The sequence below is a fragment of the Lepidochelys olivacea genome (genome assembly GCF_965140295.1).
Source record: "Lepidochelys olivacea isolate rLepOli2 genome assembly, chromosome: 7".
Taxonomy (NCBI): domain Eukaryota; kingdom Metazoa; phylum Chordata; order Testudines; family Cheloniidae; genus Lepidochelys; species Lepidochelys olivacea.
In genome coordinates, this window is record NC_140417.1 from 55,018,529 (window position 1) to 55,089,104 (window position 70,576).

The 70,576-nt window shown below is 48.3% G+C and overlaps 3 protein-coding genes across 3 annotated transcripts; 1 reads left to right on the forward strand and 2 right to left on the reverse strand.

Annotated features, from left to right (window-relative positions):
• Positions 1–2,178: 2,178 nt before the first annotated feature.
• LOC311523355 (zona pellucida sperm-binding protein 4-like) lies at positions 2,179–10,403 on the forward strand (the record flags this gene model as incomplete). Its single annotated transcript, XM_084633235.1, has 12 exons — positions 2,179–2,380; positions 2,703–2,824; positions 2,906–3,008; positions 3,608–3,763; positions 4,222–4,409; positions 4,896–4,993; positions 6,064–6,194; positions 6,605–6,794; positions 6,896–7,043; positions 8,478–8,556; positions 9,160–9,276; positions 10,309–10,403. The coding sequence occupies 12 exons, from the start codon at positions 2,179–2,181 to the stop codon at positions 10,401–10,403; spliced, it is 1,629 nt and encodes a 542-aa protein (XP_084489361.1).
• Positions 10,404–16,189: 5,786 nt separating this feature from the next.
• Positions 16,190–26,899, reverse strand: BLOC1S2 (biogenesis of lysosomal organelles complex 1 subunit 2). The gene is made up of 5 exons (XM_084635577.1): positions 26,758–26,899; positions 24,841–24,957; positions 21,834–21,953; positions 18,401–18,505; positions 16,190–17,826 (listed from the first exon to the last, which is right to left on the reverse strand). Exons 1-5 carry the CDS (start codon positions 26,813–26,815, stop codon positions 17,795–17,797), a joined length of 432 nt encoding a protein of 143 aa, XP_084491703.1. The 5' UTR covers positions 26,816–26,899; the 3' UTR covers positions 16,190–17,794.
• A 942-nt stretch (positions 26,900–27,841) lies between these two features.
• On the reverse strand, positions 27,842–54,334 carry LOC311523354 (broad substrate specificity ATP-binding cassette transporter ABCG2-like). Its single transcript, XM_084633234.1, has 17 exons — positions 54,230–54,334; positions 52,452–52,526; positions 51,194–51,478; positions 50,831–50,890; positions 45,990–46,104; positions 44,179–44,331; positions 42,617–42,774; positions 41,052–41,203; positions 39,376–39,501; positions 38,015–38,271; positions 36,841–36,923; positions 36,282–36,371; positions 34,024–34,148; positions 33,364–33,518; positions 31,901–31,990; positions 30,371–30,489; positions 27,842–29,484 (listed from the first exon to the last, which is right to left on the reverse strand). The coding sequence occupies exons 3-17, from the start codon at positions 51,463–51,465 to the stop codon at positions 29,337–29,339; spliced, it is 2,103 nt and encodes a 700-aa protein (XP_084489360.1). The 5' UTR covers positions 51,466–51,478; positions 52,452–52,526; positions 54,230–54,334; the 3' UTR covers positions 27,842–29,336.
• Between the last annotated feature and the right edge of the window lie 16,242 nt (positions 54,335–70,576).

The window sequence follows — 70,576 nt, forward strand, 5'->3', positions numbered from 1 at the left end:
ATCCTGGAAGAGAACCCAGGAGTCCTGCGCCACACCAGTCCTTGGCTGTCAGCAAATAGCTCTGAAACCTGCTGGCAAAGCATGCATCTCTCCTCCGTTTCAGCCATGTAGAGTACATCCATGCAGACAGCGGCAACCCATGGCACTGAGTCTCCAAGCCCAGGCTGAAAGATTTGGGCTCATGCTACCACAGCAAAAACAGTTGTGTCAAGAGCACTTTTAAGTGGGGGCTTGGCTGGAGCTCATGCCCTGAAACATACCCCACTCCCTAGGCTTCAGAGCTCGAGCCACAATGTCTACCCAGCTATGTTTAGTGCAGTAGCCCAAGTCTGTTGATATGGGCTCACAGGCTTGCTGCTGCGGGCTGTGCAGACATACCCATAGAGCAGAGGTGGGCAAACTACGGCCCACCAGCCAATTTAATCTGGCCCTTGAGCTCCCACTGGGGAGCGGGGTCTGGGGCTTGCCCCACTCCTGAGCGCCATCTGGGGATCGGGGTTGGGGGGAGGCCACTCCATGAGCACTAGCTGCAGCTCCGCGCAGCTCCTGGAAGCAGCAGCATGTCACCCTTCTGGCTTCTACGTGTAGGGGCAGCCAGGGGACTCTGCACACTGCCCCTGCCCCAAGCACTGCCCCCGCAGCTTCCTTTGGCTGGGAACTGCGGCCAATGGGAGCTGCAGGGGCGGCGCCTGTGGATGGGGCAGTGCCTGGCTGCGGCTCCGCATAGGAGCTGGAGGGGAGACATGCCACCTGGAGCCTGCACCCTGAGTCTCTCCCACGCCCCAACCCCCTGCCCCAGCCCTGATTCCCCTCCCGCAATCCAAACCCCTCATCCCCAGCCCCACCCCAGAGCCTGCACCCCCAGCCGGAGCCCTCACCCCCCTGTGCTCCAATCCCCTGCCCAAGCCCAGAGCCCCCTCCCACACTCTGAACCCTTTGGTCCCAGCCTGGAGCACCCTCCTGTACCCCAAACCCTTCATCCTCAGCCCCACCCCAGAGCCTGCACCCCCAGCCGGAGCCTTCACCCTCTCCTGTACCCCAACCCCAATTTCGTGAGCATTCATGGCCTGCCATACAATTTCCATACCCAGATGTGGCTCTCGGGCCAAAAAGTTTGCCCGCCCCTGCCATAGAGGCTAACAGCCTAGTACTCCTACCAGTTATTCCTCTAGTTCAATGGTAGAGGGCTGTGCTGTAACTCTAAAGGTCCCCCGCTCCTGATGAATGAAGTTGGGATCCATACAGCTCCATGGGATGAAAATTGTTTTCCATTTGTATTTTGAAACTGTCAGGAAAGCACAAGCTTTAGGCACATCCCATGCACCCATCCCTCGACCCAAGCTGCTATGGCAGGTCCAGTTCCTGCATTTGTTCAAAGGAAACAGAGATAAGTTTGGGGTCCCCAAGACTCAATAGACTTGGATAGCCCTGGGTCCCTGCTGGGCTGGGAAGCAACGGTGCAAAGAGAAACCAAACCTAGCTTCCCACAAGAACTGGATTCTCTGGGCCTGACTCTCCACTGGCCTGTGCCTCATTAACAGCAGAGGGGGTAAAACACTTCCCTTCTCCTTTGGTAACTATGGCAATGGAGATTCAGGCCCTCCCCCTCTCACCGGTCCCTCTGCAAGGGCCTGATGCAGGGAACCTGGCCGTCCTCCAGGCAAAGCCAGCCCAGTGTGTGAACTGAGCGAGGGCTGGCTGGGGCTGTCCCCGAGGAGCCTTCCTGCTCCAGGGGGAGTCTGGTGCCACACCAGCTCTAGAGAATGAGTCCAGAGCTGGCTTGGTGGCAGATGGCCTAGAAGCGGGGGATGCCCCCATCATGCAGCAGGGGGACCTTGGCAAGGGGCCAGGCTGATCCCTCAGCAGAGCGAGGCCCAGCACCAGCGTTTGGAGAGGAAGGAAGGTCTGAACCCTCCCAGGGTTCCAATGGGAAGGAATAAACTGACCTCCCCTCAGTAACATGCCATGAACACAGACCCATCTTCTGCTTCCTTCTGAGAAGGGCCAGGAAGCTCCATCCCACCCCCAAGGTTTCTCCTTCCAGGGGCAGGGTATGGCCAGACCTCAGGGGAGGGGCTGGGCTCTTCTCCCTTGGCCCTGCAGGAATGGCCACCTGGGCTCTGGCCAATCCCAGCTGCCTGCAGAGTACAAAGGAGGCAGACTGGGGGCAGATGCCTTATGGGTCACTGGCAGGAGAGCAGCATGGCTGGGGTGTGGTGTGGGCTCTATGGGGGAGTGGTGTGCTTCTGGTTGCTGTACTGCTCCTTTGCTCTGGGAGCCCTGGGGGATCCTAGGGAGCTGGTCTGTGGCCAGAGAAGCTTGCAGTTCATGCTGCATCCTGGCCAGGCTGGGGTGGACTCCCTGGCACTGACTGCTTGGGGTAAGTGAGGCTAGACCTGTGTGCCCCTCCCTGGGTGTCTGGAGGGAGCCCAGTGTGTGGTTTCAGGGAGAGGGGAAGGGACTGATTCTGTCCCAGGGATCCTTCTGCTTGTCCAAGCCCTGCCCAGCAGCTGGCTGAGTCCTAGGGAGCCTGAGCAATGGCTGAACTGAGCTGGGCAGGGCTTCTGGCCTGGCCTGGGCAGCCCTCCTGCCCCCCCACAGCCAGGAGCCTGTCCCCTCTGTGCAGGGGGGCAGTAGCTCCTTAGAATACTCTTGTGCCCTCTTCCCCTGCACTGGCTGCTGATCTCTTCGTTCCTCCCTAGATGTGGCTGGGAAGCTGCATGCTCTGCAGAATGACTCCAGCTGTGGGATCTGGGTCTCCCAGGCTGCAGATGGCTCCAGGACAGTTGGTGCCTCCTATGCCGGCTGTTATGTCTCTGAATGGGTGAGTGACCTTCTGGCACCTGCCTTGGGTTCTGTGCTTGCTGCTCTGCCAGCCCTGATGTCTGTGGGTCTCTCTCCCCAGGATGGCGGTTATCTGATGGTGGTTGGTGTTGACGGGATGGCTGCTGGTGGGTGCAGGGCCCTGCATGAGGAGAAGGTGCTCAGGTGCCCCAGGAGCCTGCCAGGTGAGGGCCTAGTGTCTTATGTTGAATGCCCCAGCCTGTGGCTGTGAACGATCTTGTGGAGATGGCTGCTCTCCTCCAGTTACACAAAGGGAGGCCTTGGTCTCCCTCTTCTCCTCCCTGGGGTCAGGTGGCGACTGTGGAGCCAGTGACAGCCCTTCTTTGCAGGCTGAGCAAAACAATGCCCTGGGCAGAGAGCACTGCCTGCTGCTTGGCTGCTCTTCTCACATAGGAGAGCCTGGTGTTCATGGTCTTTGTATTGCATTAGCCCCTAAGAGCTCCAGGCAGAGCCTGTGGATGGTGACAGGTGCTGGAGGCTTCCCTAGAGGCCATGTCTCCACTACCCCATTACCCAAACTGTTCCTGGATTAAATGGTGAGTCTCTGGGCTGAGAGTGCACAGACCAGGTACCCCCGGGATGGTTCAGATTGAAGCCCCATAGCAGAGTGAGCTGGAGGCAGGATGTCTGTCCTGCAGAATGCCTGGGGCCCTGAGGGAGCCTCAAAGCTCCTAGCCAGGCCAGGAGGGAGCATGCTCTGTAGCCAAGTCTCTTGCCCCACCTAGTCTCTGTTCCTTACTGCTTCCCACCTGTCTCACCCCAGCCCTGGATGCTCCAAGCCCCGATGTCTGTGCTGCCATCCAGAGCCAGGATAGGCTGCCCTGTGGCTCCTCACCCATCGACCGGGGAGTCTGTGAAGAACAAGGCTGTTGTTACAACCCCAGTGATAGGGTGAAGCCTTGTTACTATGGCAACACAGGTGAGTTTCTGTGCACATGAATTGTCCAGAGCTGACTGTAATGGTCCCACATGGGGGGGGGGGGGGCAGTGGCTGAGATACCTGGCATCAAAGCTGAGTGGGGTTTCCACGTACCCAGTCCTGGAGACAGCTGGGTGCTGGGCTAGTTAGTGTGATATCAAGGCCACGTGCAACGCTTTCCATCCAGCCTCAGGCTGAGTGCTTCAGCTGTGACCAATAACAGTCCCAGCCCCTTGCTCTGGAATCCACAGCACATGCCTCGTGGCCATTACAGCTCCACCATGAGCTATATGTGCCAGGGTCCCTTGCAGTGCCAGCCTGTGCCCTGGAGGGGAGCAGTAGAACATGGTGGGTTCTTATCCAGCTCCGGGACAAGCTGCTGGCTTCGGCTCTAGTGTCCTGAGACTGGCTAACCCAGGTAGGAAGGTGGCCCTGACTTGTCCCCGGCTCCCTTCCAGTGACAGCGCAGTGCACTCCAGATGGCCACTTCTTCCTCGTGGTCTCTCGGGCTGTGACTCTGCCCCCCCTGATCCTGGACTCGGTGCATCTGGCCAATGGGCACGGTGCTGGCTGTGTCCCTGTGGGGCAGAACAACGCCTTTGTCCTGTTCCGGTTCCCACTCTCCGCCTGTGGCACCACTTTCCAGGTAAGAGTTGAGCTGGGGGAGGCCAGGATGGGGTCACTCAGCAATAGAAGGGGGTTCACTTTTTACTTAACCCAGAATATGTGTTAATAGCAGCTGTGCATATTTTTTATTAGTGTTAGAGGGCAAACAATTTATAAGTACTCTGTATAAGCTTTATACAGGTAAAAAATGAATTTATTTGGGGTTTAAACCCCATTGAAAGCTGGGGATTTGAGTGTTAAAAACACTTTTAAGCTGCTTTGAGTTAAATTTATAACTCATTACATGGCATATGTAGCATAAAACATATTCCAGTTATATATATAGAAGCATATTTCTATAAAGCCTTTTGGGGGCACCATAACAGCTGCACGTTGTCGGTGAATGCCACCTGACTAGGTTCAGTGGTGGCCTAGAAGAACTGCATCATGCCACTGAAGATGCCAATTCTTGGCTAGATGACCATGCACATGCCAAATAAAATAAGTGATTGCTCTCTCCTTCCAGATGGTTGGAGACCAGGGTGTGTATGAGACTGAGCTGGTGGCAGACAGGGATGTGAACACCTGGACTCTGGGCTCCATCACCAGGGATAGCACCTTCAGGTAACTCCTGGGGCTGGTATCTCTACCTTGAATCTCTAGAGCTGCCTCTGTCATGTCAGGCAATAGCATGGGAGTGGTTCAGGGCCAGCTGTTCCTCCAGTCAGCTGTGCCATGGCAGGTGCCAGACACTGCAGTGACTCTCTTCCCCAGAACCCTGGGCTCTCTCAGCTCATTGGGAAGACTGGCCATGAGGAGTGAGGTGAATGGGGCTGAGCATGAAGCAAGTCAATAAAGGGGATATTGGTTTGTAACCCTTTCCTGGGCTGGAGTGTGGGGAGGAAATGAAGTGAACTCACCAGCCAGCATGTCCCTCTGCAGCCAGGCCTGGCACTATAGCAACTCCACATTCAGCCTCTGCTCAGGACTCCCGCCCTCTGGTCGGGTCCATCCTATTCACTCATTCTCGTGTAGGAATCCAATATGCTAAAGTATCTGACCCTGTGTTGGGTCACTTGCCCCAGCCTAGGTTCTGTAGTCACTGACTGCTCTCTGTGGGAGGTTTTCCTATTCCCCCTCCTGGGGATGGGAGGGGAACCAGGTCCACCCTCTGCTCTGGCTTCCAGCCAGGAACTCTGGGATCAAGCAGTTATCACTGTCTCTCCTTACAAGATCTTCCACTTCCTACCTCTGCCTGACCACAGGTGCCTTTCCCAGGACTTCATCGTCCACTCCTCTTTGGAAGTCTGATTCCTTGTGAGGCTTCCTGCTGGAAGCCTCCTTTTGGCAGTTTCTGGCCATCCCCCTGGCACCTGCCTGGAACCCTGGCTGCTCTGTCCCTTTGGGGCCAATCCTAAAGTAGAACTCCCTATGGCAGCTCTCCTCAGTCCTTCCCTATTGCCCTGCAGTCCCTCATCTATAGGAACCACCCACTGGGTTCTCCCTAGATGGGACTAATTCTTAATTGCCTCGCCTCCAGGTACCCCATATGGGGCAACTCAGCTCCCCTGAACGCTGTCCCTCCCACTGTGGGGGTTCATAACCACCCTCTAGTGCCCTTCCCCTCAATGCCGTCTCTGCAATGCATGCCTGGCCTTGATCATATCTCATCTTCTTGGCACTCTCACCACCAGGTTACACGTCCGCTGCAGCTACTCCATCAGTGGGAACTTCCTCCCCTTGAGTGTCCAGGTCTTCACCCTGCCCCCGCCCCCTGCTGTGTCCCAGCCTGGCCCCCTGATGCTGGAGCTGCGCATTGCCACAGGTAGGAGAGCTCCTTGGAGAGTGACGTGGTGGAGCAAGGGCTCATTCTTACCTCTTGGTGCAGGAATCTGGTCTCTGGCTTAGCTGCCCCTCCAGGCCAGATGAGGCCTTAAGACCCTGTGGAATGGATCTAGGGAGGATGGGGGAGATAAGGCTGTGACTTGACTGTCCTTTGCACTTTGATTTTAGGATTCAATTACAGCTCACTTCTGGCTGAGAGAGAGGTTCTGTCCTCAGTGTATAGAAAGGCAGCCCTGCTCCTGCATTGTGGGCTAGATCTAGCACAGTGGGAATGCTTACCCCAAGCTGGGAGTCCAGGCGCTGCCTGAACTGTGGGTGTTGACCCTGTATAATGCACTAAGATTCTCTACACGCATCTAATGCTGATCTGCAGTGACCTCTCTGTTCCAGAGCAGAATTACGGCTCCTACTACACAGACAGAGATTACCCTGTGGTGAAGGTTCTGCAGGACCCCATCTACGTGGAGGTCCGGATCCTGCAGAGAACTGACCCAGATCTGGTTCTGGTCCTGCACCACTGCTGGGCCACTCCCAGTGCCAACCCCCAGCAGCAACCACAGTGGCCGATCCTGGTGGATGGGTGAGTGACAGGGTCCAGGGTGAGGCGTCTCTATTTGGGCCTGGGGAGTGCAGGGCACCTTCTCACAGCTGCTTCTCCTCCCCCTCCCCCCTGATTCCCAGGTGCCCATATGCAGGAGACAACTACCGCACCCAGCTGGTGCCTGTGGGAGCCACCTCGGGGCTGCAGTTCCCATCTCACCACCAGCGCTTCATCGTCAGCACCTTCACGTTCGTGGAGTCTGCCTCCCAGCAGGCGCTCACAGGGCTGGTATGGCTTCTCTTTGATGCTCTTGTCAGCTGCTGTAGCTCCACTCCATTGGAACAGCAGCCTAGCCTCTCGTGAGCTGCTCAGAGTGGACATGAGACCTGGCCTACAGGGACCTCAAACAAGCAGAAGGGGCTTTGACTGTTTATGCTGAAGCAAACCAACACCTCAGCTGAATCATAACCAGCTAATGGCCAACTGTGGTTCTGTAGCTGGCAACTAGGGAGAAGTGATGTTGCAGCTAGCCTGGGACACTCTTCCTAGAGTCTGGGAAGAAGCAGCTCAAAAACAGAGCCTTGGCCACCCTTTGTAAATGGCAGGCCACGTGGAAAAGCCTTTAAAACTAACCTTTATCCCAGATTGGGTGTACAAATACATTTGCCCTATAGCCTTGTCTTGAGGCCAGCTGCCTAGTGAGATCACAGGACTTGGAGTTATGGGACTGGTCACATAGTTTCTAAACCCACTTTAAGTTCCTCACTGGGACCTGGGGCAGTCACTTATCCCCATGCTAAAGACTGACCTGCCTCTGGTCTCGAGGCATCACAAATGTGAAGTATTTACTGACTGAGGAAGAAAGCAGTGCTAGAGCAGGCTTCCCACAGTGAGTGGGGAAGCAATGTCAGATGCTGCTCATTCTAGAGCAGTGGCTTTCAACCTATTTACCACTGAGCTGCATCTGATACCTGTTTGGCCCTGCAGCTGTCACATGGGCCACAGCTCTGTGCTGACTGGGCCATGGGTCACAGGTTGAGAACCATCTTTCTAGAGCTTTAAACTAGTATATGGAGGGAAAATGTCACCAGCACTTGATATACTAGCAGATGCTTTATAGTAGCAGGAGTCTTGACCAAACTGCCTTGACTCTTCAGTATCAAATGGACTGAAGGAGCTTAAGGACTGACTTGTAAATTGGACTTGGGTGCTGTTGTCTCACTACTTGAAGTATGTGGTGCTGTCCCCCACCTCTTAGCTCCCACTGAGACCTCTGACTACTGCTTTGATCTGTAGATGTGACATGTCAGGGAGAAACTCTCCTGTAATCTCTCTAACCACCTGATCTGTCAATAGCTGCCTTTCAGGGAGCTCTTCCAAGTGCATTAGCTGCTCACATTCTCATTGGGATGTACACTATCTATATTTCTAAACCCTTGGTTCTTTTTCCTGTCCAGAGTGGGTGGCTGACCATCTAAACACAATCCAGGCTTGTCTGTGACTTGACACTGAATCTCCTTCCCTTAGTGTGGGATAGCAGGGGGCCACACTGCTGGGTTCCCTCTCAGGGGGTCCTCACCTACTGGCTGGGCTCCCAGAAGCCTTGGGAAGTAAAGTGCTGGGGTACAACAGCAGCCCCTAGTCTGTTTAGAGAATCCCCTGCAGCACTGCTCCTATAGCTAACTGCAAGAGCCTGATTCCTAACACCTGTTCTTCCTCTAGGTGTACCTGCACTGCAGTGCCTCCATGTGCTGGCCCTCCAGGCTGGAGTCCTGCACCATCTCCTGCCCTGCTGGAGCCAGTAAGTGCCCAAGTTCTGATCTCTAGGGGGTGGGGATAAGGGCCGCTGCCAGGACTCCTGTAATCAATGGTGGATCTGTAACAACCACTGGGGCCTGATGATGCCTAGCTGAAAAGCAAGGCTGCTCTTTCAGGAGGCAAGTGGCCGTTGGCCTGTACACAAGGCATTGCCACTAGGGAGGAGGAGTTGCACAGACCTGCCAAAACTATATTTTTAGATCAGTTGTGATTTGGGCCCAGCATGACTCTACGACTGTTAAGCTGAAGTGTCACCAAGCCTTTCAAATGGCAGTGATTGTGGCTAGTACCCTCTGAGGGTGCAGCAGATGAGACTTCCATGCAGTGCAAACGTGTCACTTCTCTTGCTAGGTGCTGCATTCTTAAGATCGGATCAATGCAGCTGCCTCTTCAACTTGTGTCCAAGCTTTGATCTTTATTGGAGAAAAATTGGGGATTAGGCTGTACATTGCAACCTTTGCTGCAGGGGATGCTAACTTACTCGTACTGTCTGGCAGTCTCCTCTGGGATGATGGGAACAGGCTACCAGGTCACTCTGGGGCAATGCTGCTTTGAATCTAAAACATGTTCCTCATGTGTCTCTCAGGGGGTAGAAGGAGCTCTGAGCATCACCCAGAGACTGGCCTTTCCTCCATCACCAGCAGGGGGCCTGTGTTTCTTCTCCAGGGTGGTTCAGAAAGAAATGATGCTGTGCAGAGCTTTCGTGAGTACCACTGACCTGACCACTCCTGGCACTTAGTATTCTCCCTACAAGGGAGCTTGGATGCAGCCATAAATGACACTGCCAGAGCTCCATCAGTTGTAGGGATGTGATGTCCCCTTGGGCTCAGATGAGCACAAAGATGCACTACTCCCTGCCTGGCACTGATGTCCTTGCACTGTCCAACCTGCCAGTTGTAAGCATCTGAGTCTAGAACCTCTATCCCTAGGTGTCTGGTGAACTTGGACCAATACCAAGGTGGGGGATTGATCTTACCCCATTCACCCCTTATACAGCTCACTTCTGTAGCTCACAAAAGCTTTTGTGCAAATTTGTTAGTCTCTAAGGTGCCACAAGTATTCCAGTTCTTATGGCAGTGAGAGGGGTTCCTACTAATCAAGTATCTAGCTCTCATGCTCCCTCTGTTTAGATGTAGGTTATTTAATTTTGTCTATGGTCTGTCTTTTTTTAAACTATAGTTCTAGTACCAAACCACTTTAAATAGCAACTTTTTGCCTATTACTTAGTTAGGAATAACACCAGCTCCAATCTCTAAACATTTCCTTTTTAATGCCAAACTAGTTTATCCCCTGTCCCTTCTTAAATTGGACACAAAGATCTGATCTAGTGTACTCTCCTGACTTAGTGGTTCTAAAGCAGAAGTCAACAGGCTTCCACATACTGATGTTTGCCTCAATACATTAGACTTGGGAAAATGAAAGACCCATCACCAGTGGGGAGGGAGGCCAAATTTTCCAGAGATGTTCCAGCTAACAAACCATTGGGGAGAACCCTTTCAGATGTAAGCACAGGCTGAAGGCTCTGGACTTCCAACCAAGGGAATCTGCAAGAGGGAGGTGTGAAATGACTTAATGTCCACTAGATTAATATTTTGGTGTGAAACTCTCCTACACCTAAAATCATGATCTATATAGAGCTCCTTACCTCAATATAGGTGGGGCCTAATTTGAAGCAACAAAGGGGCTCCCATGCCTCTGTTTGCCTGTGTAGTTATACTCTTCATCTCTCTAACAGGACTGCCCATGACTGCTGGAGCACCCAGGGTGCTAGCTGTTGCTGGTGTGGCACTTGTGGGAGCCCTGTTCATGATACTTGTCTCTGCAATGTAGTGAGTACAAAGCAATGCAGCCTGAAATTACATTGCAATAAACACTTCAGACTTATCTGCCATTTCTGGGTCTTTCTGATCAGTTGGGAGGCTACTGCTCCTGGGGTGGGACAGGCAAGGTTTAGTACTCAATTGAATTGAGATCCCAATGCATAGCCTTTGACTTGGTAAGTTTCTCTCCTCCCTGGTGCCTGGAAATTTCCCTCTCAATGCACATTAGAATGGTCTCCATTCAAGTGCATGACGAAGGCTACTAGTAGCATCCAACTACATAAAGTGGTGGAACACCTGCTGCCTTGACAAGGTGATCTGTTCAGAATGCTGACAAGATTCACCTGGCTGTAGCCTTCTGCCTCTGGAATAATGCCTGCCTTGATTGCTAATATACTTAGCATACACAAGGGGGTACAGATGCCCCTGCTTGTGTGGGCAAGGGCTCCATTTGCTTTGGGCTTTAAAAACAAAACTTTCTGCCCCAGAAACTCTTTAATTCACAGGATCCATCTCCACTAAAGAATGAAACCGCCAATTCTCCCCTCCTGCTACAAGGGACACTGCTTCAGTTATAGTGCCCTCAGGTTGCTATTGCACAGCTCCCTGAAGCAGAGCCTTTCAGGGCAGCCTGAAAGGCCATGTGGGAGCCCTGGGGAATTGTGAAGAGTCAGTCATTAAGTAGCAGTAACCTTTCCCAGTCCTTCTCTCAGCACAGAGATCAGTGTTAACTGTCAGCTTTCTCCTGGCAGGGTGAAAGGCAGGCAGTGGTGGTTGTACAATCACTACACATGAGCCTGAAGCTCAAGAGGTGGAGTGCTACACTCACATTTGAACTAACAGCATAGTGGGACTAAGGTCAACCTGTACCCTAGAATGAGCAACCATTGCTGCAGAATGAGGAATACTTCTCTGTGGAGACGGCCTGGGGCTGAAGGTCACAGCAAGCTATCAGCCAAATGAGTTCTCCTCCCTGCCTCAAAGGAGTGGCATACTACTTGCAAACACTTCCTGAGCAGTTAATGACCAGTTAGACTTTCAGCAAGAGTACTGGCTGTCTTAATGCTGCTGAGCTGTAAGAGCTCAGCTGCACCTAGGGCCAAAGGTGCCACCCTCTCTTTGTGGCTTGCTCTTAAGAACTGTAAAATAGCCCGATTATCTTCAGTGATCTTAGCTTAAAATTGGATTACTTAGGTTGCAGTTTCAGTAGTCCAGAATCTCAGTGGGTGTAAGCCACAAAGCTCCCCTGGAGTTGTAAGGACATCAGAGGAGTCTGGTGCTACCACTTCACAGGAGTTAGTAGGATATGAAAGATCTCAAAGCAGTGAGGGCAGAACAGGAATCTAGAGCAAGGGAAACTGAAGCTTCCTTTGATAGGAAAACTCTGCAGGAGTATTTAAAAAAGATCTCTTTAAAAAAGATCACCTACATCCTGCTATTGTAGAAATGCCAACATGCAGTTTGACAGTTGTTCTCTGGGCCTATGTGCTGACAGAAAGGGGATGAGAAAACACTCTTCCCTGCTAAACACAAGATGGCTCCCTTCTATATGGGGGGACAATACTATAATAATGACAATGTAAAATGTATGCAACTTAAAGGGGGAAAGACTCCACAGAACTGTCAAGCCATGGAGAATTGGCTAGATAGCTGACTTTGGACCAACTCATTCCTTTGAAAGACACTTACTCCTCAGCTCTACTTGTATTTTGCTGAGGGAGTAGCTCAGAATAAGGGGTGTTGCAGAAGCCATCCACTCACTTATCTCCAAGAAATGAACTTTTCCATGGAACAAGGACTGCTGAAAACCAGATGTGTACAAACAGCCATACTGGGTCAGACCAAAGGTCCATCTAGAGAAGTGCGAATGTCAGGTGCCCCAGAGGGAATGAACAGAACAGGTAATCAAGTGATCCATTCCCAACTTCTGGCAAACTGAGGCTAAGGCCACCATCCCTGCCCATCCTGGCTAATAGCCATTGATGGACCTATCCTCCATGAACTTATCTAGTTTGCTGGGTTTTTTAAGACCCTGTTAGTTTTGACCTTCCCAACAGCCTCTGGCAAGGAATTCTACAGGTTGACTCTGTATTTTGTGTGTGTGTGGGGGGGGAAATACTTCCTTTTGTGTGGGTTTTTAAACCTGCTGCCTATTGCATTTGGTGACCCCAGCTCATGTGTTATGAGAAGGCATAAACAGCACTTTCTCCACACCAATCATCATTTTTATAGACCTAGATCATATCCCCCCTTAGTCATCTCTTTTCCAAGCTGAAAAGCCCCAGTCTTATCCTTGCAACAAAGCCCGTTGCCAATTGTGCCCACTTATCTATTCAGGGGACACCATCACAGGGCCTAATAACATCAGCCACACTATCAGAGGCTCATATACCTGCACATCCACCAATGTGATATGTGCCAGCAATGCCCCTCTGCCATGTACATTGGTCAAACTGGACAGTCTCTACATAAAAGAATAAATGGACACAAATCAGATGTCAAGAATTATAACATTCATAAACCAGTCAGAGAACACTTCAATCTCTCTGGTCACGCAATCACAGACATGAAGGTTGCTATCTTAAAACAAAAAAACTTCAAATCCAGACTCCAGCGAGAAACTGCTGAATTGGAATTCATTTGCAAATTGGATACTATTAATTTAGGCTTAAATAGAGACTGGGAGTGGCTAAGTCATTATGCAAGGTAGCCTGTTTCCTCTTGTTTTTTCCTCCGCCGCCCCCCCCCCCCCGATGTTCTGGTTTAACTTGGATTTAAACTTGGAGAGTGGTCAGTTTGGATGAGCTATTACCAGCAGGAGAGTGAGTTTGTGTGTGTGGTTTTTGGGAGGGGGGTGAGAGAACCTGGATTTGTGCAGGAAATGGCCCAACTTTATTATCATGCACATTGTGTAAAGAGTTGTCACTTTGGATGGGCTATCACCAGCAGGAGAGTGAATTGGGGTGGAGGGTGAGAAAACCTGGATTTGTGCTGGAAATGGCCCACCTGATGATCACTTTAGATAAGCTATTACCAGCAGGACAGTGGGGTGGGAGGAGGTATTTTTTCATGGTCTCTGTGTATAAATAAAGTCTGCTGCAGTTTCCACGGCATGCATCCGATGAAGTGAGCTGTAGCTCATGAAAGCTCATGCTCAAATAAATTGGTTAGTCTCTAAGGTGCCACAAGTACTCCTTTTCTTTTTGCAAATACAGACTAACACGGCTGTTACTCTGAAACCAGTCTTATTAATCTCTCTCTCCTCACATGGCAGTCATTCCATATCCTTAATCATTTGTTGCCCTTTTCCTTACCTTTTTTCCAAATCTCTTTTTGAGATGGAGGCAACCATACTTGCACCCAGTATTCAAGATGTGGGTGTACCATGGATTTATGTAGCAGCAATAGTGTGGTGTTGAACTCCATATGTTTTATGGAAATATGACTGAGTGTAAATATAATGTAACTAGAATATGCTTTATGCAAGTCGTCTAAGGTATCATTACAAAGCTAATAATCTACAGAGTTCAGAGTAGCAGCTATGTTAGTCTGTATCCGCAAAAAGAAAAGAAGTACATGTGGCACCTTAGAGACTAATAAATTTATTTGAGCATAAGCTTTTGCGAGCTACAGCTCACTTCATCAGGTGCATTCAGTCCAAGAAGGCAATGGCATTTTGGGATGTATACATAGGGGCATTGCTAGCAGATTGAGGGACATGATCGTTCCCCTCTCTGTGAGGCCTCATCTGGAGTACTGTGTCCAGTTCTGGGCCCCACACTACAAGAAGGATGTGGAAAAATTGGAAAACATCCAGCAGAGGGCAACAAAAATGATTAGGGGACTGGAACACATGACTTATGAGGAGAGGCTGAGAGAACTGGGATTGTTCATTCTGCAGAAGAGAAGAATGAGGGAGGATTTGATAGCTGCTTTCAACTACCTGAAAGGGGGTTCCAAAGAGGATGGATCTAGACTGGTCTCAGTGGTAGCTGATGACACAACAAGGAGTAATGGTCTTAAGTTGCAGTGTAGGAGGCTTAGGTTGGATATTAGGAAACTTTTTCACTAGGAGGGTGGTGAAGGACTGGAATGCATTACACCTAGGGAGGTGGTAGAATCTCCTTCCTTAGATATTTTTAAGGCCCTGCTTTGAGCAGGGGGTTGGACTAGATGACCTCCTGAGGTCCCTTCCAACCCTGATAGTCTATGAACCAGGACAAGTGGTTGTAAATGGTGCTGTTTACCTGCAAACCTTCCTGGGTATGTGCAGGCCAACACTGAAAGAATGGAGAATGAGGTCTTATAGTGACATGTGATGTCACCTGGTTCTGGAATCCATCTTAAACCTGGCCCTTTACCATTTAGAAGGAAGGGTGGGAACCCAGAGAGGCACAGGATTCCCACATTGTGCCAAAGCTATAAAAAGGGGGTGGCTGCAGTCATGAGAAATCCCCTAGTTACCACCTGAGCTGGAACCAACAAGATGTAGACTAAGGCATCTAGTCTGTGAAAGAAGCTTAGTGGAACATTTCAGGGTGAGATTTAAACATTCAGTTGCCTAAATGTATTAGGCTTAGACTTGTGTATTTTATTTTGCTTGGTAACTTTGTTCTATTACTTTTTATACTTGTTTATTAATAAACCTAGAGTAAGTGAGTGCTCACCCAGATACTACTCAGCTGTGCATATGAGAGTTATAGAAGGCAGATAATTTGAGTCTACCTGGTATAAGCTTTATATAGAGTAAAATGGATTGACTGGCCGTTCAGATCCCAGTGGGAGATGGGTGTCTGGGTGCTAGAGACAAGAATAGCTGCTGTGTGGTTTTCAGTTAAAGCCTGCAGCTTTGGGGGCACAGACCAGATCTGGGTCTGTGTTGCAGCAAGCTGGCATGTGTAGCTCAAGAAGGCTTGAGACTCAGGAACCCTGCCATCAGGGAAAACAGGCTCAGAGGTAGTTCCAGTACATCAGGTGACAATCCCAAGGGGGTCTGTGACCAAACCTGTCACAAATATATATTTCTCTCCATTTCTTAATGATTCCTAACATTGGTCACTTTTTGACTGCCACTGCACCTTGAGTGGATGTTTTCAGAGAACTATCCACAATGACTCCAAGATCTCAGTGAGTGGCAACAGCTAATTTAGACCCCATTTTCTATGTATGGTTAGGATTGTTTCCCAATGTGCATTACTTTACATCTATTAACATTTCATCTACCATTTTGTTACCCAGTTTTGAGAGAGCCTCTTGTAGCTCTTTGCAGTCTGCCCAAGGCTAACTTTCTTGAGTAGTTTTGTATCCTCAGCAAATTCTGCCATCTAGTTACCCCTTTTTCCAGATACCTTATTAATAAGGACTGGTCCCAGTACAGACTACTGTAGGACACGACTATACTGCTCTTCATTCTGAAAACTCACCGTTTATTCCTATCTTTTAACCAGTTACCAATCCATGAGGACCTTCCCTCTTATACCATGCCAGCTTACTTTGCTTAAGAGGCTTTGGTGAGGGGCCTTGTAAAAAGCTTCCTGAAAATCTAAGCGTGCTATACCCACTGGATCCCCCTTGTCCATGTGCTTTGTAGGGTTGGTACACTTTCATTTATAGTGCTGCTATAAAGAATAATTTTTGCTCTGCAACATTAGAGAGCAAGCTTCCACTACTGCTACTCACTGTTCAGCCAGAAAGCAAACTTCTCCCTCAACCTGAAACCCCTTCAGGGCAAACTTTAGCATTCAGTTCCCAAGCTGAAAGCTTGTTTCTTCAAAAAAAAAATTACATGCTCATGACTCAGTGTCAGCCTTTTTATTAATCAGATATAAAGAAATCCATCTCTAATAACTACAGTAAAATGCCCACTTTCCCCATGGGAAATACCCAGCAAAGGTTGAGGAAATGCTCTTATAGTACAACAGGGCCTGAGACCTGATTGTGTTAAGTCTACAACCTGTTTGTTAGTTATAAACTGAATACAACTTAAGTCTCCTGAACAGGGCACACATAGAACACCAAGGATCAAATATTCTAAGGGCAGAAGTGCAACAAGAAATCGACTAAATGTAGTAGAAAGACAAGTTTGTTATAGTTAACCTCTCCTTTGATCGTCTTTGGAGGCACTCTTTTTGTCCTGAAGCTTAGTCTACCCTCCAATACCACCTCACTAAAACTCATGAATTGATAAATCTGGCTTTTATTTGTAATGTTCATATCCCATTGTTACAAAGGGAACAGCTTATTTTCAGCTGATAAGTCTTTGGTTCCTATCTCATACCTACACTACATAGCATTGACACCATAAATATTATTGGTGTCCCATCAAAAGTTTGCTTTTAGATAACTAAAAAGCAGATAAATAAGTAGTACCATAACTTGCAGGGAGGTCTATACAACTCACTTACACAAGATACAATCTCCTAGTACTGGGAAGTATCTCCATGAAACTGATTATGAATCATCACTTGTTTTCATAATGCAAGATCCTAGCTTTTCTAGCCTGTTACATATTTACTTAAGGCTTGTCAACACATGGAGTTATCCTGGGATATTCTGGAATAAGCTGTTGACAATTTAAGTACCTTTTTCCAAATGTATCTTTGCTTAATCCACTTCCACTTCAAAGTACAGAATTAGTCTTAAATATCTTCTCCTGTGATCTCTAAATACACTCAATGACAGTTAGATGCTTCTGTTCTCAGCTACATTAAAAGGATAAACCTGCATAAAGCATGAGAAACCAGTTCTCAGAAACAAAATCTGAGATAGTTTCAAGACTTTTGCAATGGAGAAAAATTTTATGGTAAAGCTATAACTATTATTCCGCTTTCCACAGAGTCTGGATACCAAGACAAATTTAAGAGGATCCAAAACCATGCTCGCACCTCTGAAAACAGATCTTTAGACAGTACAGATGGAAAGAATAATTATGCTAGACACGGGGCTCTAAGTGAGGAAAAGGAAGCAGTGGAACAAGGGGAATTTCCGGTCCTACAGTTGTAGAGGAGAATGTATTGGTAGGCTATGGAGGAAGTTTTCTACAAGGCCATATGGAACTCAGGAAGTATTACATTTGAACACTGTCTTATGGTAACTCATAAGAGCTCAGTGTAGCTTTCGGCTTTTGACTACAGCTCAATAATAGAGGCAGTAAAAGAACAGGCTTCTGAGAAAAGGGAAGGTTTTCTAGCCTCAGAAGGAATAGACACACAGCAACATTACTAGTCTGATGTCTGCTACAGTCAAGTCCTTAGCCAAGGCATCCATCCCGCTGGCTACACGGCTCTTCCAGAATAACAGCTTGTATGTTTGGTGCAGTTCAAACCTTAGGAATTTGACAAGTCAATCTGAGTCATGACCCAATTCTCGTATCTTAGGAAAGTGTCCTTTTGTTGTAGAATTTCATCGTTTCTCCAGTTTTTTGTACTTTGCTTCTGCAGAAGAAAAACAGAATGGTTGTTAGAACTGAGAGGAGGGCTAAAGGACCCAATCCTGTAAACTGCTGTGTATTCTAGATTACCCTTGACTTCAGAGTCACAAGAGGCACTTGGGACAGTTTTTCAAAGGTATTTAGGCACCTATATTTGCAAACAGGTGCTTTTAAAAATACCACTGGGTGCCTAGCTCCCATGGAAATCAATGGGATTTATGCACATAACCTCCTTAGGTGAAATTTTTAAGAGGACCTATCTGCATCTTTAGGCACCAGATATTGAGTGCCTTGCATAATCAGTTGGTGTTAATAATTACATTGCAACAATACCCACACTATAGTCAGCCTTCACATAAAGCCTGCTACTTCTAATATACCCATGTTATAATATGCTTCTTGCTATTCCAGAACATTTCTATTACTCACTTTCCTGAAAGGAGGAAAATCACATACTGCATTTTCAGAGTTCCAACACAGACTAGTTAAATCTTTACGAAAATTACTCCTGGCTTCTTCCACGTACATTGTACAATAGGCTATCCTGCTCAATAATAACAATACAGGAACATGGTTACCAAGTTTTTTCGAATAGGCATCCAGCTTGTAGGCTGCTTGTTCAAGAGCTGCCACCTGCTCTTCAATGAGGTTGATTTGTTCCAGATACGGCTGAAGACCAGCATCTTAAAAAAGGGGGGAAAACCAGACCAATCAATTCTTACTAATTCGCTGAGAGGGAACAGTTCAGACCTGAAACAAAGAGCTTCTCAGGACATTGTTTGGTCAATATATTTTACAGATGACAAAAAGAACAAGTGTCTAGAGATGGATTTTTAAGTATATTATAAAAATTAAACTATTCTCAAACTCATCACCAAAAAAAATATACAGTGAGAATTAAATCAATACAAGTATCTTTTTAAATTCTCAATCGGTTTCTAATCAGCTGAATGCAAATATACTGAGTATGTAGCCTAGTTATGAGAATGAAAGAAAAACCTATTTACTTCACTCACTGTACAGGCATTTTATTATCTATAGTATATAGCTTTATAAATGGTGTACAAGACAGATAGCTGCACAAGGGCTATCACCCATTTTGTACATATATCCTAGAAATCTCCAGCTTTCAGCAGTAATCAAGCAGGATTGATTCATTATCAGCATTGATGTTGAATTGCAAAGCTTTACGGTGTTTGGAAAACAAGATCATGTGTACATAACCCGTATCTGTGATGGAAGGTATATAACTGACATTTACACAAACCCAGATTCTGAAGATCCACTAACACTTCCTAGAAAGTCATCCCAATCTTAGAAAGAAACTTTCACTCTTTCAGAAACAGGTACTGAATAAAAAAAAATTATGAGGTCTTTCCAAAGGTAGGTAAGTACATATCCTGAGCTACGTTCCCTCGAAGCTACGCGGCTGCGCAGCTGCCTCTTAAGCCCTGTGCAGGGGCTCAGGGCTGCGGCAGGGAGAGGCACCTCAGCGCAGACCTGCTGGGGCAGGGAGAGGCACCCCTCCCCGCCAGCCCCAGCGCAGACCTGCCCTGGACTGGCTGTGGGAGAGGCACCTCTCCCCCAACACAGACCTGTCCCAGACTTGTCAGGGGAGAGGAGCCCCTACCTCGGCTTGGCCCCGCCCCGTCGGAGCTGCCACAGCCAGGGAGAGGTGCCTCTCCCTCGGCTCCGAGCTGCTGTGGTAAGAGAGGGCTGGGAGGAGTCCTCTCTCCCCACTGTAGCCCCTGGGCAACCTCCACCCCAAATCCCTCATCCCTGGCTCCTTCCCAGAGCCCCCCCACGCACTCCAACCCTCTGCCCCCTCCCGAACCCCTCATCCCCGGCCCCCCCCGCACACCAACCCTCTGCCCCAGCCCTGAGCCCCTCATCCCCAGCCCACCCCGGAGCCTTCAACTCCAGCCAAAACCCTCACCCACCCCGCACCCGAACCCTCTGCCCCAGCTCTGAGCCCCCTCCCACACGCCAAACTCCTTGGCCCCACCCCCATCACATGAATTTTGATATGTGCACCAATATGAAGGTGATGTGTCACACATCACCTCCATATTGGTGCACATAACAAAATGCATTCCGGACAAGGATGTAAAAAATTAGAGGGAACACCGATCCTGGGCCAGGACATTCACAATGATTAGGGCCCTACCAAATTCACGGCTACGGCCACGTAAAACGCATTACGGTCTGTGAAATCTGGTCTTTTGTGTACTTTTACCCTATACTACATACTGATTTAACGGAGGAGACCAGAGTTTTGCAAATTGGGGGTCCTGACCCAAAAGGGAGTTGCGGCGGGGGAAGGGGGGGGTGTCACAAGGTTATTTTAGGGGGAATTGTGGTATTACCACCCTTACTTCCGCACAACCTTCAGAGCTGGGCGGCCAGAGAGAGGCAGCTGTTGCCCTGGCGCTCAGCTCTGAAGACAGCGTCCCGCCAGCAGCAGGGCAGAAGTAAGGGTGGCAATGCCATACCATGTCACCCTTACTTCTGCGCTGCTGCCTTCAGAGCTGGGCGGCCAGAGAGTGGCAGCTGCTGACTGAGGGCCCAGCTCTGCAGGAAGCAGCACAGAAGTAAGGGTGGCAATACCATTGTCAAGGTTCCTTCCCCACTCTGAACTCTAGGGTACAGATGTGGGGACCCGCATGAAAGACCTGCTAAGATTATTTCTACCAGCCTAGGTTAAAACTTCCCCAAGGCACAAAGTCTTTGCCCTTGGATTAGATAAAATGTTGCCACCACCAAGTGTTTTAGACAAAGAACAGGGAAAGGACCACTTGGAGTCCTATTCCCCCAAAATATTCCCCCAAACCCCACACCCCCTTTCCTGGGGAAGGCTTGATAATAATATCCTCACCAATTGGTACAGGTGAACACAGACCCAAACCCTTGGATCTTAAGAACAATGAAAAATCCATCAGGTTCTTAAAAGAAGAATTTTATTTAAAGGAAAGGTAAAAGAATCACCTCTGTAAAATCAGGATGGTAAATACTTTACAGCGTAATCAGATTCAAAACATAGAGAATCCCTCTAGGCAAAACCTTAGGTTACAAAAAGACACAAAAACAGGAATACACATTCCCGCCAGAACAGTGAATTTACAAGCCAAAACAAAGAAAAACCTAACGCATGTTCTAGCTAGATTACTTACTAACTTTACAGGAGTTGGAGGGATTGCATCCTTGATCTGTTCCCGGCAAAGGTATCACACAGACAGACAAACCCTTTGTCCACCCCCCTCCAGATTTGAAAGTATCTTGTCCCCGCATTGGTCATTTTGGGTCAGGTGCCAGCGAGGTTACCTTAGCTTCTTAACCCTTTACAGGTGAAAGGGTTTTGCCTCTGGCCAGGAGGGATTTTATAGCACTGTATATTGAAAGGTGGTTACCCTTCCCTTTATATTTATGACAACCATACTATGCCATCCATACTTATGCGCTGCTGCTGGTGGCGACTCTGCCTTCCGAGCTGGGCTCCCAGCCAGCAGCTGACGCTCTCCAGCTGCCTATCTCTGAAGGCAGCACCACTGCCAGCAGCAGCACAGAAGTAAGGGTGGCAGTACCACAAGCCCTCCTACAGTAACCTTATGGACCTGAGCAAACTCTCCCTCAAAGTCAGTGGAGTCTTTCCATTGACTTTAAGTTGGATCAGACGCTAACTTGCCCAATGCCACAATGGGACTCTGACAGAGCTGGGAATACAATCCAGGGTTCCTGGCTTCACTTCTGCTAACTAATCACAAAGCCAACCTTCGTCTCCCGCACAAAAGCAAAGGGTGGAGGATGAGTACTATTCAGAGAGCTCCACTCATTTAACCATCAGCTTCAAACGAAAATTATTCTAGACTTATCACATATTCTAGGCACATACAACCTTTACAGACTTTTTTCTCCTTCAGAAATTAATAGGAGTTTGAACTATAGGCTCCTAGATGCTTCGTTTACAGTATAACATCCATTTACTATAGTCATTCCTGACTCGTTTTTACTTACATTTTTGATTTAGGTCCTTCAGGTTTCGACTAATGTTTACAGCAATATCTTTCATTTCCAGATATTTCAAGCTAGTCAGCTTGTTCATGTTTTCCAGGAGTTTGTAGTCTTCACTGGTGGCTTTCGAAAAAAGAGAAAATACTTACACCTTTATAAAAACAACTAGCACAGTTTGGAATCTAAGTGCTGTTCAGAGCTGAAGAGTTCAAGGTGACAGCTGAACACAGCTGAGAATATCTCATTCAATAATACGGCTCTTAGCAAGATGCTCCCTAAAAACGAGGGGATCAAATCTTGCGGACTGAAATATCAAATGGACTAAAGAATAAATGTGTAGCATATTCAGTAAAAAACAAGAACTTATTTTATACATTTCTACAGTACCTATCATTCTGGAAGGCAAAACCTTCTATTTACAAAGCTAAAGGCCTTGATCCTGAAAGCTGATCTGCATGCAGGAACCTTATGCCCACGTAGAGCCCCACATAAGTCAATGGGGCTTCATACAGGCATGGTGGTCTGCCTGAATGCAACAGCCTGCAGGATCAGAGCTTAAGACACTGTTTTTGGTTTTGCATTTTTGTAGGGAAAAATAATGAGAGAAACATTAAGCTGAAAAAGTTGGAAAATGTAAGAGGTAAGACTTCTGTGTTAACCTTCCCTCTGTCAGTCTGCATATAGTCTTTGATTCAAAAGAGCACCATTAGAAAGGAAGGATGGTCCAGTAGTTAGAGCATTAGCCTAGGAGTCGCGGGATTGGGGTCTCTGCTCTGCCATAAACTTCCTGTACGACATTAGGCAAGTCACTTAGTCTCGCTCTGTTTCAATTCCCTAGTTGCAAAATGGGGATAATAGCTACCCAACCTCACATGGGTCCTGGGAGGATAAATACAAAAAAATAGTGAGGTGCTCAGATACTTACAGGAATGGGGGCCAGATAAGTCCCTAAGATAGACAGAGGTGTTTAAATGCCTTACTGAGTCAGGGTCACAAGCAGTATGAAATGACAGAGATTCTTTCAAAGTCTGCTGATGTGATGTACTTTGGACAATATGGGTGGCTTGCCAATAACATGCCACCAGGCTATTTGTGGCTTAACAACTTTAGCACAAATGCAATTTACATAAAGTTGCCGCTGCTACAGAGCCAACACCCTGAACCAGCAATTTCTGTTCTCTCAACTGCAGCTAATGAGAACAGTAACCCATTTCAGCATGCTTCACGGGATGTTGGCTCTGCCGCGCACACACACAATACTTGTTCCATTCAATAACGTGGAGCAGCTGTAGAGTTCCCTATTACAGGGTGAGCTGCCAACCAAACACCCCCTGGTGGTCAAAGATCATTTAATGGCACCTGTCTCTGTCACTCCTGCTTCAGGGGCCTCTTAAATAAACTCCACAGCCCTAGTCCAAAGGTAGTGTAAGCGCTCCCCTTCTTGAGTCCAATTTATTCAGTCCCCTCGGTACACACTGGCACTCCAGGCCCCAACCCCAGTTCAGTGTCTCTCTTCCCCTCAGCTAGGGAATCCCCAGCCCTCTTTCCTGGAGCAGGGTCCCCATTCAATGACCACTCTCAGGCTTTATCTGTCTGGAGCTCAGCCTTCTAGCTTTGACTTCCAAACTCCCCTGGTCTCAGGGTCTTTCTCCTGCCTTAGCAGGCTACTCCTAGTTGGGGGTGACCTCCTTGACTTCAGTCTTTCCTGCAGGGGAGCCCTTCCCATGTAGTCTTTGCTGCAGCTTCCTGCTGTTCTTAAAGGGGACAGCTGTGGTTCCATTACATGGCCTTTACTTCCCCCACCTATGGAGGTGAGTTATACTTGTCACAGGAGAATGGCAGCCCAGCTCAGTTCCAAAGTCAGCTTTGGTCCAGTCATGAAGATGCAACATGTTTACAGGTCCCTCTTGCTCTACATCTGTTCCCTCCCCAATGGGGGCTTGTCTATGTGAACACTTAGGGCAAGTCTACATTACAATATTAAGTGGACCTAAGTTATGTCAACGTACAGCCACCACAGTAATTTGCATGTCCACACTACACACCTTGTGTTGGCAGTGTGCGTCCTCACCAGGAGCGCTTGTACCGATTTGACTGTCAGCATGAGGCATTGTGGGATGGCTTCTGAAAGGCAGCAACAGTCAATGTAAGCAATGCAGTGTCTACACTGACACTGCTTCGACCTAACTACATCGACCTAATCACTACGCCTCTCGCAGAGGTGGAGTTATTAAGTCGGTGAAGTGGGCGAGTTACATCAGTGGGAGCTACCTTTTAGTATAGACGCTTACAGAGTTAGGGAATAGATTAAAGCACACTAGGGAACTTTTAGCACGTGGTAGCAGTGTCCATGCAGGCACTTAGTGCATGGCAGGCTACAGCGAAATAGATTTCCACCTCACCTTGCCACAAATTAAGCGTTCGTATAGACAAGCTCTCAGAAGAAGAAATAGTTAACCTGATTCAGTACCACACTAAAAACTTTTTGAAAGATAAAACGTCACATCAATCTGGGGCCCTCTTTAGCTTTACATTCAGATGCTCTGATGTTCTATCTTAACATATGATCCAAGTGGCAGTCATCTAACTGCCCATGTGACCCCGCTGACATGTGTTAACAGTTCGTTAGAGCACTTTGATCTCATCCTCTTTGAAATGGGACTAGCTCAGAGCACATTAATGAACTATTAATGCACATCAGCAGGGTGCATTTGGACAGTTAGACTGGGGCAGGCTAGTGCAGGGTGGATTCACACCCCAGGTTGCCATAATCTAATGGCTTGTGTACATAAAACCCTTAAATTATATTAAAGCCACTTTAATTCTGCCCACGCAGGAGCTGAACGCAGTTTAACTAATCCATTTTTAATTCACACCTTTAATTAATTTGGATTACTTTTCCTGAGTATCCCTGTGTAGACAAGCCCTAAAATGCTAAGCAAAGTATTTCTTTTTTTAAACAGTTTATCTCTATGCTAGCCAGGTTTGTTAGTTTCACAGTTTGCCTTACCTGTCAGTTCACCTGTTAAGTAAGTGGCCATTTTGTTGAACATATCCTTACAAAGCTCATTGATATCTGCTTCTGCTGGTTCCTTAGCTTCCTCTGCTGTCTCCACAGCAGGATCCTCTAATCAGGTTATAAATGAACAGTACAGAGGTAAGGGAAAGTTAGTCAAATACTGAAATACACACAAGATAGTAAAAACAGCACACATCTTTTTGTTACATTTATTTTCAACATGGGGTGTACATTTTAGATTAATAAACAATTAACCCACAAAGTTATCTGTAAAATTGCATAAAGTTGATTTAACAGCTTGATTTTAAATCAATAAATATTTTATCTATTTCAGGGGTAGGCCTCTGTAAGTTTCCCTTATTATTACAAAGGCAAAAATTAAATGATGTGAAGACAATGATTTCAGGAAAGATCTTTGAGTCTGATCATTTCTATTGGCTGTGCCTACTGTCATTTTTTCCCATCTTTGATCACTGATTGAGAACTGTTCCCTATGTCCCCTTCAGAAGGTGTTGCAACAGTCCCCCAGTCCTGTCCACTAAACTCTTTCTTCTCCTTCAAACCCCTTTGTAACATTCCTCCTGTTCTTCCCACAAATAATCTCTCCACTGCTTCATCTGAGTAGTTCTCTTCTGCGCTGTATTTTCTTTACATGGCTTGATCCTGAGATACTGGATTGAACACACTGCTGGCTGTGTTCCTTCAACAATTGATCACGGCTGCAACAGAGCCTGGCAGTGCCCTAGTGCCCAAGCACCCATAACTCCAACTGACTTACCTAGGGGCTGAGGGCACTTAGCAACTCCTGGAAGAGCTTGGCATACTGCAGGATCAAGCCCATAAACAATATGCATTCTGGAGCAGTGAACCAGACTTACTCTATGTTTGGAATAGCATGATGATAATTTGTGTGCTATATAAATGGTTAGGAAAAGAAAAGGAGTACTTGTGTAGCTCACGAAAGTTTATGCTCAAATAAATTGGTTAGTCTCTAAGGTGCCACAAGTACTCCTTTTCTTTTTGCGAATACAGACTAACACAGCTGTTACTCTGAAAAATGGTTAGTAAGCATCAGTTCCTTTTGCGAAGAATTGTGATAGTCTTATTAGCCTGGAAAAGCTTTTCATGACAAAGCCATAGGCTGCCCATCTAAGTGAAGACATTTTCCTCTCCCTGTTGCTGCTCCATTCTTCTCACTTCAGTGTCATTGTAAGCAAAGAATATTTGCCAAATAAAGGCTGTAGCAAGTCACATGTGAGACAGAAAGAGAAATGGCACCAGCTGCCTATAACAGAAGACAGGTGCCATCACCCACGTCTGGAAGGTTTAACATTGTGTATGACAGTGGGGAGCGCGGTGTGTGGGGGGAAAAGACTAACTCAGCCTTGTGAAGGGCAATCAGCCAAGCCAGCACCCCAGCCCGTCACTGCTGAAACAACCCCTGCTTGGTTAGGGGATGGAGACCCTGCTCTTTTGGCCACAGAGCGATGCCACCCGGTTGGCTCACACCTGCCAACAGGTGATGGGGGAACTAAGAGCGCAGGCCGTGCCCCGTTCCCGCCCCAGCGGTCACGATGGCCAACAGACAAGTGCGGGTCCCTGTGGGATGGGCGCGCCGGCCCCTCTCGTAGCCTGGGGCGTGTGAGGGGACCAGACCCCAACTCTACAGGGTCTCCTGGGGCAGGGCCGACCCCCTGAGACCCCTCCTAGGGCAACAGCGCCAGCCTGCTAGCGGCTCCCGCTCAGGAGCCAGAGGCCAGCCCGTGGGAGGTGGGGGCACATGAGCAGCGCGGCACTCGGGGGGGGAGCCACGGCTCCAGGCCCCCAGCTTGGGATGGGGTCTCAGGTCGGGGAGGGGGCTGGGGCTCGGGCCCGGGTCTCAGGCTCCCTCCCGGGCCTCTCTCTTACGTTTGGCTACTTGCACCCGGGCCTCCAGCGGACCCTCGGCAGCGGCAGCGGTTGCCATAGCGACAGGCCCCCCTCCAGTAGGCAAAACTCAGCCGCTTCCGCGTTCCCCCGAACTCGGCGAGCGCGGCCCCGCCCCCCTGCTCCTTACTGCGCAGGCGCGGGAGCGTGGCGCTTGCGCACAGACACGGCTGGCACACGTCCCTCTGCGCACGTGGTTATCCTGGGCGGGGAGTCAGGTGGCGGCCGTGGCCTCTGGTGTGGCGGGGGTGGATAAGGCAGCCCCCTGATGCGTCACCGCTGCTGCTAACCGCGTGACACCCCTGCTCCAGGCCCCAGCGGGGCCATCCGCATTCGCCCCTTGCTGGCAGCCTTGGCAGAGCGGCCGGCCCTCTCTCGCTCTGAGGTGCGCCCTGTGGTGCAGAGCTGAGAGGGGCTGGGGGTCGCCCAGTGTGGACGCAGCCTTTTGCCCATGGCCTTTGCTGTGTCTATGGACAGAGGGCTCCGGCTCCAGCACTGTCAATCAGGCTCTTTCCAGGGGACCCAGGAGCCGCTCAGATCATTTTAAAATGACCAAAAGCTTTATTTCCATTCCCTATGGGGCTCACCCTGAAGAAAGCTCCACCTCATGCTGCTGAGGGAACCACACTGCTGGCTGTGTTCCTTCAAAGATCGCTACTGCAACAGAGCCTGGTGGTGCCCTAATGCCCAGCTTCGATAGAGTCGGAGTTGATGTGACACCTGGTGATGGTTCAGAGTAGCAGCCGTGTTAGTCTGTATTCGCAAAAAGAAAAGGAGGACTTGTGGCACCTTAGAGACTAACCAATTTATAACCATTACTAAGCAGGCTCTGCTGCCCTTTTCCTACCTGGTTATTGAGACTTTCTTAATATGTCTGTACAGCACCTAGCACAATTACTGATCTCAGGGCCAGGCAGTAATATAAATAGCTATGGATATGTTAATTAATGGCCGTGTAATACCAAAAAGTGCCTTTTTCCAGCAAACAACACATTTAAAAATGTTTTAATAATTACTTTAAAAACAAGAAGACTAATCACAAACAATTCTAAGTATCAGACAACATTATTTAGTTATTTAAACTGACCTAGTCAACACCAACATTTGTACGAACAATTCAAAGCTGCTGAGGAAGTGAAAAGCCAGGAATTGTGATTTCAGATCTAGCAGGGGCCCTTCCTTATCTGATAGTGAAAAACAGAAGCACACATGTTTTGTGGTGATAGCATGGCTGGGCTCAACTGTGATCTTGATAAGTGCTCTCTGCCTGCCACATATGACTTGCACATGCTTATCTTCAGGACAGTAAGGGTTGTCTTTGCTGCAGCGCTAGCTCGAGCTGTAACTCCAGCGTTGCCTTTAACCTGAGTCAGGCCCACACACAAAAGTCTGTAGATCAAGTGAAGTGGTGCTTTATACTCAAGCTAGCTTGGCCCGGGGGGTGGGTTGAAGCTCCACTGCTGCGGGCATCGGAGCTAGTAATGCAGCTTTTCTGTGCTGCCAACCTAATCATGCTGTGCTGCTCAAGTGTTTGGCCGCACGTCTGCTCCAGTGGAGCTAGGCTCACTTAAGAGGAGTTAACGGTGCGTGAAGATACACTCAGACTGCGGTTCCCTCTATAAAATAAACATTCACCAACATATCACACAGAGGTATCAGATTTTGTACTCTTTCCCTGTACTGAGAATAAGAAATAACTGCAGAATCTTTAGTGCTGCTATGGTGACCTTCGCTGTACATGACTTACTGGTTGCAGCCATTCACTGTATGTATAGAATTAGGCATAATATTTGTTTATTGTTGAAAAATTTCAATTCTGCAATGTTAAATTCCACAGCACACTCTGCGCCCCTGTGAGGTTGAGACCCACTGCTTGAGAAAGACCACACTAGTTGACCATGAGCCTGTTTGGGTTTGGCAGGTCCTACATAGCTGATCTTTCTTCTTTACCTTGTGGTAGGAGAGCTGATTTTGGTATGGGGAAAGCTTCTGACGTTATGATGCTACTAGAGATAAAATCTGCACCATGCCCAGTTTGCAAAGCAAGGCAATTTAAAATGTTTTCTAGTCTTAAACCTTGAAGCGCCTCACAGAACAGGCCTCTTTTGTGATCCAATAGGCACTAGTAAAAACCCGATACCAGTGCAGAAAAACAGTCATCATATACCCATGATAGGCAGAATAAAGGTGATTGCCAAAATGAAATCTGGTTCACATTAATTTATATGTTTAAATATGTTTTCCTGAGATACTGCAGACAGTGGCCACAGAATAATGAAGTTATATAAATTAGAGTACACCTTTACAGAAGTGTGTAAGAGAACATGATTTTCTAACAATTCCCTACAAATAAAATAGCCAGCAATTCAACAATAGACAAGGTAAAAAATGTTACTCATATGATCACATAATAGATGTGCAAAATGTGGCCACTTGTCAAGTGCAAGAAACATCGGGCTTGAGCCGATGCCCACTGAATCTTTCATTGGTCTTCAGTGGGCCTGACAAACTTTGCAGTTTCAAGTCCTGAGGTAAATCACAGAGTAATGTAATGGGTGAGGCTAGGTGAACTTCTTCATGAATCGAAGTTTCCCATAGGCTATCAGGAGGAAGATGGTAGCCATGCAGCCCAGAGCCACTATGTTTTCCCACATGGCCCAGTTGGTAGATGCAATCCCTTGGCTTAACAGATATGTTTCACCATAACACCTGCAGGGGGACATGGGACAGACGTTAATAGTGATACTTAGCATGTTCTGCCAGAGATCTCCAAGTGCTTTGCGAAGGTGGCTACTGTTATTTCTGTTCTGCAGAGACATTTTCTCCCCAAACAGAGACACTGAGGCTTATCCAAAATCACACAGTGGGTCAGTAGCAGAGCTGGGATACAACCCCAGGTCTTCTGACTCCCACTTTTCCTATCCTCTAGACCACTTTGGCTCCTTTATTGGCTTCAGAGTACCAGCAATACCTAATATGTCAGCACAGTGACCCTTTAACCGTCACATCTCACTGTATCCAGGGTTAAAACAGTTTAAGCTGGTACCTTATCTTTTTATACTCTGACTCATTTGGGTTGAAGTGTCCTACCATGAGGTCATACAGCCTGTGCTTCTGCATCATGCCGGGGATGATTTCATTCTTCCTAAACCATCTCAGATGGGAACTTTTTAACCTCTCATGACAACTCCACAGCCTCTCTTTTGTTGTTGATATACCCCATTATGGGAAAACGTGAGGATTTTTTAAAAAAATATTCTTTATAAAGATAACCCATGTCAGGCTACCAAAACTAAATTTCAGATAGGCAAAGTTCGTTTGGATGTGTTGTTGTTCGTCCTTCCCAGGCTGGGGTTCCAGGCCCGCAGCCTACAGTTCCCCCCTGAACTACAGTATATTTGCTAAAATTGCTCAGACACAAGCCCCCCAAAATCTGCTGAGGTGGGTGCCCTGCGATGCTTCCTTGAGAAAGCGGCTGATGAGCATCTACTTTCACGAGCAGTATAGTGACCCCAAGCTAATGGCTGTAAAAACTCCACCCTCAGAAAATTCATTCCCACTGAGGCCCAAGAACTGTTGTAAGCCAGAGACTTACGTTTTTCCAAATTGTGTAGCATTTGGGGAGCAATCAGCTGCATCCCCAGAGGACGCAGTAATATTCTGGGGCTTCTCACCACAGAAGTAAAGGTCTCTAAATTCATTGACTTGCAGGGCCTGTGGAGGAAAGCAGACATCATGATGTAGTAAAATACTGCAACATCATCCTACTGTGCTGATTTCAGAGTAACAGCCGTGTTAGTCTGTATTTGCAAAAAGAAAAGGAGTACTTGTGGCACCTTAGAGACTAACCAATTTATTTGAGCATAAGCTTTCATGAGCTACAGCTCACTTCATCGGATGCTGTGCTGAGTAAACATTCAGCTTTGGGTGAAATCATTTCCTAGGTGCTGCACCCTGATGAAGTGAGAAGTGCTGTGTGTCCCAATGACCTTGAGAGTTAGGCCAGTGGGAGATTTCGACTCCTGGTAGAGCCATCTAAGTTGGACAGGGACCAGTAGAAGAGCAATGTCTGATCCTTCTGGCTGGGGGTTGATCAACAGGTCAAAAAACCTATCCTCAGGGAGGAAAAAATGTTAAGTTACTGAAACAAAGCAAGGGAGCCATTCTAGCAACCAGCACGATAGACTGGGATGACAGAGCGTTATTATTGCCCTAAGCGACGCCTGATGATGCAGGAAGGATATTCAGTTTTGGGTGAAAAGCTATTGGGTGTTTCTCTTCCCTGTGGCTAATTACGCCTGGCAAACATGCAGAGTTTGCTTCTCAGGTCGGCTCGCTAGTTCAAATCCAATTTAAATAGGTAATGTTCAGCTGGAACGGCCAAGATTTTGAAGGGTGGCTAGTGATTCTGGGTACCTGATGTGAGATACCACAAAGTGCTGGGCACCCGCCCTCTGAAAGTCAGGCTCCCTTCAGGTGTCTCACGTTAAGTACCCAAACTGAGGGGCCAAAGATCACTCATTGCCTTTGAAAACCTTAGCTGTTGCTTTCTGAGAAGGTGTCTGAGGTTCTACGTGAACAGGGCTGGGTGTCCCAGCTTGGTCCTGGTGGAAGAAAAGATGGTGTGGTGACTAGGGCACTAGCATGGGATGGTACCACTGCCCTGCCTCCCATGGAAAATTCATTAAAGATGGTGAGGTGCTCAGACACTGTGGTAATGGGCGCCATACAAACAACATAGATAGATGTCCACATCACATATAGTGCCACCACACAGTGGTCACTGCGCTGGCAATCTCTGCTATCAAGCCATGGACTACTGAACTGCCCTCTCACCTATAGAGATGGTCTCTCCAGGCTAGGGGCTAAGCCCATGGGTGGGTGGCAGGATAGGGTGATTTGCCTTGCTGCTGCCCAGGTGGTACCTATTTTGTGGCTCAGTAGAGGAGTTCATTCCCTAGAGCTTCCAACCCAACACCTTTCATGAGAATATATTAACTCATAAAATTATTTTAAAAAGAGTCCTAAGCAATTACTTCAAAATAATTTTATTCACCTTAAAAAACTCTCTAGAAGGTAACACCCTGAGCACCTTATTCATTTCAGAATAACATTTTCTACTCACTGTGAGGCCGTATCTGGGGATGCTGAAGTATTTGAGCCAGTTCAGCCATCCCATGACAGAAGGAAGGTTCACCAACAGGCCAGAAAAGAGCTGAAATGACAGAAGGAAAGAGGCTGTCATGCGTTCACGCACTGACACAGATCCATACACTTTTAGGCCTTGGCAACACAAGAGTTGCGTCACTTTCACTATACCAGTACAGTTAAAGAAACACTGCTCCCCCTAGGGTGGATGCACGTGTACTGGTAAAAGTGTGCCTTATACTGGTTATTCCCCTTCCCACCTGGGAAAACGGCACCTGTATGCCAATCAAACTGCACCCACTCTTCAGGCTGTACCTGTAGAACTACAGGAGTTAAAAACCCATCACCCCCACCTTAAACTCACCCAAGCCTTGAAGAAATGTATTCAAGGAAGAAACAAGTTAATGGCGAAAGCCAAAAGCAAACCAGAGCCAAAGCATAAATGGGGGGGTGAACATCCCCATTCCTCAGACTACGTGCAGCATTCAGCACAACAAAATACATCCCTTTACAGCTTATTTCAAGGTCTTCTCCCCATGACCTGGCACGATATTGTTTGTCCAGGCTGCCTGCAGTGCAGGGAAAAGGGGTTTGTTTTTAAACTTCCTTGACTGAGGTTGTTAAAGAAATCATGAAAACATTTACTTCTATTTGAGACACAGAATTTTGGTGGAAGCAGGCTTGCCTTTGCAGGCTTTGGAGGAGCTGCACCCACTAATGCCACTGGTGAATATGGCCCCTGGCAAGCAGTAAAAGGAGCCCGGTTCTCTCAGCCCAATCCTCGTTACGGACATGCTCACGTCACAGAGCCATGAGCCTCGGCAGCTTTCTTTGCCAGAAGGAAGGCTATTGACTGTGTGCACTGGTAGGGCTATTTGATGGGTCAGAACTGGAATAGCAGGTGAAATTGTGGGTCAGCAGAATTGCACTGGTATGGTGTGCTTGGGACTAGACAAGCAGGGAGCATTGCAGGTCAGGGTTAAGGTGCATTGTAGACCAGCACTGGAATAACTAAAGGTGCAGCAGCAGGTTAGGATGCGGTACACTGGATGCAGGACAGGATGGGAATAGCAGAGGGTGCAGTAGGAGAGTGGTTCACAGGCAGAGCTATGTTGGGCCTGACAACGCAAGGGGTACTGCAGGTCAGTGCTGAGGCCCATGGGCATTTGGCAGCATTAGGTGGAAGTCTAGGACTGGAATAGCTGTGTGGGAGCTGCAAGGCAGAAGTAACATGCATTGGTAGAGTTGTATGTGTGATCTCGGACTGCAGTGACAGGGGGTGCTGGAGGTCAGGACTGAGGTGCACTGTGAACGGGTAAGGGCCAAGACTGTCAGAGCTTCCCCACCCCTAGCAATCCCTCACTTCCATTAGTGCTCAATCCATCCACATCTGCCTTCCATGCAACCCCCTCTCCCCCCAGCCACGCACACAATACTCACAAGCATGAAGACAAAGCAAAGAGTGATAAGCAGATTGGCAATGGCCACTACATTCATCCCAGCACTGATAGCCAGAGACATGGCCGTGGCTGTGTAGGACACTAGCACCAGTGTCAGTATGAAGAAAAAGAACCGTCCTGCTACTGCCTGATAGCCTGTCAAAACAGCAAGAGACAGACAGGTCCGGTGAATGCCTGGGTTACAAAACCTGGGCAGCTGCTCTTGGATCCCTGTCCATGGTAGCAAGACACTTGCTTAGGCGAGGAGCAACAGGGTTTAGAGTTGGCTGCAATGAAGCAGAAGCCAGATGGCCAAGAATTCAGGAGATGAAAACTGAAAAGTAAGTTTACTGGGAGTCGGTAGCCAGCTTCACCCTGCATTCCTGCTGCCGGCTGGCCCTTTTCTAGCATGATTTCCAGCTAGATTTCACCCCATGAATTGTTTCTGTACACCAGACTGCATTTAACAGCCTCCAAACACTCGCACAGTTCAGTCTGTGCAGGGACCCTGGAGGCACTACCTCCCCCCTTTTAAAAAACATTTGTGTGGCTTAGCTGTAGAAATTAAGCATGGACGACTCAGATTCAAGACATCGAAGGTGTTTCTGCAAGAACAAGGGAGGGGAGGAAGGGCGGTTAAGTGAACGTATCAATTCTTTACCAATCATCCAGTAACTTATGCATGAAAAGAGAATGACTGGAACAGTTCTCATGGGCAAAAGGTCCCCAATCAACAAGGCAAAGAAGTATGCGGACACTCGGTAGTACCCACTGGTATACTGATGGCTGTGAAGACAGGAACACAGATTATTGTACATGTTTAGAGGTTATCAATATGGATGAGAACTACAATGAGCAATGTCTATCTGTTAATTATTAAAAAGACATCTGTAATGTCAGGATAACTGGGTTCTATTCTTAGCTCTGCCACTGACTCACTATCCAACCTTGGGTAAGTTGCTTACCTGCTCTGTGCCTCAGTTGCCCAATCCATAAAGTTTGGGGGGGGGACGACGATACTGATCTGCCCCTACAGGGCTGTCATAAGAGCTTCCTTATGCTCTGTAAAGGGTTTTGAGATCCCTGAGTGGAAGGCACTATAGCAGTCTAAAGCCTTACTATGCTGAAAAGGCCCCCCACCCCCAAAGGGAATGGTCCTGAACATTGCACAGGTGGAAGGCCAAAGGCTGGTTCTCACTGGAAGAGGATTGATTTGAAAGTTTCCCTGGCTAACTCTGAAAATCTGTTTCCAAGCGGAAGTGGAAGGCTCAAAAATTGGGACTCACTTCTAGGCCACTGACTCAAATCCAGCCCAGGTCGTAACCACAAGTCATTTGCTGTTTGCTGGGCCAGGTGAAATGAGCTGGTCTCAGGTCAGTTACCAGGGCCAAGGTGCCCCGGTCACCACTAGCACTAACAGGAGCCTGCGCTGGCAGTCTTTGTAGACAGGCCAAGCAATGATTAAGCTGTGGAGGCTGAACTCTGACAGGTCCTCATCCCTAGAGTGCTTTCTAGGGCACAGCGCTGGCAGAAATCAACCTGAGGGAAGCTGGCAGTGCTGCTGCTGAGGCTGTAGTGGGGAAGAGGCAGATGCATCCAGTCTCCAGGGGCTATCATGCCAGCACCCTATGGAGGCACTGCATACACTTTTAAGAGGTAGTTATGTGACAGCTGTCATCTTGTCAACACAGCAGGGATTGATCAAGTGAGCTTCAGAGCTAAAAGTAGGAGTTACTACAGCTTGACCCAAGGCGCTGTAGCTGAGGGCTGTAACAACTCATATCCTGTGTGAATAGGCACAGAAGGGGACCTGTAACATACACTTTCCAGTGCGTTACAGTTGCATTTCAGAGAGAGATTCCTTTAGGGGCAGCTTTAAACCACATTTGCATTACTGCTGTGATGCAAAGGGGACTTCACAGGGGCCAAGGATCTGATGCCCACTGATGTGGAAGCTATTCTTTGAGGTCTATTTCCTATCTATGTATGTGGGATCACCAGGCTCACAGTTCTGGCGTCCTTACAGGGCTGGGCCTCGATGCTAAGCCATTATGGGCAGGGGTGATGGATTCTGCCTAAAAGTGGGGGGGGGGCACAAGGCCCAGCTCCCTCTTTCCCCCGGGGCCCTGTCCCCTGTCCAAGCTGGAAGCCAGAGCCTGCCTGGGGAGCCTGCGCTCCTCCGCCTGCCCAGAGTGGAGGGGCCCGAGAGCAGCTTCTGGCCCATGTCCGGGGCAGGTGGAGGGTCCGTGGATTCCCATAGCTGCCTGTGCGGCTCTTACTCCGATCCAGCTTCAGCTTCCAGCCTGGCCTGGGGGCAGAGCCTCAGGGGCTGAAGAGCTGCAGCCTGGCCATTGTAAGAGTCGCGTGGGCAGCTGTGGGGGACTGTGGACCATCCACCTGCCCTGGGGCCCAGAGGGTGGGGACGCAGGCCAGGGGCTGCTCTTGCCCCCCTCCCCCTCAGCAGGTGGAGGGTCTGCGACTCCCCAGGACTGCTCTTACCTGGGCCATGCTCCAGCTCCTGGCCTGCCTAGGAGGCAGGGCCTCAGGGGGAAGAGCAGTGGCAGTGGGCCAGGCCTGGTCAAAAAGTATGAGGGCCTTGGGCCCTCCATTCTGGTGCCCCTGATTATGGGTTGTCTTATCTCTACCTCTTGAGCACTCCTGTGCAGCTTCTCCAAATTCTGTCCCCCCTCCACTTAGCTTGGGCTCTATGTTCCCTCTGTACCATCCCAGGTTCCTAAAACAGAGCAGGGTCCCTATTTCAGTGGCACGATATTTGATAGCAACAGAGGTTGCAGAGAAGAAGCAATGCCTCAAAGTCAGGTCCTGGCAGGTGAAACTCGTTTCAGGTAGTCTGTCAAAATTCCCACCCTCCGTCCTAAATTCTGATAAAGAAATTGTTGTGGGAGGGCTGCTACTTACACAAACAATTTCTTGTCCTTTATAAACAGCTCGATCGCTGATACACTGGAAAAGCACTGGTTTGTGGTTATAAAAAACAAGGATCCAACCCTGGAATACAAATCAAAATAGTTGAAGACCAAGGCACAGGCCAAATTCTCCAATACCATAAACCTTATCCAGGATCATAGCGCTAGAGACTCCAGAAGCCTATTATATCATCAGGGCATTCCCCTGCCAATACAGTACAGTTCCCTGACACAGGAGGTATCAGAGAGACAAGGTGGGTATGTAATATATGTTATTGGACCAACATTGCATATAGGAGATATCAGATACGTAACTGATACCACCTGTGGCTGTGCCTGTCTCTTCTTGTTTCCTTCATATTCCATGTGGGAATACTCCTGGGGCTGATGGCACAGCTGCTGCTTCAGGAACTACAGTAATGCCTGACCTCGGCACCAAAAGCTAGGATGTCAAACCCTGTTCACCCCTCCTGGATCTGAATGTAGCCCAGGGACCCGATGCCTCCCTGCTGCTGAAATGTAGCAGAGATTGACCCTACTTCAAGCCTTACCGATTCTGAATGCCACTTTGGTCTAGTTTTACTCTGAAAAAGATGGCCCCCACAATCAGGGCTAGGATGATGGTCACTGCAATCTGGAGGTGCAAAGAAAAAGGCATTGTGCAAAGGGAAGAATAGGGAGGAGTCATCGGATAAAACACAAGTCATTAGAGCCACGTACAGGGCCCAAAATTCACATTTGTCTCTGACGTTTTCGGCCAGTGTTTGGGTACAAAGATACTGCGCCAAATTCCCATCAGTTATCCCCAGGACAAGCGTAAAAGCCTTGGCCACACCCCTCCCCAAAGAAACAGAATCACGTGCTCCAAAGTAACATTAACCCTAAACAGGGCAGAGAATTAACAGCACACTCAAAATTCAAGGCAGTGACTACATCCCCAGTGGGATGGAGAACTGACCATTTCCCTGCTACTGTCACTGTACTTGTACAGAACTAAGGCTCGGATCTTTAATGGTGCCTAAGTTGGTTGAGTGCCCATTGTCTAAGAAGGGTGCCTAGTTCCCTTAGGTTCCTGGAAAATTCCAGCCCTATTTTGACAGGTGCTTTATAAATATCGATTGACATAATGGGATTTGGAGTCCTCTGCTTTAAGATCACTGATTGGACTCCAGTCCTGGTCAGCAGGGAGCAAAAGTCATTCAGTGGCCCATGTGAAATTCTGTTTCTTGATGGACATGTGGGCTAGAGATGGCTACGAGGTCACAGGAGTGTTCTGAGAAGAACTCAGCCCACTGTCTCCCTGTGCTGAATCCTGCTTGCTGCTCATTTGTTTAGGGTTAAATAGTGCTTTTAATTACAGTCCCTGTCATTCAGGGCTGTGTAATCTGTATGGAGCAAAGACATTGTGCTTAGGAGACACCGCAAGGAGTCCCAGTTCCTCCCCTGTTTCTGCCTTGCTCCAGAGGCACTGTCATTGACTGCTGGCGTTTACCTGCCATTCAGCTCAGCCAGCCAGCCAGGGGGTCTGCTGCGATGTCTACTAAAGACCTGGAGTTTCACATAGGTCACCAGCCAGCCATTAGGCAGTCACGATTTCTTGCCCCTGCTGACCAGGGCTGGATTCAAACAAGTGATCTAGCGGGGACGGCGATACCACAGCAAGGAGCCTGATAGGACCACTGCAGAGTGAGACTGGAGTGGTCCTGCTCAGCAGCAGTGTCTCACCTGTGCCACAGACGCCTGGGGGTTTCTGATGAGGTTTTTGATGGCACGCTTGGACACCCAGTAGAGCTGGGTGAAGAAGCCATTTGCATATGTGACCTCATTCATGCGCCTTGACTTCCCCTGCTCATTCTGCTGGCTGAGTTCCACTTTCTTCAGCTCTTCTCTTGTGTCCCGATACTGACTGGAGTTCAGATACTGCTGGTGCAGAGTTTCCACTACGCTCCTGTCCGCATTCTGCTCTTCATCACCGATTACCCCTAGAGTAAAGCGCCCAAGACAGGACTCAGCATGACTGGTCCAGTCTCCCATCTTAAACCCAGTACCGCTGGCTCAGTGGGATCTCACTAATGCAACCCCTGATCATGAGGAGCCTGTGAAATCTTTAGCTGACCAGGATTTGGAGTCAATGTTGGAGCTTCCCATTGGGTTTGCTCCAGGTTCCTTATTCATGGAGCCCACTAAAGAGACTGCTGGCCGGCATTGCAGACCAGGGCCCAGGTCTTCAAAGGGATTTAGGTGCCTAACTCTCAATGTAATGAATCAGTAGGTGTTAGGAGCCTAAATCCCTTTGAGAATCTGGGCCCAAGTGACAGCACGCTAGCTACCCAACTGCTTTAAAGGTGGCCGGCACCTTCTTCACTGGGTGGAGGAGTGCGAGTGTGCACCCTCTACAGAGAGATTCTGTGCAACAGGGCTTTCGCTGTCTGGCCATACAACAGACCTGTTGTATTACACAGTGCTGCACACTGCATATGCATACACGGCTACAGAAAAAGACAGTGTTTGATCATAAATCAATGCTGGCTGGTTTGTGTATGTTGCTTCCTTGAAGGACAAGCACTGTTTTCTAGTGGTCAGAGCATAGGATTAGGAATCAGGATGTCTGGGTCCTGCTCCCAGCTATCTGGCTGTCTCAGAGTTTTACACTGCTGCCCATCACCATACTATCTGAGCACCTGCCACATAAAACCAACAGCAATTACCAACATCTCTAATGAATTTCAGGGAGTCTGTGGCACTGCTCCCTTTTCAGGGTCAGAATTCTGCTTGGGCTTGAGTTTTAGTTTGCCTCTGCTACCAGTTATCTGGGTGACCACGGGCAAGTCACTTCCCACAACTCCATGCCTCAATTTTTGCCCACTGTAAAAGAGGGTTGACAGCACAAAAGCACCTTTTCAAAGCATTTTGAGAGCCTGAAGGCTCCTGCTGAAAGGTGCTATATGTGAGGGCAAAGTACGAGTAGGAAAATACAACAAAATGCCCATTCACTAGGAGAAAACAACAAAACAAAAATCTACCCTCACTGCCTGCAACTTCCCCTGCAATCTGGCCAAGGCCTGCTGTCTCATTCACTGGCTCACCTCCTCCAGTCCCTCCATTGTCCAGGCTACTCTGATCACCTCTGCTTGCGGCCACGGCGGTGGAGTCACCGTTTATCACGTCGAGGAAGAAGTCAGCCGGGTTGTTGAAGGGCTCGCATTGAAACCCTGTAGTGATAACAAGCAGAACACATTCATGTTTTAGACAGAACACTGCTTGGTAATGACCAGTTATAAGAACACTCCACCCTCCACCAGCCTCTTTCACACAAGCCTCTTGGGGTGCTTTGGAAACACTGACTAACCACAGCACCGCTGCTGGGAGGGAGGATTACCCCTTGTTTTACAGGTGGGGAAACTGAGGCATATCCATAGGTTAAGTCCACAATTTTGACAAGTCTGCATTGGTTTTGGGTGTTTAACTAGAGACACCTTGGGACTAACTATATCTGCAGCTCCCTCTGCCTTGAACTGAGATGTGGGTGCTCGGCCTTTCTGAAAATCAAGCTCAAGGTATCTCCAGTGCTCTGCAGGGCTAGACTGTCATGGTACCTACTTGGCCTGTGGAGCAATAAGGCCCCTCCATGTCGCCTCTGCTCTGCTGGGGACTCTGGCCACAGGTCAGGAGAGCAGGGCTGCTCGGCCAGCGGTGCCTGTGGCAAGTGAGTGGGTGGGTGAGAAGGGAACTGAGGGGCTGAGGAGACACAATAACACTGGTCTTCTGTCCCCCGCCACTCACTGGCCAGAGAGGAGTAAGCTGTGCACCCACACAATGAAGTGTGCTCCTGAGCACGGAGGGAGGAAGAGTGACAGGGTAGAACGTAAGGTTACAGCACAGTGACAGAGAGAGGAATAGAACCCAGGAGTCCACAAAACACTCTCCATTATCCACAGAAGCAGGGTTCCCACTGTGTAGTCATTACCCTGCTAACACAGGTGTAGGTGTAACACCGACAGACCCTGGTCGTCGGTGTGTGGGTATCGAACCTGGGACCTCTGGAGCTAAATGCATGAGCCTCTACTGCATGAGCTAAAAGCCACATGGCCCTTAGCAAAGGTTGTAGAGCAGACTCATTAATCTCTCTCTCTCCAAGTGATCTTGGTGCCAATAGATGGGACAGAACACCACACCCAGGAGGTGTGTGGGTTACATAGGCACCAACCACAGTGCTTTTCACCCTTTGTAAGAAATACCCTCTTGAACATGATCTTCCCTGCCAGTCTCCCCACCTCCTCAGCAGCCTTCAGACCTGCGGACCCTGCACCCAGATCCCCAGTGGTCCAAAGACCTCAGCGTGAGACCCATTGAGATAACCCTGCCTGGGATGCACATAGCCACCTAACTGTAGTGACCTTGTCATTTGTTTACTGAGCTTCTAAGTGTCTGGGAGCCTGCTGTCGGCCATCATTTTGCGAGGCAGATTGGTTACAATGAGCCCACAAGGGGATATACCCTGAGCTCTCATGGAGACCTTACTTTTGTTTTTTTGCTTTTATTAATCTACATAAAACTCATTCAGACTGGAAACATGGGGCTGCTTTTTGTGTCTAGAAAATGCAGCAATGGGCTAAATGTAGCTGGAGCTGATCCATTGCTATTAAGGATCAGACACTAAGCAATTAAAATAATTTGTTACCTTATCTCTTGCCATGTTTTGAGACGTAAGCACTTAAATATAATAGGGATTAGCATTATTGCATTTGCACTGCAGACTTACCGATAGAACTAAAATAGTTCAGGGCTTGCTTTGCTGGACCATGATACAGCACCTTTCCCAAAGCCAACAACGTCAGGCTGTCAAAGAGCTTGAAAATGGAATAGCGGGGCTGGTGGATAGAGAAAATGATGGTCCGACCTCTTCTCGAAAGTCTAGGATAGGAGCAAAGAGTACAAATCTCAACTGTGCCCATTGTTTGCCAGAAGCTGGGAATGAGCAACAGGGGATGGATCACTTGATGACTACCTGCTCTGTTCATTGCCTCTGAAGCAATCTGGCATTGGCCACTGTTGGACGACAGGATACTAGGCTAGATGGACCTTTGGTCTGACCCAGTGTGGCTGTTCTTATATACATATTTCAGAAGAGAGGGCAAGAGGATCTGGTCATTCACGGTCATTTCTCTTAGCTACTGTTTTAGCCTAGTCTACCCAGACCACTATTACCTAGTTTTCCTTTGAACTAAGTTTGCTGAAAGCCCTTTCACTGGGTGAACATAGTGTTGAAGAAAGTGCCAAACTGACAGCCCTGAAGGCTTTTGCCCTCAGAACAGATACAGCATGGGCAGCAGCTGGGAAAGCTTCCCCTACAATGCCCAGCCAATAAGCTGCAAGCCTGAGAGGGAGGGAGCCATCTCTGGTGGAATGAGAGATTCAGCAGCCTTTCTGGAATGGTTGTTATGGACAATTTGGCCCTATCTACACCCAGCAGTCAGTCCATCTACAGCCTCAGTTACGAGAGACCAGAGGAAACCTGTTATCAGCCATGGCCCATTTTCCTAACGTAGGGAGGAAGTCTGGGCAAAACATTTTGTACAAAACTTTTTTGGTCCAAAACTGCAGATTTGGCAGCATCAAAACATTTTATGTCCATTTCATTAGATTGTTTTGGTCCAAAGACCTAATATATATATATATATATATATATACACATAATTTTTAAACCGGAATTCTTTGACAGTTGTGAAACAAAATATTTCGATTTTTTGGTTTGAAGTGATTTCTTTTGTTTCAAAATTTCCTTTCGTTTTATTAAAACACAAACTGGTGAAAACTAAAATTAAACTTTTCGATTTTGTCAAGATAAAGTGGCTCATTCAACCCAAGAGGATTTGGGATTTTTTGAGTCTTCCATTTGCTGAAAATTTTTGAAAAGTTTAATTTTTGGTTCAACCCAAAACAAATTTTGCTATTGTTACTTCTTGGAATTGCCAGCAAAACTGAAAAATCCACCATTGGACAGCTCTAGTCGCTCTGAGTGACAGCCAAAAAGTGACTAGACCATGAGGACTGAGCTCTCAAATCCTCCCTGCTCCAGAGGTGACCTCTTTGGGACAGAGCTGGGGTGCATTGGTTGCAGTGGGAAGCTGGCAACGGGACTGTCCATACTGTGGCCGTTCACTGGGCTTCAGCTCAGAGCCCTGAAGAAGTCAATGGGCTTTGGATCAGGCCCTGAGAAAGAGACTGCCAGGCCAGCCTCTTTCACCAGCACTAAGACTAGGAAGCCAAGGGTTTAGATGAGCACAGAAGCATTGGTGTTAGATAATAAACCCCTGCAGCTCCTACCTTTTTAGGAGGATGAGCACCGCGTTGGCTGTGCTAGCATCCAGGCCAGTGGTGGGTTCATCCAGGAACAGGACTGGGGGCTCCGTGATGAGCTCCATGCCGATGTTGGTTCTCTTCCGCTCCCCGCCTGACACCCCTCGGATTAGTTCTGTTCCTACCTACAGCAAAGAGTTTTGTGTTTGGTACCTGGCTTTGCTGTGGAGCACCAGGGTTGCCATGGCAAGCAGCAGAGGTGAAAGTAAGCCAGTATGGTCCGGTACGGTATACCGGCAAGAGCTGGTACACCGCCAACTGTACTGGCTTCCCCAGGCTGGTGATTTAAAGGGCTGGGGCTCCCGGCAGTGGCTGGAGCCCTGGGCCCTTTAAATCGCCACCCAAGCCCTGCTGCCAGAGCCCTGGGGTAGCGGCGGCAGCCGGGAGTCCCTGGGGCTCCGTCAGCGATTTAAAGGGCCCGGGACTCAGTTGCGGTAGCAGCAGCTGGGAGCCCCAGTTCCTTTAAATCACCGCTGGAGCCCCAGGCTGTTGCTGCTACACCAGTGCTCCGGCAGCAGGGCTCAGGTGGCAATTTAAAGGGCCTGGGGATTTAAAGGCCCTGCCTCCGGTTGAGGCCCCGCCCCCCTGCTCAGGACTCTGGCATATCGGTAAGTCCTTTAAGTTACTCTCACCTCTGGCAAGCAGTCCCATTAACTCCCAGGGGACTAGCCATGTCTGCAAGCGCTAGGCCAAGCCGTGCTTGCTGGATCCTGTCCTCAGGGGACACCATAGCGGCAGTGTGGAGATCATATACAAGAGCAAATATTTCAAACACAAGTTGTGCTGCTGGCTAAAGGCAGCCTGATTTTCAGAGATTCTGAGCACCGGCAGCTCCCAGGGAACCAGAGATGGGGCAAGGATGGATTCACCCCATTGTGGGATGGGCCCCATAGCCTTTTCCACTGTGCGGTTGAGTGCTCAGCTACCACAGTGATGGGCATGGCATAAGGGCCTGAGTAGACCAGAGGGGACAATGACGACACCTCAGCTGAGATTGCCACCTGGGGCCCTTCTGACCCCTCATGAGTTTTAGCATCATGACCCCGACTTTCTCACATCGTACCGCAAAGCCAGGAAGTGGCTGGCAAAGGAGAGAGCCCTGTGATCTGGGGGGCTGTGGGCAAAGTTCTTCCCCTGTTCCTACATAGCACATGCACACTGGACATGGTCCAAGCTGCCCCACTTCCTGGAGCTCAACAAAACCTAAAACTGCCTTCATGGCTCAGCTGTTCCTACTGTCTTCTCTGCAGGATCCCTCCTACCCTAGTTTTCTCAGCCTTAGAGAGAGACACAAACTCTTTTATATCTCTGGCTTGGAGCTAATGGGATGCAGCTGAACCAACATCAGAGTGAGCCAGCAAAAGTAACTCTACATCTCTGTGCTGGTTGTAGCCCCTGAGTGCAGGGCAGCTCAGCAGAATAGCCCTGCATTCCTACCATGGTACAGTGCCCATCCCCACTATAGGGGTGAGAAGTTAGGATTCTGAAGCAGGTTCTCCCCCTGACCCCTCCTCCCGGCAGGTACTCGCCTTAGCATCAGCTACTTTGCTGAGCCCCAGTTCAGTGATTATCTGGATGACCCGCTCTTCCTTTTCTTTAAAGCTGATGGAGCTGGGGAGGCGCAGGGCCGCAGAGAAGAGTAGATTCTCCCTCACAGTCAACGTGCCCATAACCACGTCATCCTGAAAACAATGCAAATTCACTGCTGAAAAGCCAAGGACATTTCAGCTCAGTCCCAGGCACCTTGTTATTTGCCTTTCTGTAGCAGCGAGCGACCCCAGCAGGGATCAGGGCCCATTGTGCCAGGAGCTGTACATACACACAGTGAGGGTCAGCCATTGCCCCAGACAGCTTGCAATCTGAATAAACAAGGCACACAAAGGGCTACAGAGATGGGGACGGGACTCACACAGCAGGTCAGTAAACAGAACCCAGGTCTCTTGTCCCCTAGCCCGATGCGCTATCCACTAGGCAACACTGCTTCCCACAAAGGCTGCTGTAGTGCTGGAAATGCAGGCTATGCAGCTTTGCACTGGGAGGTCATTTGTCATGTAAGTTACTGTGGGCCTGACTCCCAGAGGTGCTGAGGACTGAGAACTCCAGCTGAAGTTGCAAGTACTTAGTCTCGATAGGTTGAAAAGCAGCCCCTCGGAGGAGCCAAGGCCCCCAATATGAGACTGAGCCAGCGAAACACTTTTAACACCTATTGGCTCCAGCTGCAAGTCATACTCAACCCCACAAAGCACCAAAACTGTGGGTGGAATCCTGGCCCCAATGACATAAATGGGGGTTTGCCACTGACTTCAGCATCACCAGTGCTTCCATCCGACATTCTTCTGTAGCACCTGGTCAGGAAGCACCACCCCCACTGCTCTCAAAACGCAACTGTTCAACACAGTCCTGGGCACTTCGATCAGATTAAACCTGTCAAATTTGCACATATCTGTGCAGCTTCATAGCATTGAAATTACTATTTAAGGCTTGCAAGCCAGACCTTCAGCTGATGGAAATCAGCAGAGTTCCATAGACAATGCTTAGGTACATCAGCCAAAGTGCTGACTCTGTGGATAATTAATATGGTTCCAAGGCAGGAGAGGAGCAGATATCTTTAACCTGCTGACGCCCTTCATCCACCTACAAAGCAGAAAAAAGGGGGGGGCACAGCCCAATAATTTTCCCCATATGCAGGTCACTTTGCATTTTGCTTTGGTTGCTTTATAGATAGCCGGTGGGTTGGAAACTGGAATTCTTATGGGAAAAATCAAAATCCTTCACACTTTCTAAGAGCTACGGGGGAATGTTTGGATCCTGGGACTTGACATCAGCTGGAGGATTGAAAGCCAACATCAATTCAACCTCTGTTTTCAGCTGCTGCTTTAGTTGCCAAGTTCAGGTATATTCTCTTTGCCTCTCCCAGCTACCTGAATTCTAGGTTGTCATTGCTACTCTGGAATGAGCTGAGTCCACCATTTTAATCTCGTTCCACGATTCAACTGGCACTTCCTGCCTGTAACGTGGTAGGAGTGAGGCTGACCAGAGTCTGAAGAAAATCCTTAGAGCTCTTGTTGCTTCCCAGCTTTAGCAAGGACTAGATATAGTAAAACATCTGATGACAACCACCCACCTGCATCTGAAGGGCCCTGCTTGAGATGTCTCTGCCTGTGGGCCATCACCTTGGTTAAAGAACCATGTGACCATGTAGGAGTCTGGATGCCACTTTTCCATTCTCATGCAACCCCCTTTACAAAGACTTCACACCTTGACCACTCTTGATGACCAATATCTCTGCTCCTCAGCTTCTCCCAGCCAGGAGGCAGAGAGAACAGAAACAGACACTGACCTGCACGACATATCCTGAGATACACTTGAAATTCGGAGGTTGCGGGAAGCCATCTACGAATACTTGCCCAGACAGGCCAGCAGGGTCCTTTCTAGCAGCCAGCACATCTAGGAGACTAAAGACAAGCAACAGTCCTTAGGTTCCTCCATAACTACTCTTATTTTCATTGGGAAAATCATTTCGCAATTAGGGATAATTACTAAGGCTTTACAGTAACAGCCGTGTTAGTCTGTATTCGCAAAAAGAAAAGGAGTACTTGTGGCACCTTAGAGACTAACCAATTTATTTGAGCATGAGCTTTCGTGAGCTACAGCTCACTTCATCGGATGCATACCATGGAAACTACAGCAGACTTTATATATACACAGAGAATATGAAACAATACCTCCTCCCACCCCACTGTCCTGCTGGTAATAGCTTATCTAAAGTGATCATCAGGTGGGCCATTTCCAGCACAAATCCAGGTTTTCTCACCCTCCACCCCCCCCCACAAATTCACTCTCCTGCTGGTGATAGCCCATCCAAAGTGACAACTTTTTACACAATGTGCATGATAATCAAGTTGGGCTATTTCCTGCACAAATCCAGGTTTTCTCACATCCCCCCCACCCCCATACACACACAAACTCACTCTCCTGCTGGTAATAGCTCATCCAAACTGACCACTCTCCAAGTTTAAATCCAAGTTAAACCAGAACATCTGGGGGGGGGGGTAGGAAAAAACAAGAGGAAATAGGCTACCTTGCATAATGACTTAGCCACTCCCAGTTTCTATTTAAGCCTAAATTAATAGTATCCAATTTGCAAATGAATTCCAATTCAGCAGTTTCTCGCTGGAGTCTGGATTTGAAGTTTTTTTGTTTTAAGATAGCGACCTTCATGTCTGTGATTGCGTGACCAGAGAGATTGAAGTGTTCTCCGACTCGTTTATGAATGTTATAATTCTTGACATCTGATTTGTGTCCATTTATTCTTTTACGTAGAGACTGTCCAGTTTGACCAATGTACATGGCAGAGGGGCATTGCTGGCACATGATGGCATATATCACATTGGTGGATGTGCAGGTGAACGAGCCTCTGATAGTGTGGCTGATGTTATTAGGCCCTGTGATGGTGTCCCCTGAATAGATATGTGGGCACAATTGGCAACGGGCTTTGTTGCAAGGATAAGTTCCTGGGTTAGTGGTTCTGTTGTGTGGTATGTGGTTGTTGGTGAGTATTTGCTTCAGGTTGCAGGGCTGTCTGTAGGCAAGGACTGGCCTGTCTCCCAAGATTTGTGAGAGTGTTGGGTCATCCTTTAGGATAGGTTGTAGATCCTTAATAATGCGTTGGAGGGGTTTTAGTTGGGGGCTGAAGGTGACGGCTAGTCACCTGGATTTGTGCTGGAAATGGCCCACCTGATGATTTGCTGAGTATTTGCTGATGATTTGATGAGTATTTGCTTCAGGTTGCGGGGCTGTCTGTAGGCAAGGACTGGCCTGTCTCCCAAGATTTGTGAGAGTGTTGGGTCATCCTTTAGGATAGGTTGTAGATCCTTAATAATGCGTTGGAGGGGTTTTAGTTGGGGGCTGAAGGTGATGGCTAGTCACCTGGATTTGTGCTGGAAATGGCCCACCTGATGGTCACTTTAGATAAGCTATTACCAGCAGGACAGTGGGGTGGGAGGAGGTATTGTTTCATATTCTCTGTGTATATATAAAGTCTGCTGTAGTTTCCACGGTATGCATCCGATGAAGTGAGCTGTAGCTCACGAAAGCTCATGCTCAAATAAATTGGTTAGTCTCTAAGGTGCCACAAATACTCCGTTTCTTTTTACTAAGGCTTTGCATTTCTGTTGGGCCTGCACTGTAATTTGCTCAGAGCATGCTGTGAACTGACTGATCTCAGCTACAAGCAGTGCAAGAGGCATTAGGTTCAGGCCTCAACTGCACTGGGATTTTAGCCATTGGAACAAACTCTTACTGTAGGTGCAATTCACAGGTGCACATCATGTTGCACTCGTGTAAATAGTGCCTACAGCTAGGAGATTGTCCTGGAGCAGCCACAACACTGGTAGAGCTGGGTGGTAGTTTGCAGCCAAAATGTTTTTCTGGTGAAAAACGCAAAGATTTGATGACAGCAAAATTTTTCAGGAATTCCTGTTGATTTCACTGCATTGTGTGTAAAAAAACCCCAAACCACAAAAATATTCTGAAAGTCTAACCATTTCATTTCAACATTTTCAGAGTGAAACGGTTCCATTTTTTAAATTGCAAATAACTTGTCCTTTTGAACTTTTCCTCTTTTATTTTTTTAAAAATTGAAAGCAATAAAAAAATGCTCAAAACTGAAAAAAAATTTTAGATGTGGGTCAAACATGATATTCTGTTGGACCTGAAACCAATATTTTTTGACTTTCTGATTCACCAAAAACGTCAAACATCATTTTCTGTTCAGCCAAAACCAATATTTTTTGGAATGACAAGTCAACTGAGAATTCTGTTATTCACCCTACTCTAAGCAGTGGCTTTAATCCCAGTGGAGACAAGGAATGAGTCTTTCTGCTAACAGCCAAACTCAAGCTAATTTTTTATAACTCAGAAATGTGCTGTATAAGTTTCCTATCCATTGTAAATGAGGAGCAACTATATATATGTGTGTATATATATATATATATACACACACACACACACATACAAAAAGAGGTGAATAAAACACTATTACCAAAGTGAACTCTTAGGTTTGGTCTACACTTAGAATTTATATTGGTATAGGTATGTCGGTGAATAGCAACAAAACCGCCAGTATAGATGCAGATGTATACAGAAAAGTACTTCTTTCAATGTAGCTAACAATGTTCCTACATCGGAGGAAAACTCATTCTGTTGGTGTTTGCTGTATCTACGCTGACAGGCCTATGCCGACGTAGGCTCTGTAATGCAGACATAGCCTTATGCAGATAGGATTTTGTCCTATCCTGGGTGAATACAAATGGATGCTTTTTTGAAAAAAATTTAGATATCAAATATTATTTAAATCAGATTTTTTTGGTTTTATTTAAATTGTAATAAGTATTTTTAAATATACATCTGTTTCAATGAAATCTGAATTTAATGCAAAATATGTTAAGGCCTAAACATCTTATAATCTCATAAAGCATTTAAATATGACATAAATATTCTGTTTTGTGTGTTTAATTAAATTCTAGTTGCAGCTTGACACAAATCATGAGCAAAACATTAATTATCTATTAAATAAGCAAGATATCATTCACCTTTTTCTAACATACTAAAATGTACAATTAATAAGAATCTGAAAACATTCTGCTCTATAATTGCTTAAATAAATGTATATAGTTGTAGTGTACCCTTGTAGGCTGCAAAAAGATGCACCAAATCTAGCGTAAAAGCTCTCTTTAGTGGTAAATCAACATATTTTAATAGCTATTTCAACAAATGAGAAGGCACCTTTCTTTAGAAAATAACTGAAGTACAAATGGAAAGGTTGATGAAAATTGCTGATTTAAAACGAGGCTTGCCACGTGGTGATTTAAATCATTATTTCAATCATGGATTTAACTGGCTTTGATTTAAATCACTCTACCCTGCTGGGAGGAGTTCAACGAAGGCTGTAAGAGACCATCTCACCCCCCACTCTGATCTTCCTGGGTGATGACCCTGCTCTAGGCCTTGCATTGCAATGATCTTCCATGAGCTACTTTGCCCATCACTGTCGCTCGTACATTGACCACCGTGGTGGTGAGAGCATGGCAATGCAAGACTCTTTTCCTCCCACACAAGAGCAAGTCAACAGATCCAACTTTGAAATGGAAGTAGCCTACTTTGTACTTCCCTAGCGTCTTTCACCCAGGGATCTCCAATCACTTTACAAACATTGCTGCAGCCCCTCTGCACCCCTGTGAGACAGGAAAGTATTATCATCCCCCATGCTACAGATGGGGAGAACAAGGGAAATCATTTGCTCAAGGTTATGGAGCAAATCAGTTACAGAACCATGAACAAAACCCTGGGGTCAGACTCTGCTCCCTCCCAGAGCTGGGAATAGAATCCCAGAGTCCTGCCTCTTCTCTAAGAACTAGACCAGTGTTTCCCAAACTAGGGACGCTGCTTGTTCAGGGAAAGCCCCTGGAGGGCCGGGCCGGTTTGTTTACCTGCCGTGTCCGCAGGTTCGGCCGATCGCAGCCCCCATTGGCCGGGCACAGCGAACCGTGGCCGGTGGGAGTGGTGATCGGCCGAACCTGCAGACGCTGCAGGTAAACAAACCGGCCAGCCCGCCAGGGGCTTTCCCTGCACAAGCGGTGTCCCAAGTTTGGGAAACACTGGACTAGACCATGGGTTCTCAACCTGGGGGTTGTAACCTGATAGAAAACAGGGAGTCACAATCACCCTGGTAAACAGGAGACTACATGGGAGGGGGGTCCAGAGTGGCTGCAGTATGGAAATGGTTGAGAACCCCTGCGTGAAACTACACTCTCAGTTGAAGCCCATGCAATGTGTATACACCGGCCATGAATAAATTTGGGCTGGAAATTAGCAGAAGATTTCTAACTATCGGAGGGGCAAGATTCTGGAACAGCCTTTGAACTGGAGTAGTGGGGCAAACAACCTATCTAGTTTTAAAACAGAGCTTGATAAATTCATGGCTGGGATGATATGACGTGGCTGCCTGTGACAGCAGGGGACTTGATCCAGCAGGTTCCTTCCAGACCTATGTTCCTAAATCACGAAGGTGCCTTTCCAGGACCTTAGATTTTTCCATCTATTCTCCTCCAGCACCCAATGAGTTGAGTTTCCACCTAGGACTGTTCATTCTCCATTGGAGGAAACCAAAGAAATACTCACGAGGATTTGCCGCTCCCTGTTGGTCCCAGGATAGCATTCAAACCCGACTTCATAATGCCACTGGAAGAGAAGGGAAACAGTTATTTGCAAATGGGGATCTGCCTCCGGGGAGCCCCTGGCAGAACCGGGGCCTGACTTTGGATCCAAACACATTCCTTGGGGTGGGAAGTTTTAGAAAAATTATGAATAAAAAAGTGAAACATCCTCCCTCACGCCAATTTGAAAGCAGTAACCATGTTCCCTTCCTTGTCCCTAGTCCTCAGTGGCATAAAGGAGGCTTCTGCAGGAGATGATGCCTCTCCCCTCTAACAAATTTCACTCCTCTCCTTTCTCCAAAAGAGATTTTGGGATGCATGAACTTACCACACATTGTGGAGAATCTTCTTCTCCACCGTTGTCCGTTTGCAGAGGGGCCCATGGGACTGTTTGATGGTGTACTGGATGTCATGGAAGCTCACGACAGAGCCCCTAGGGCACTGAAGGGATTCTCGTGTTGGGATAGAACGCAGGAAATTGCCTGCTCCTTCTTCCTCCCCGATGGATAGGATGCTGTGATTGGCTGTGCCTGACCTCATGTCTTTGTTACAGAGGTTGAACTCCACTGGAGGAAGGTCAGGGTGCTCCACAGCTCCCATCTGTTGGAATTGACTGGGTGGGAAACATTAGAAAAAGGGCAGAAAATAAAAGTTTTTTGTAAGAAGAAAAACAATTTTGAATCTTAAAAAAAAAAAACCAACCAAAAAACCACCCCAGCTCTGAAGCTCAGATCCAGGCTTCACTATCATCCAGAACAACACACATGGCAAGTGTGAAGAACCGGACCTGTACATGTTTGGGAAGCTTAGATTAGCAAGAGGAGTGACTGAGTGAGGTGGAAAGTCACAGCCACAGGTAGGGATTTGGGGTGAGTGTGACGGCTGCCATCCTGGCCTACAACAGGGGACTGAACCAGCTAAAAACACGCACTGTTACAGCTAGAAAGCACTGTTGCTGGGCCTGTGACAATTCAGACCCTTGCGGATTGGCATGGAGGTGACATGTAGCAAAGCACACACTCACCAGTAGATTACAAATTAAGCCACCTTATACTAGTGAAACTTCGAATAGGGCAGATCAGTCACTCAGGGCTTGTCTACACACACAAGAGGTACCAATATAACTATACTGGTACAGTTAAAGTAACACAACCCCCCCCCCCCATGCATATGCCAGTACATCACTAAATAGGTACTTTATAGCAATACAGCTCTTCCCATCAAGGAAGGGGAATAAGCTATATAATAAATAAACCCTTCAGATCAGCTTTATCAGCCAAGGGAGGAGCAGGGAGATTTTTTCAAGTGGTAGATAGGTGTCTTGGACAATTTCCTCTGAGAGTAATATCCCATGATGCAGTGGGGGCTCTATTGAGGATTGGGGTAAATGTTACATGCTCTTGCAGGAAGCTGATCACAAGGGACTGACCAGCTAGCCAATTTAGCCACCAAGTGTCCCGCACTAGCCCCTGGGCTGAGGCTTGGTGTAGGGCAGTTGATGGGTGAGCTGCGAGGGAGCTTGTCTTTCCAAGAACGCGTAGAAATCCCTCAACGCTCTGCCCGTATTTCTCATCCCCATGGCTCACCTACTCACCCCGCAGTCCCTGTAAGCCGAAGGGAAGAGGTGACTGAGGGAAGCAGAAACTGGCTTCAAAGGCAACCTGCAAAGGAATTAAGAGGTGGTTGGACTTGTGCCCTGCTTGTGTTTCTTTGTGATGGATAAAGAAGGCCTGAAAGGCTGGGGTGAGGGTTTTGTTTAAGTAATGTCAAAATTCTGCTTTGTTTTGTTTTTTTCTCTTAGAAAGTCACTAATGTGAGTCTGGTCTCCTCCATTGAACTGATCCGGTGGAAGGGGAAGAGCTGCTTGCCACATTCGAAATACAGAGCTTGTCTGTCCCGAAGACCATGTAAGAACTGGAGAACCAGCGTGACGTCACCAGAGTCCTGAGTTCACAGCCATTCAGGTGGTTGAGCTCTTTGTAAGTTTCTCTTTTCCTCTGAGTTTCCTGGAGCGTTAATGATTGTTTGATAACAAAGGTAACTTATATTACCAACAAGTCCTCTCGAGCTAGCTTCGCCTTAACATACACAGGCTAAAACATGACAGGGACAAAGCTACAGCGCTGCAGCTACACTGCTATAGCACTTCAGTGGAGACACTTACGACAGCGGCTGCAGGGATTCGCCTGTCTCTGCACTAAACCACCTCCCCTAGGGGTGGTGGCGGGGCTGACGGAAGATCTAATGCTGTCTACTTGGGGTTTAAGGGCGGCTTAGTTACATCTCGCAGGGAAGTGGATTTTTCACACCCTCAAGCAAAGTAGCTGGGTTGATCTAATTTTCTAGTGTAGACCAGCACGGTTGCATCAAAGACATGATTTTAAACCGATTTAGTTAAATAGGTGCAGCTCCGTGTGTGGACACGTCAACTGATTTAAACCAGGCTTAGATCAGTTACAAGAGCAAGCTAACCAGTTTTAAACCAATATAAGGTGTCCACACAGGGGTTTGCCTTGGTTTAACTCAATTTGTAAATTCAACCAGGACATGTACATCTGTGTGTACACAACCCAAAGTCTTTATTCCAGGGTACATTTTTCAGGTTTGGCATTCTGACATGGGCTAGTAAATGGCGAAGGGCTGAGAATAGGAGAGGGGAGACATCTGAGATAAGCCAGAGGCAGTGGGGAGGGGTTCCCTTTGGGGAAAACTCAGATAGGAGCATTAATGTTCTTTCGCACAAAGCCCTAGAATCAACCAGAAAGAAAAGAGCCAGGAGCCCAGCTACAACCCCAGATCTCATAACTTAAATGATCAGGGGTCGAGCTCCTTGTTCGCTTCAAGCAATATCTGAATGTCCCAGGCATTAAGACAAAGGAAATAACAAAGAGCCACCCTTTCCTCTCAAAGTACAGTGAAACAAGATGCAAAAGTGTCTCTGTCTGTGCTGCTCCCAAAGGTCTCCGTGGGACCTGGATTTCCACATTAACCACAAGCTAAAGAACTGTATTTCCATCAGCTGTTTTAAATGTACAAACAAACTACACTGGACAAAATGCTAGTCTGTCCTTGTTAAATACTATTCAGGAGCACCCACTGCCGCCAAAGAAATGTCTGAGACAGAATAATTTCAGATGAACAGATAAATCAATCTGTATTTTCACCTATTGTAGCTGTTTACTGGGTGCTCATCAACGCTCTCTTGGTTTTCCTTCAGTTAACATTTTTAAACACTGAAATGAATCACTCTATAAAATAGCCATCTTCTCCCCAAAGCTGAGCTGCAGAGAATGGCAAATCTTTGCAATCCATACACTCTCCCCATGTCCCAGACCCAGGAGCAAAACCCCAAAGGAATCATCACCTCTTTGTTCCCTAGATCTCAGCTTTGCTTCCTCTCAGCTGCTGTATCCGGAGGTCTTCCAACAGTGAGTGTGCGGAGTGTGATTCTCTACTCTGTGGCGTGCGGTTCAGTTCAAGTTAGTTACATAAACTGCTTGCTTGCATGCCAGCTGGTGGGAGTGTCGAATTACTGCTCTCATGCAATCCACCCCTGGTCACTGGAGAAAAAGTCGCCTGTAAAGAGCCAGCCTAGCCCAGTGGCACGTGCCTTCTGCTTTGGGGACATCAGATCAGGACCCTGGAGTGACACCAGTACTGCTGGGAGCAGATGGAGCTGGGACTCCACCCCCATTCGTTAACAAACTATCCCTGCAGATTTGGCCAAACTCCCTTGGCCTAGCTCTTTGGGTGACCTCAGCACCAGCCTGACATTTACCAGCACACTGCCAGTTTAACACGTGTTCGCCAGCAACGCAGAGCAGCAACTGCCATGGCATTTATACTCAAACCTCCTAGAGCGATTGCCCTCAGGGTTCACGTCTGGTCCACAAAGCAGGCACAGCTCTAAGCCGCAGGGGGCCTATTCACTTCCAAATGCGGGTTGGAGGGCAGCCACACATCCCCCATCAAGGAGATGACAGGGTCTTGAAGGGGACACACCAGCCTCTGCAGTGAGGGGGGAACAGGAGGGGCTGTCCACCCCTTGATGGACCTCACTCCCCACTCTGGGTGCTGCTCGTGGTACACCTGAAGCCGTGATACCTCTGGGAGTGGTCGTGTCACATCTCGTTAGCTGAGCAGGGTTGGGCTGTTTGAGACTTAGCTGGGAGATGTACAAGGAACACATTGGCTCACGAGGCTACGCTGCAGAATTGTTGGTGGTGATTCAATAGGTGGTGTTCCCCGCCCCGCGCCGGCACTGTGCTACAGGGTACCATGCTGCAGGATGGCTCAGTAGAGGAGAAGGGGCCCTTTGCTCAGGGTCACTCAGTGCCCTGCATGGTGTTAGACAGCAGAGTTCTTTTCACCTGAGGTGTGAAACTGAGGTTCTGGCTGGCTAGGGCCCCTCAGCATTTCCCATCACCCTTTGCAAGACTAAAGGTGTTAGCTCATGTCCTGGCTACATTTCAACCCCAAATTACTTTCTGCGTCCCTGAATTCCACTTCAGAGTGGATACGGTATTCTTGACTCCTTATCCTATTAAACAGTTGCCGTGCTCTACCCCAGAGGTGGCTGCATTTCTGAGGCGGATGAAGTGAGCCCCGTATGTAGACTGGAGAGCAGTTCAAGACTGTAACGTATTTTGGGATGAATGGTGCTATAGAAATAAGAAAAGGAGGACTTGTGGCACCTTAGAGACTAACCAATTTATTTGAGCATAAGCTTTCGTGAGCTACAGCTCACTTCATCGGATGCACAGCCTCTAAGGTGCCACAAGTACTCCTTTTGTTTTTGCTTATACATGGAGAAACTGCTTATAATGCAGGGCTCGCCTGGTCTTGAGTCTCCTTCCATCCTGTCCCCCGGGAGGAAGCTGATGATGTGAAGAACAATTTAAATTTTTTTATTAAAGCTAATGTTGCATACTGTGGAAAATACAGAAGATGTTTTTATACACACAAACCATGAAAAAATGGGTGTTTATCACCACAAAAGGATTTCTCTCCCCCCACCCCACTCTCCTGCTGGTAACAGCTTATCTAAAGTGATCACTCTCCTTACAATGTGTGTGATAATCAAGGTGCACTAGGAGCTTTTGCCAGCATAGCTGTGCCAGTACAATACACCAGCAAAGGGCTGCTAGTGTCAGCGTAGCCTCTACTGGTGTAGTTTATTCCACCGTCCAGAAAAACACAAGCTACGCCATAAAAGCACAGCTCTGCCTGCATAACTGTGTCTATGCTAGGGGCTTTTGCCAGCACAGCTGTGTCAGTCAGGGAATCACATTTCTGATTGACAGAGCTAGGCCAGCAGAAGTCTGTAGTGTACACTTTCTCTCTCTCTTGCATGCACACGTTATGTCCCAAAGTAGACTCACCTGTTACCACCTTCACCGTTTCCTCTGGAGTGCCTGGGCTGTTTGTCTACGGACAAGGCCTGCAGCAGGGCATTCCCTGCTTTCTGTCCCTGCCACGCCCTCCCTCTGCTCAGCTCAGCACCACTCACTTTTTGGGAAGTACTGGCTCCCTGCAGCTGCCTATGTCCTGGCACTGGCTGGAGTACTTGCATCCACTTTACATCACTACAGCTGCCTCCAGTGGGCTTTCTGTGCAGGAGTTTATGCTGCTAGAAACTGACAGACTGAATGTAGGCCAAAGTCTTTTAAAGCTCCAATTTATGTTTGGCTGTTTATGCAAGTGTTTTTACTTGTTACACTTTAACCAGCTTGGAGAAGTCAGGAAAGCAGACTAGTCAGTTTCAGTCTCACATCCTTCATTATTAGGCTGCTGGATTGTCTGAGTTTCAAACACTGCAGAGAAAAACTATGCCTTTATAAATAAATGGTTTCCATGGGCTGTTTGCTCTCCTGATTTCAGGTAAGGATTCCTATTGTGATTGGCAAATGTACATTTCCCCCTAAATTATCTAGGTTTATCTACCAACTACCACTAGCTTTGGTTTTATTGTCCCTCAGCAACTCCAGACCAAATGCACTCAGTTTACAAGTACAAAGATGCTTCTTCTAACCACCAGCTCTGCAAACTCAGCCTGGGCTCTGAGAGACAAGCTAGGGAGTCTTTTCTACCTTTCCCATCATCACTGATGGTAAAGCTTCTGTGGCCCAGATTATATCTGCCACACCCTGGCTGTCACTGGGCTTCCACACGTGCATCCAATTACATAAACCATTCTGTTGATGCACAAGAAGGAAGACTCCACTTCCCCCTGCTCAGCAGTGTTGACTCTGCAAATGCAGAGCAGTAAAGACCTATTTTCCACCTCCCTGAGATCAGCAGCTCTGACACTGATACTCAGCAATTCTGTTCCCGGAGTGTAAGGGTGGCATTTTCACAGTCACATTTCAGAGCAGAACCGCATTTAAACTTTATTCTTTGTTCTGTTTGTGACTTGACTTCCTCTTTCTCCTAAAATCTGAAGTTCATTGCCCCAGTACTTCCTCTATAACCTGTATAACCCTCATTTCCAGGAGCAAAGTGCAGCTTGCCCTTGCCTAGGCTCGCGGGAGGATAGACCCACCCCAGCCTTTTATAACAGCTATTTGGCTTTCAGCTGCCGGAGCAAAGCTGGAATGGAGGGGCTCTGCTCTGCAGCACAGCAGGGACGGGGAAAGGAATCTCCCACCTCCTTGTGTTCTGTAGTGCCTAGCCAGCCAGAAGAATATAAGAACGGCCATACTTGGTCAGACCAATGGTCCATCTAGCCAAACGGCTTGCCACTGACAGCGATTGGTGCCAGGTGCTTCAGAGGTGCATGTCTCTTTGGGGGCATTGCAAACATAAGCATTATTTGGTCCTTATCCCATAGTTAAATCCTGTGCCCCCTTCTGTAACTTGAGGGAGACAAAGGCAGATGTGTGTCTGTGTGCACACGTGCATGCGCCAGGATTAGGCCCTGTTAATTGCCCAGTCATTGTTGTTCCTCAACTGTAGCTTTTAACCCAGATTCGGAGTCCCGGTTAATGCAAAGTGTATTGCTACTCCTAGGTGGAGTCCCACAAGCTGCAGTGGAGAATGGGAATGAGAAATACCTGGGACAGGCCCCCTCTTTGCTCTGTTATTATGAGATCGCTGGCCAGGTGCCTCATCACCCCAGGACTGACAGGCTAGGTTCCAATTCCCTCTTACTGGAGGCCAGGAAGATGGGAAGGAGCCCGACCTGCCAATCCAATGGCATTTGGCTGCATTCTGGCTTCCCCTGCATTCTTCACTTCCCAGCCCACGCTCCCCCAGCCCTGACTCCAGCACAAACCCTCTGTGCAAGGGTCAAGGTGGTGAAGGAGGATCCAGGAGGTTGAGCATCATTCGTAAAGCCTCTCTGCAGCTTGTATCCAGTGTGATTGATGTACACTAGGTATCTCACTGGATGCTTAGCATTGCAGTAGCACCTAGGAGCCCCAGTCATGGCCCAGAATCCCATCGTGCTAGGTGCTGTGCAAACCTGGAACAAAGACATGGTCCTTGCCCCATGGTGCTGGGGACTGTACAAGCACACAGTGAGAGACAGACCCTGCCCCAAAGAGCTTATGGCCAGATCCTCAAAGGTATTTAGGCACCTAACTCCCATTGAAAGATGCCTACCTGCCTTTGCAGATCTGGGCCTTACTGTCTAAATTTGGGCTGTCAAGCAATTTAAAAAAAATTATTGTGATTAATCGCACTGTTAAACAATATCATTTATTTAAATATTTGTGAATGTTTTCTATATATTCAAATATATTGACTTCAATTACAACACAGAATACAAAGTGCAGGGTGCTTACTTTAATTGATTACAAATATTTGCACTGTAAAAAACAAAAGAAATAGTATATTTCAATTCACCTAATACAAGTGCTGTAGGGCAATCTCTTTATCATGAAAGTTGAACTTACAAATATAGATTTATGTACAAAAAATAACTGCATTCAAAAATAAAACAGTGTAAAACAGTAGAGCCTACAAGTCTACTCAGTCCTACTTCAGCCAATCGCTCAAACAAATCTGGTTACAAATTACAGGAGATAATGCTGCCCACTTCTTGTGTACAATGTCACCTCAAGTGAGAAGAGGCGTTCGCATGGCACTGTTGTAGTCAGCGTCACAACATATTTCATAGCAAGATGCGCTAAAGATCCATTCCAGAGAACATGGGCCTACGCCGATGACGGGTTCTGCTCGATAACGATTCAAAGCAGAGCCAGTGCATGTTCATTTTCATCATCTGATTCAGATGCCACCAGCAAAAGGTTGATTTTCTTTTTTGGTGGTTCGGATTCTGTAGTTTCCGCATTTGAGCGTTACTGTTTTAAGACATCTGAAAGCATGCTCCACACCTCATCCCGCTCAGATTTTGCAAGGCACTTCAGATTCTTAAACCTTGGGTTGAGTGCCATATCTATCCTTAGAAATCTCATATTGGTACCTTCTTTGCATTTTGTCAAATCTGCTGTGAAAGTGTTCTTAAAATGAACATGTGCTGGGTCATCATCCGAGACTGCTATAACATGAAATATATGGTAGAATGCAGGTAAAACAGAACAGGAGACATACAATTCTCCCCCAAGGAGTTCAGTCACAAATGTAATTAACACATTTTTTTTTAAACAAGGATTATCAGCATAGAAGCATGTCCTCTGGGATGGTGGCAGAAGCATGAAGGGGCATATGAATGTCTAGCATATCTGGTACGTAAATATCTTGCAACACTGGCTACAAAAGTGCCATGCAAACACCTGTTCTCACTTTCAGGTGACATTGTAAATAAGAAGCAGCCAGGATTATCTCCTGTAAATGTAAACAAACTTGTTTGCCTTAGTGATTGGTTGAACAAGAAGAAGGACTGAATGGACTTGTAGGCTCTAAAGTTTTCCATTGTTTTGTTTCTGAGTGCAGTTATGTAACAATAAAAAAATCTACATTTGTAAGTTACACTTTCACGATAAAGACATTGCACTACAATACTTGTATGAGGTGACTTCAAAAATACTATTTTATCATTTTTACAGTGCAAATATTTGTAATAAAAATAATAATTTAAAGTCAGCACTGTACACTTTGTATTCTGTGTTGTAATAGAAATTAATATGTTTGAAAATGTAGAAAAACATCCAAAAATATTTAATACATTTCAATTGGTATTCTATTGTTTAACAGTGCAATTAATTGCGATTAATTTTTTTAATTGCAGTTAATTTTTTTTAGTTAATCACATGAGTTAACTGCAATTAATCGACAGCCCTAGTCTAAATAGATGAGGCAGAGACAGAATGGGTGGGGGAACAGAAGCACAGAACAGGGCAGTCACTTGCCCAAGGTCACATGTAGGAATTGGGAACAGAGCCCAGGTCTCCTGCCTCCCCAAGCAGTGCCCTACCCAGTAGACCGCATTGCCTCTATCCTTTGTTAGAGTCTACCCCAATGTGATATATGCCATCATGTGCCAGCAATGCCCCTCTGCCATGTACATTGGGCAAACTGGACAGTCTCTACGTAAAAGAATAAATGGACACAAATCAGATGTCAAGAATTATAAATTCAAAAACCAGTCGGAGAACACTTCAATCTCTCCGGTCACTCAATTTCTGATCTCAAAGCGACTATCCTTCAACAAAAAAAATTCGAAAACAGACTCCAGCGAGAGCCTGCTGAATTGGAATTAATTTGCAAATTGGATACAATTAATTTAGGCTTGAATAGAGACTGGGAATGGTTGAGTCATTATAAAAAGTAACCTATTTCCCCTTGCTTATTCCTTCCCCCTCCCCACCCCCCCTTCCTCAGATGTTCTTGTTAAACCCTGGATTTGTGCTGGAAATGGCCACCTTGATTATCATACACATTGTAAGGAGAGTGATCACTTTAGATAAGCTATTACCAGCAGGAGAGTAGGGGGGGGGGAGAGAGAAAACCTTTTGTAGTGATAATCACCCATTTTTTCATGGTTTGTGTGTTTAAAAACATATTCTGTATTTTCCACAGTATGCTGAAGTGAGCTGTAGCTCACGAAAGCTTATGCTCAGATAAATTGATTAGTCTCTAAGGTGCCACAAGTACTCCTTTTCTTTTTGCGAATACAGTCTAACATGGCTGTTACTCTGAAACCTTCCCCAGTGAAAGCATTCATTTTGCTGAGGAAGACAGATGCCACGACACACATTCTAGAGAGACAAGTCACGAATGCAATTTTGCTCTAGACAGCTATGCTGTATACGCTGGAAGCTCACTTCCTCCATGGGGCTTTAGTTGCCATTTTCTGTCCTGTTGTTTGCACCGGGCTGGCTTGCACACTTCATGCCAGTGGAAAACCCTCATGGCTCAAGAAAGGTTTCTGTTTTAGGAATGTTGGTTAATGCAGCGTTCGCATGACTACATTTTTCCTCACACTATAGGAAAGTTCTTGAGTTTGGCTCACTCCCTGGGTGTGAGTGTTGACACATCACGCAAGGTTATAACCTGTATAACCCTCATTTCCAGGAGCAAAGTGCAACTTGCCCTTACCTAGGCTCACGGGAGGATAGACCCACCCCAGCCTTTCATAACAGCTATTTGGCTTTCAGGTGCCGGAGTAAAGCTGGAATGGAGGGGCTCTGCTCTGCAGCACAGCAGGGACGGGGGAAAGGAATCTCCGACCTCCTTGTGTTCTGTAGTGCCTAGTCAGCCAGAAGAACATAAGAACGGCCATACTTGGTCAGACCAATGGTCCATCTAGCCAAATGGCTTGCCACTGACAGCGACCGGTGCCAGGTGCTTCAGAGGGAACGAACAGAACAGGTAATGATCGAGTGTTCCATCCCCTGTCATCCAGACCCAGCTTCTGGCAGCCAGAGGTTTAGGGACATCCAGAGCATGGGGCTGCATCCCTGACCATTCTGGCTAACAGCCATTGCTGGACCTTCCTCCGTGAACTTACGTCATTCTTTTCTGAACCCAGTTGTACTTTTATAGCAGCCCACAGCTGTTATATGACAACGATAATGCTACTTTATCAAGGGCTTGGAGGTCACCACATAAGATTGTTTTGTATAAGGGTATAAAGTAATTGAGCTGAACTGGGGCTGGCTGATGAGAGAAAAAGCAAAACAGAAGCTGAGAGTCTGAGCACTCCAGCCACAAGCAGGAAGAACTAGAAGTCTCATTGTCTGAGCAGAGCTCTAACGGGGATGGATAGCACATATGCCTGGGCTGGCTGCAGGGTTACCAACTTTCCTAAACTGGACACTACAGGCCTCCTGACGCTCGCTCCACCACCTCCCCCAGGACTCACTGGCCGCCTGCAGAACTGGGCTGGGAGAAGCTGGCGTGGAGCCTGCCTGCCTGCCCAATCAGGACACGGCAGGGTAGAAGGGAGTGTCAGTCCCCTGAGTGAGAGGCCAGGGACAATTGGGGCAGAGCAGGACGGAGGGGGGGTTGGTGCCCTGAGCAAGGGACTGGGGGCAATTGAAGCATGGCAGGGTGAAAACAGGGGTCAGTCCCTGAAGCAAGGGGATGGAGAGAGCTGGGGCCCCAGAGGCTGAGAAGGCAGGACGGGATGTCACAGGGAGCGAGTCTGGCTGCCGGCTCTGCTCCTCAAATGCTGCGCACTGTCAGGATCCCTCCCCCGGGAGGTGCCGGTACCTACCTCTCCGCCAGAGCCGGGAGCCACTTCCTCCAGCAGCAGCTGCTCTCAGCTCTTCCTCCCTCCCAGTGGCAGAGGCCAATTGCAATTACTGCAGTAACCAGACTTTTGGTGTTCGGTCAGCAGTACTGACTTTGGACACCTGGCCACCCTAGATGGCTGTAGAGAATGGTGTGATCTGACCAGGAGCGGGGGGAAAGGAGAAGGGGTGATATCTTATACATCAGGAAGGCATGCCCAGCTGCCTTGGAGGCAGATGGAGGAAGGGGATAGAAGTATGTGAAGTCTCTGCAGTACAGAAAAGATGGGGGCGGTGGTGGGGGGGGAGCAAGCAAAGGGCAAAACCCCCAAGCTGTACTGCTTTAACTCTCCTGGCACGGGTGCAGTGGCAAAACACTGTAGTGGTGATGCCGTGAGACCAATATCAAAAGGTGCTTATACCAGTAGAGCTATTCTTATATAGGAAGGGGAACAGGCTACACCACACTCAGGTCCCTTTGTACCAGCCTAGCTGCACCCACAATGTGGGGTGGTACTAGGGTAGCTATTTTGGTTTAAAATAAAAGGTCACATGCCAAAGCAGCATAGTTCTACCAGTTACACTTAAATGTCATTCAGTCCGCGGTGGCTGACAAGCCTCTGGATAGGTCTGATCCAACTCCATTGATGGGGTCAGATGGGGCTTCAGATGGGATGGCTGAGGAACTTCTCAAACTGGAATCCGGGGTGTTCAACTCACAAGACATGGCAGTAACAACAGATATGAGCCAGGCATTGACTGGCTCACTACACAACAAAATACTGACCAGACAACCTGTTCTTGGCCTGTATAGATAACAGTTCTTTATTACAGAGTGGAGTGTAGATCGTACCTTCGCTAGGGAAAGAGGACATGTTCTTAACTGAAGGTAACTAATATGAGTTGAGATCCTAGGGAAGACAAGGCAGTCTGTTATGTTCATAAAAGTTCCCAGGCCAAAATACACCCTATGTTGCCCCATAGTCGTTAACATGACCTGCTAACATGTGAAAAACCACTTTATCTTCACTAAAATTTTAACTCAAGTGCAAAGCCCTACAAGGAGCAGCTTTTATTTTAGGTCTGATAAGAGACCTGTGCAGAAGAACAGATAAAGGAGTATGAAATGCAATGTGGAGCGGGGGCCCAGGTTGCAGGAGGGAGGAGGCACCAGGAAGACAGTCTGTGTGCACATGGCTAGAATGCCAACTACCACTGCATCAGTCAATAATAGTTTGCTTACTAAAGAGCCAGTTTGGTTCTACAAGCATGGAGTTTTTTCATGTTATTACTCAGCATGCGGCCCCTAAAATGAGAGCTGTAGGCAGCTTCCACTCAATTTTATAGGACACCACCTGTTTCCACAAACAAAGATCAAACAAAGATTATTAATAGTATTCAAGTAGCCTCTAGGGCAGGGGTTCTCAACCATTTTCTTTCTGAGCCCCCTGCCCCGAACATGCTATAAAAACTCCAGGGCTCAGTGGGAAGGGGGGGACGGGACTCTGGGCTCTGGGCCAGTGGGGGGAGGGGGGATTCAGGAATAGGTGTAGTTTGACTTCTATTTTGGTTGGGCAGGAGCCAGTGGGGGTCAAGCCAGCTCCACACAGCAGAGTCCGAGGAGGGAGCACCACCTCCACCCCCTGACTCTCCTCAGAAGGCCACCCACCTGTCTGGGTTGTGGGAAGGGGACACAACCAAAAATTATAACTCAAAGATGAGGGGCTCAGCTCAAAAAGTTTGAAAACAGCTCAGGTGCATGTGGGGGATAGCTAGGGGCTGTGTGTGGGCAGGGGGTAGCTCAGGGTGCAGGGAGTTGCTAGGGGCTGTGTGCAGCCAGGAGGTAGCAAGGTGAAGGGGGTTGCTAGGGGCTGTGTGCAGACAGGGAATAGCTCAGGGTGCAGGGAGGGGGTAGCTGTGACGTTCCCCTCGGGTGTTATCTGGACCGGTGATCTGCTAGGTCACTCCAATCTTTGACTCTGGGAGCCAGCCTTACCCTGCTCTGCTGTGAGAACCCCCACTCCTGGGCTGTTCACGCACAGCCTCTGGCATGTAAGCTGCTCCTTGGATTGTGCAACCAAATGACACTAGCCAATATCTCCGGTCCCAGACACAACCCTAGTTATGCCCACTGGACACTGCAAGCTTATATGAGTTTGTCAATTTAACAAAGAAATTGATATGTACCAGGCTTGTTATCCCAAGGGGAGTCTCTGACATGCTTCAAACCAAACAAACTGCTTCAGGGAGAATAAACAAACAAATGTATTAACTATGAAAGACAGATTTTAAGTGATTATAAGTCAAAACATAAGTCAGATTTGGTCAAATGAAATAAAAGCAAAACACATTCTAAGTTGATCTTAACACGTTCAATGTCCTTACAAACTTAGATGCTTCTCATCACAGGCTATCTGGTTGTTCTTCACTCAGGCTCTCCCCTTTGATCAGCACTTCAGTCACTTGGTGTGGTGTCTGTAGATGTAGGTGGACGCGAGAGAAAGAGCATGGTAAATGTCTCTCCCTTTTATCATGTCCTTTCTTCCCTCTTGGCTTTGCCCCCCGCCCCTCTTCAGAGTCAGATGAGCATTACCTCATTGCAGTTCCAAACTGACCAAAGGAAGGGAGGTGACTCCCTCGAGAATCTAACAGATTCTTTTGTTGCTGCCTGGACTAGTGTCCTTTGTTCCTGTGAGGCTGGGCTGGATTTGTCCCATACCTGCTCTGATGAGGTGTGAACTGCCTCTCAAATCTTGGAGAGTTTTTGCATGGACCATGAGGATACATTTTCAGTCTCATAACTATATACATGAAATTATAACCTATAACATTACTGTTACAATTACTATAACATCACTATAACAACCATGTTCAGTGCATCATGAGCCTTCCGAAGACACCCAACATGACAAACTTTGCATTGGATACCACACAATCATTTTATAAAGATGAACATGGGGTTGTAGGGTGTTCCCCCGTGGTACAGAGTGTCACAGTAGCTAAGGGCTGTGTGCGGGCAGGGGGTAGCTCAGGGTGCAGGGAAGGAGTAGCTTGGTGCAGGGAAGGGGGTAATTAGGGGCTGTGTGCAGGTAGCTCAGGGTGCAGGGAGGGGGTAGAATCATAGAAGATTAGGGTTGGAAGAGACCTCAGGAGGCCATCTAGTGCAACCCCCTGTTCAAAGCAGGACCAACCCCACTAAATCATCCCAGCCAGGGCTTTGTCAAGCTGGGCCTTAAAAACCTCTAAGGATGGAGATTCCACACCCCTGCCCCCAAGTAACCCATTACAGTGCTTCACCACCCTCCTAGTGAAATAGTGTTTTCTAATATCCAACCTATACCTCCCCCACTGCAACTTGAGACCATTGCACCTTGTTCTGTCATCTGCCACCACTGAGAACAGCCAAGCTCCATCCTCTTTGGAACCCCCCCACCCTTTCAGGTAGTTGAAGGCTGCTTTCAAATTCCTGCTCACTCTTCTCTTCTGAAGACTAAATAAGCCCAGTTCCCCCTCATAAGTCATGTGCCCCAGCCCCCTAATCATTTTCGTTGCCCTCTGATGGACTCTCTCCAATTTGTCCACATCCTTTCTGTAGTGGGGGGGGGCAAAACTGGTTACAATATTCCAGATGTGGCCTGACCAGTGCCGAACAGAGGGGAATAATCACTTCCCTCGATCTGCTGGCAATGCTCCTACTGATGCAGCCCAATATGCCGTTAGCCTTCTTGGCAACAGGGGCACACTGCTGACTCATATCCAGCTTCTCGTCCACTGTAATCCTAAGGTCCTTTTCTGCAGATCTGCTGCTTAGCCAGTCAGTCCCCAGCCTGTAGCAGTGCATGGGATTCTTTCGTCCTAAGTGCAGGACTCTGCACTTGTCCGTGTTGAACCTCATCAGATTTCTTTTGGCCCAATCCTCCAGTTTGTCTAGGTCACTCTGAAACGATCCCTACCCTCCAGCGTATCTACCTCTCCCCCCAACTTAGTGTCATCTGCGAACTTGCTGAGGGTGCAATCCATCCCATTATCCAGATCATTAATGAAGATGCTGAACAAAACTGACCCTAGGACCTATCACTGGGGCACTCCACTTGATACTGGCTGCCAACTAGACACTGATCACTACCCGTTGAGCCTGACAATCTAGCCAGCTTTCTATCCACCTTATAGTCCATTAATCCAATCCATACTTCCTTAACTTGCTGGCAACAATATTGTGGGAGACCGTATCAAAAGCTTTGCTGAAGTCAAGGTATATGACATCCAACGCTTTCCACATATCAACAAAGAACCAGTTATCTCATCATAGAAGGCAATCAGGTTGGTCAGGCATGACTTGCCCTTGGTGAATCCATGTTGACTGTTCCTGATCACCTTCCTCTCCTCCAAGTGCTTCAAAATGGATTCTTTGAGGACCTGCTCCATGTTTTTTCCAGGGATAGAGGTGAGGCTGACCAGTCTGTATTTTCCCGGATTCTTGTTCTTCCCTTTTTAAAAGATGGACACTATATTTGCCTTTTTCCAATCGTCCGGGACCTCCCCCAATAGCCACGAGTTTTCAGAGATAATGGCCAACGGCTCTGCAATCACATCAGCCAAGTTCCTCAGCACTCTCGGATGCGTTATATCTGGAGCCATGGACTTGTGCACGTCCAGCTTTTTAAAATAGTCCTTAACCTGTTCTTTCACCAATGAGTGCTGCTAATGTCCTCCCTATACTGTGCTGCCCAATACAGCAGTCTGGGAGCTGACCTTCTCTGTGAAGACCAAGGCAAAAAAAAGCATTGAATACTTCAGCTTTTTCCACATCATCTGTCACTAGGTTGCCTTCCCCATTCAGTAAGGGTCCCACGCTTTCCCTGACCTTCTTCTTGATGTTAACATACCTGTCGAAAACCTTCTTGTTACCTTTCACATCCCTTGCTAGCTGCAACTCCATTTGTGCTTTGGCCTTCCTGATTACACCCCTGCATGCTCGAGCAATGTTTTTATACTCCTCCCTAGTCATCTGTCCAAGTTTCCACTTCTTGTAAGCTTCCTTTTTGTGTTTAAGCTGGTCGCCTGCTGAGTTCCCTGTGTAACGACATGGGGGGTTTTCTTGGTTGTTCCTTGTTTCCTATGGGGGGCTTTCTGGGTTTGCATGCAGAGGGGGTGGGACACAGTGTCCCTGGGTGTTATTGGTTTAACGAGGGAATGGGAGAGGGAGTTTTTTGTTACAGACGACCATCCAGGGAACTGGGGACCCCAGCTGATGGCCTGGAGCATGGATACCCCAGCGACTGGTGACCTGGAGGCCCAGCTCTGTTGCAGCCGGTTCTGGCCAGCGGGAGAACAATGGGCTGTGACGAGAGGACCCCCTGGGGACCTGACCAGCCGGCTCCAGCCAGAGGCGTGAGAGGGCAGAGGGGCAGAGGAGAGGAGGCCCAGGCGACCCTGTTTTCTGTTTACCTGGAGAGAAGACAATGGACAGAGGTGGGGCTTGGGGACCGTGATACTAGCAGCCCAGCTGGGCGGCAGGGAGTCTCTGGGCAGGAGAGAGGGGGCAGGAAGAGCCCACCTGGATGCAGGGAGATTTGGATGTGCTGTGCTGAGGGAGGCCAGGCCTGAGGGTCCTGAGAGTTGCTGGGCTGTGTTCAATGCTCGATAAACCTCCTGTTTTACGCTGGCTGAGAGTCGCTCCAGTCTAGAGAACAGGGTTGCATCGTCCCCTTCAGGGGGTGGAGGCCCCGGGGGGGGTCCAGAGCAAGGGGACTCCCCGAGGGGGCCCACCACAGAGACAGGGGTGCTAAAGCTCCAAGAGGTGTGGATCCAGGAGGTGGAGGGGCTTACCCCAAGAGAGAGAGAGTGAACCCCCGAGAAGGGCTGTCTCACTGAAAGGGGCACCCCCCACGGACCGCATGGGGCCAAAAGTGGGCATGACCTGTGAGTCCGTGACACCCTGCAAGCTGCACGGCCATGCAGCTGTGCAGCAGCCTATTTAGCGCCACACAGGTGCTCAGGGAACCCCCCTGGGAACCTGCTGCAGCTGGGGGAGGGGTGCCCCTCCCCCAGCCCCAACCTAGCCCAGCCCCCAACCTGCCAAGGCAGGGGCAGCCCCCCAGCCCCAACTATGCTGCAGCCCAGACCCAGCTGTGGCCGGGGTGGCCCCTCATCCCTAACTATGCTGAGGCCCAGACCCAGCTGCGGCCGGGGTGGCCCAGCCTGGACCCGTCACGGCTGGGGTGCCCCTCCCTGAACCCAGCCCCATTCAGACCTGCAGGGGCCAGGGGAGAGGTGCCTATCCTGTGGCCTCAGCCCCGGAGCTACCACGGTGGGGAGAGGTGCCCCTCCCACCCAGCCCAAGTACTGCTGTGGGGAGAGAGAGCTGTGGGGAGTCCTCTCTCCCTGCTGTAGCCCCAGAGCACCCTCCTGCATCCCAAATCCCTCATCCCCGGCCCCACCCCAGAGCCTACACCCCTAGCCGGAGCCCTCACACCCCTGCACCCCAACCCTCTGCCCTAGCCCTGAGCCCCCTCCCACTCTCCGAACCCCTCACCCCACCCCCACCACATGAATTTTGTTAATTCATTCCACACATGGGTGGGAAACATTAGAGGGAACACTGGTAGCCTGTCATATTTGCTATTCTTTCTGCACATCAGGATCGTTTGTTCCTGCACCCTAAATAAGGCTTCTTTAAAATACACCCAGCTCCTGGACTCCTTTCCCCCTCATAAGCCTCCCAGGGGATCCTGCCCATCAGTTCCCTGAGGGAGTCAAAGTCTGCTTTTCTGAAGTCCAGGGTCCGCATTCTGCTGCTCTCCTTTCTTCCTTTTGTCAGGATCCTGAACTCGACCAGCTCACGGTCACTGCTGCCCAGGTTGCCACCCATTTCTACTTCCCCTACCAATCCTTCCCTGTTTGTAATAGACGGGTCAAGAGGAGCATGGCCCCTAGTTGGTTCCTCCAGCACTTGCACCAGGAAGTTGTCCACAATAGTCTCCAAAAACTTCCTGGATTGTCTGTGTACTGCTGTATTGCTCTCCCAGCAGATGTCAGAGTGATTGAAGTCCCCCATGAGAACCAGGGCCTGTCATCTGGAAACTCCTGCTAGTTGTCCAAATGTAAGCGGAGGAATAGTCCCGCTACTGTGGGGAACTTTCCTGGCTCCTGCACTACCCCGGTGAAGTGGGCTAGCGAAAGGATCCGAGTCCTCGCTCCCACTTCCTTTACCCAGTGGCCTCCCTGCCCTTGAGGACTCCCCTTCCGCTCTCCTGTCTGGCAGAGTCCTTGTAACCCCAACAAGGCTGGGCCCAGGATTTCTGGGGGGGCTCGACCCCCAACTCTGCTGTGGTCACCTGAGACAGGGGCTAGGGTGTCCCCACTCCGGGGTACTCTCTACACTGGGCACTTCTCTGACCCACGGACCATTACATACAATTTAAAGCAAATGCAAGTTATTTAATCAACAATTAATTTTAAAAAGAATAAGGAAAAATGGGAAAGGTTAAAGGAAACACATCAACCCGCTCTGTGGCAGGGAACTTCACAAACAGTGTCTCTGGAATGTCCGGGCAGTTCACAGTCTGTTCCTTGTAAGTCCCAGGCCTCCTTCTCAGGCCCTGGCTGTGCTGCAGGGATGCTGTGGGTTGGACACTTGCTCTGGTGGTGGCCACACGCTCTCGGGCTCCAAGTGGTAGGACCCTTCTTTCTGGTGTCGCCCCCGCCCTGTCGGGGTTACGATCCAAGCCTGGCCTGCAGAGCCTCTCAGCTGAGGCATCTCCCTATGCTGGGCCCACTGCCCAGGGCCCCCCTCGCTCTCCCCAGATGCTCACCGCACCCAGCTCCGGACTGCTCCAGCCCCAGCTCCACCACTCTGTCTCTGCACTGCTGCTGCTCTGCCTCCAGCTCCCTGGGCTGCTTCTTTGGCCCCTCTGCCTGCTACAGCTCTGCTCCCAGCACACGTCTGCTCTGCTGGCTGCTTCTGTGACTCTGCTCCGAGCACTGACCTGCTTTCTGGGCTGCTTTTCTGGCCTCTCTGGCTCTGGTTGCTGCAGCTCTGCTCTCAGGGCAAGTCTGCTCTCTCTGGGCTGTGC

Excerpts from the sequence above, each read along its gene's own strand:
- BLOC1S2 (XM_084635577.1), bottom strand. The coding sequence starts at position 26,815 with ATGGCAACCGCTGCCGCTGCCGAGGGTCCGCTGGAGGCCCGGGTGCAA. Across the intron at positions 21,954-24,840 it reads CTTAACAGGTGAACTGACAG|CCACCAGTGAAGACTACAAA; the intron begins GTAAGGCAAACT and ends TTTTTTCGAAAG. Across the intron at positions 17,827-18,400 it reads TGCCTATTCGAAAAAACTTG|AAGCAAAGTACAAAAAACTG; the intron begins GTAACCATGTTC and ends TTTCTTCTGCAG.
- LOC311523354 (XM_084633234.1), bottom strand. The coding sequence starts at position 51,465 with ATGGGAGCTGTGGAGCACCCTGACCTTCCTCCAGTGGAGTTCAACCTC. Across the intron at positions 42,775-44,178 it reads GCAAAGTAGCTGATGCTAAG|GTAGGAACAGAACTAATCCG; the intron begins GCGAGTACCTGC and ends TCTTTGCTGTAG. Across the intron at positions 36,372-36,840 it reads CAAAGTGGCATTCAGAATCG|GGTTGGATCCTTGTTTTTTA; the intron begins GTAAGGCTTGAA and ends TTTGTATTCCAG.